The 62,789-nt window shown below is 32.4% G+C and overlaps 10 protein-coding genes and 1 long non-coding RNA gene across 17 annotated transcripts in view; 4 read left to right on the top strand and 7 right to left on the bottom strand.

Moving 5' to 3' along the window:
* Positions 1-452, top strand: part of LOC127242142 (uncharacterized) — a 3,871-nt gene extending 3,419 nt beyond the window's left edge. For both annotated transcript variants that reach the window (XM_051261547.1, XM_051261546.1), the window contains one exon: positions 1-452. This exon is cut by the window's left edge and continues 71 nt beyond it. In XM_051261547.1, the coding sequence (XP_051117504.1) occupies positions 1-151 (151 nt within the window). In that variant the 3' untranslated portion in view covers positions 152-452.
* A 1,878-nt stretch (positions 453-2,330) lies between these two features.
* On the top strand, positions 2,331-12,141 carry LOC127242140 (DNA-directed RNA polymerase 2B, chloroplastic/mitochondrial-like). Its single transcript, XM_051261542.1, is given in 20 exon segments — positions 2,331-2,685; positions 2,687-3,547; positions 5,307-5,522; positions 5,613-5,746; positions 5,828-5,897; positions 6,152-6,210; positions 6,724-6,841; positions 6,934-7,047; positions 7,184-7,315; positions 7,404-7,820; positions 8,195-8,245; positions 8,729-8,799; positions 9,244-9,328; positions 9,577-9,729; positions 10,074-10,148; positions 10,747-10,836; positions 10,961-11,008; positions 11,168-11,282; positions 11,375-11,478; positions 11,591-12,141. Coding segments are annotated over 20 exon segments (3,081 nt in total). The 5' UTR covers positions 2,331-2,628; the 3' UTR covers positions 11,702-12,141.
* On the bottom strand, positions 8,919-13,973 carry LOC127242145 (biogenesis of lysosome-related organelles complex 1 subunit 2). Of its 3 annotated transcripts, none has more exons than XR_007836709.1 (6): positions 13,791-13,973; positions 13,262-13,394; positions 12,126-12,334; positions 10,079-10,153; positions 9,450-9,962; positions 8,919-9,301 (listed from the first exon to the last, which is right to left on the bottom strand). XR_007836709.1 is itself a non-coding variant. In XM_051261550.1 (4 exons), coding segments are annotated over exons 2-4 (402 nt in total). In that variant the 5' UTR covers positions 13,490-13,621; positions 13,791-13,969; the 3' UTR covers positions 12,043-12,067. The 3 variants fall into 3 exon arrangements, 1 of the variants encoding a protein (XP_051117507.1); XR_007836708.1 differs by lacking the exon at positions 8,919-9,301 and adding an exon at positions 13,488-13,621 and having other exon boundaries at positions 9,729-9,962; positions 13,791-13,970; XM_051261550.1 differs by lacking the exons at positions 8,919-9,301; positions 9,450-9,962; positions 10,079-10,153 and adding an exon at positions 13,488-13,621 and having other exon boundaries at positions 12,043-12,334; positions 13,791-13,969.
* Positions 13,974-16,749: 2,776 nt separating this feature from the next.
* On the top strand, positions 16,750-29,409 carry LOC127242007 (uncharacterized). Of its 2 annotated transcripts, XM_051261339.1 has the most exons (18): positions 16,750-16,877; positions 17,087-17,300; positions 17,807-17,925; positions 18,152-18,197; positions 19,123-19,195; positions 19,353-19,410; positions 19,728-19,823; positions 20,122-20,239; positions 20,306-20,572; positions 21,386-21,487; positions 21,613-21,967; positions 22,050-22,163; positions 22,976-23,604; positions 23,716-23,912; positions 24,212-24,434; positions 24,852-24,971; positions 25,283-26,056; positions 26,161-29,409. In XM_051261339.1, the coding sequence occupies exons 2-18, from the start codon at positions 17,205-17,207 to the stop codon at positions 29,233-29,235; spliced, it is 6,462 nt and encodes a 2,153-aa protein (XP_051117296.1). In that variant the 5' UTR covers positions 16,750-16,877; positions 17,087-17,204; the 3' UTR covers positions 29,236-29,409. The 2 variants fall into 2 exon arrangements, with proteins under 2 accessions (XP_051117296.1, XP_051117297.1); XM_051261340.1 differs by lacking the exons at positions 16,750-16,877; positions 17,087-17,300; positions 17,807-17,925; ... (3 more) ...; positions 19,728-19,823; positions 20,122-20,239 and having other exon boundaries at positions 20,426-20,572; positions 21,603-21,967.
* Positions 29,410-30,747: 1,338 nt separating this feature from the next.
* Positions 30,748-34,154, top strand: LOC127242339 (probable galacturonosyltransferase 9). The gene is made up of 3 exons (XM_051261840.1): positions 30,748-31,146; positions 31,627-32,865; positions 33,705-34,154. Exons 1-3 carry the CDS (start codon positions 30,988-30,990, stop codon positions 33,978-33,980), a joined length of 1,674 nt encoding a protein of 557 aa, XP_051117797.1. The 5' UTR covers positions 30,748-30,987; the 3' UTR covers positions 33,981-34,154.
* A 2,289-nt stretch (positions 34,155-36,443) lies between these two features.
* Positions 36,444-37,890, bottom strand: LOC127242309 (formin-like protein 20). Its single transcript, XM_051261798.1, has 2 exons — positions 37,232-37,890; positions 36,444-36,699 (listed from the first exon to the last, which is right to left on the bottom strand). Exons 1-2 carry the CDS (start codon positions 37,753-37,755, stop codon positions 36,579-36,581), a joined length of 645 nt encoding a protein of 214 aa, XP_051117755.1. The 5' UTR covers positions 37,756-37,890; the 3' UTR covers positions 36,444-36,578.
* Positions 37,891-39,089: 1,199 nt separating this feature from the next.
* LOC127241955 (stress-induced protein KIN2-like) lies at positions 39,090-39,885 on the bottom strand. Its single transcript, XM_051261255.1, has 2 exons — positions 39,503-39,885; positions 39,090-39,374 (listed from the first exon to the last, which is right to left on the bottom strand). The coding sequence occupies exons 1-2, from the start codon at positions 39,557-39,559 to the stop codon at positions 39,231-39,233; spliced, it is 201 nt and encodes a 66-aa protein (XP_051117212.1). The 5' UTR covers positions 39,560-39,885; the 3' UTR covers positions 39,090-39,230.
* Positions 39,886-43,641: 3,756 nt separating this feature from the next.
* Positions 43,642-44,319, bottom strand: LOC127241957 (uncharacterized). The gene is made up of 3 exons (XR_007836674.1): positions 44,181-44,319; positions 43,980-44,045; positions 43,642-43,892 (listed from the first exon to the last, which is right to left on the bottom strand). It is a non-coding gene; the product is annotated as an uncharacterized LOC127241957 (long non-coding RNA).
* Positions 44,320-47,544: 3,225 nt separating this feature from the next.
* On the bottom strand, positions 47,545-47,987 carry LOC127241956 (stress-induced protein KIN2-like). Its single transcript, XM_051261256.1, has 2 exons — positions 47,865-47,987; positions 47,545-47,736 (listed from the first exon to the last, which is right to left on the bottom strand). Exons 1-2 carry the CDS (start codon positions 47,919-47,921, stop codon positions 47,593-47,595), a joined length of 201 nt encoding a protein of 66 aa, XP_051117213.1. The 5' UTR covers positions 47,922-47,987; the 3' UTR covers positions 47,545-47,592.
* Positions 47,988-49,163: 1,176 nt separating this feature from the next.
* LOC127242304 (S-adenosylmethionine decarboxylase proenzyme-like) lies at positions 49,164-51,775 on the bottom strand. The gene is made up of 5 exons (XM_051261790.1): positions 51,656-51,775; positions 51,470-51,565; positions 50,839-50,984; positions 50,728-50,744; positions 49,164-50,633 (listed from the first exon to the last, which is right to left on the bottom strand). The coding sequence occupies exons 3-5, from the start codon at positions 50,968-50,970 to the stop codon at positions 49,499-49,501; spliced, it is 1,284 nt and encodes a 427-aa protein (XP_051117747.1). The 5' UTR covers positions 50,971-50,984; positions 51,470-51,565; positions 51,656-51,775; the 3' UTR covers positions 49,164-49,498.
* Positions 51,776-54,524: 2,749 nt separating this feature from the next.
* On the bottom strand, positions 54,525-56,898 carry LOC127242268 (proline dehydrogenase 2, mitochondrial-like). Of its 3 annotated transcripts, none has more exons than XM_051261743.1 (4): positions 56,185-56,898; positions 55,441-56,086; positions 54,823-55,063; positions 54,525-54,720 (listed from the first exon to the last, which is right to left on the bottom strand). In XM_051261743.1, the coding sequence occupies exons 1-4, from the start codon at positions 56,740-56,742 to the stop codon at positions 54,687-54,689; spliced, it is 1,479 nt and encodes a 492-aa protein (XP_051117700.1). In that variant the 5' UTR covers positions 56,743-56,898; the 3' UTR covers positions 54,525-54,686. The 3 variants fall into 3 exon arrangements, 2 of the variants coding, with proteins under 2 accessions (XP_051117700.1, XP_051117701.1); XR_007836757.1 differs by lacking the exon at positions 54,525-54,720 and adding an exon at positions 55,156-55,264 and having other exon boundaries at positions 54,953-55,063; XM_051261744.1 differs by lacking the exons at positions 54,525-54,720; positions 54,823-55,063 and adding an exon at positions 55,074-55,264.
* Positions 56,899-62,789: the final 5,891 nt, after the last annotated feature.

Here is a 62,789-nt window from a genome sequence, read left to right as displayed (position 1 = left end):
TCCTCTGTGGGTGAAAGGCGGAAACCATTGCGATTTAGAGTTCTACCCGGAATACATTAAACATTTGAAGAAGTTCGTATCATCTGTTGGAAAATCGGGACACCTTAGGAATGGCGATCAGACAGGAAGCACTTCGAACAGCAGCGATTGAGGACAGGACAGGACAGGACAAATGGTGATCAGTGTAAGATGTCGAATTCGAGCAAAGATTGTGTACAGAATCCTACGCCGGAGAGGCGAGTTTGGCCGGAAATAATTGTAATCGATCCGCCGGAGCACGAGGATCGGCTTGGGTTCATTCCATCATTAACTGTGAGATATGTTTTTTTTTTTTTTTTTTTTTGGGTTATAGGTAAATTATTTGAAGTGTATATTATGGTTGTTGTATGTATGTATGTATTTAGTTATCAAAGATGTGTATTTATAATGATCGAATACGTGTGAAAAAGAAACACATGATTGAAGTTTGAATATGCTTTAAAGTTTAAGGTGATGGAAGTATTCCTACCCCTTCTATTATTAAATTATAAGGTGATCGAAGTATTCCTACTCCTTTTATTACTCCTTTTATTACTCCCTCGGTCCCTATTTAAGGAATATCAATATTATATTGATAATTAGTAAAAAATAAATATAAATAATTTTTTTGTTCTTGTGAGTATATTAGTGTAAAAAGTAGTAGTAACAATTGTGTAATAATAATGAAAAAGTAAAAGATAATTTTATGATGATATAGTTATTTATGAAAATGAGATTATTGTTTTAGTACAAACAAAAAATGATAAATAAGACTATTGTATTAGGACGGAGAGAATATTAAATTACATATATATATATATGGAAAAAATCATTTTTGGTAAAATTCATCAATTTTGGTCGCAATATAACCAAAACTTATCTTTTTTTTATCCAACCGTCAACAAACCGACGGAAAATGCTTACGTAAAAAAAAATCAAACTTTATATTTATATTTGAAGAAATTGCACAATCTTGCAAGTCCACATCATCATTTTTCGTCGGTTTGTTGACGGTGGGACCAAAAAAGATAAAATTTGATTATATTAGGACAAAAAATGATGAGTTTTAGTTATATTTGAACCATTGATGAGTTTTGATTATATTGAGACCAAAATTGATGAATTTTGGTTATATTGGGACCAAAAATAATTTTTTCCCATATATATATCAAAGGTATAATTAGGGTGTGTTTGTTTGGGGGTTTAGATTTTAAATTGTGATTGGAATAGTAAAAATTTTGAATTTAAATAGTTGTATGATGTGATATAAATAGGTGTTGATGTGATGTTTTGAATGTAAATTTTTTTTTAATATAATATAAAAAATGAAAAATAAGTATTTAATTTGATGTTTTTTAGGGAAAAAAAATGAGATACCATCTACTAAATGTCTTTTTTTTTTTTTTTTTTTGTTAGTTCACAAAACATATTTGAAAGGTAGTTCAATTTATTCAATTTTTTTTTTTCAAGTTCAGTTCAGCATAATAAGATTTTAGTAGGTACATTCAAATAGGATGTAAATTTGAATTGTAGCTCCCAAATAGGATGTAAATTGGATGTTTTCTACTTGATTTATAATAACTTACTGTAAAAGCTCGTATATTATTATTTCAGTCTATCTCATATTTTATGTTACTTTTTTAAAAGAATTATACGTAGTAAATTTTATTTTAATATTTCAGTATTTTTTTATTTTGATTTTAATTTATAATTATTTTATTATAAAATAATTAATTTGTTAATATTTTTTTATTATTTACTAATAATATATTTTTTAAATTTTCAAGTTCACAATTATATGAATTTGAAAATGGGGACGGAGGGAATATTTTTAATCATACAATTGTAATCATATTTTACTTCTAAAATATAAAATTGAATATTTTTATTTATAATTTAAAAAAAATTGAAAATAATTTTAAACTATATATATTATATTAATCTAATGTATTTGAAGAAAAAACTATTAAATTTTTCAAAAATAATTTTTAACCAAAGCCTTATTTAAAAAAAATATCTATATTTATATGAATTTAAAAAAAAAAATTCTATTGTATCAAAATATTTAAAAATAAATTTTAAACGAAAATTCTATTAAGTATTTCAAGTAATAGTTTAGTGAAATGATTTACATTTTTTGAAAATATTAATTTTTTTATTAAAAAATAAAACATTTAATATTACTTATTTTATTTAAACAAAATATTATATTAAAATATTATTTTAAAAAAACTAAATTAACATTTTATTTCATATGAGTTTCAAACAGCATAAAATAATATACATCCCAGCGACGTAGCCCAAATGCAAACCAAAACATGTTTTTCCGAGATAGTTTGAAAACTGTAAAAATAAGAAAGTAGCCCTAAACAGTAAACACAGAATCGCTTTCTGAAGCAGCAGCCGAGTTCCAAACATGGCGGAAACCTCTGTTTCTGTAGCCGTAGAACACCTGACCTGCTAATACTGACTTTTGATTTCGTTTTTGCATTGCACATCTCCAGAATTGATGATCCTGCCGGGCACATAGCCTCCGGATGAATTTCTACAGCGCCTCCGCAAAAGTTGAATGCCTTTTCGCCACCTGTGGAATTCCCGTCTCGAAGTTTGATGTCCGCCGCAAAAACCACCGTTCATCGGAGTTTCGAGCTCGATAATTCACGCGCTCAATCCGCAACACAACCCCACAGTTATGTGGCGGAACATCGCCAAGCAATTCAGTTCAAGAGCTCCGTCGAAGTCCTGCAGTTGTAATCCACACTCATACTCAAGCGCGTGCGGTTTTCCTAGATTCGCCGGAGATCCACCCTTCGTCCCCGGCGAATTCAAGTTGAGATTTCGATTTAATTCCAATTCGTTCTCCAAGGCGAGCATTTCTTCTCTAGGTATTCGCAAAGTCGGCAATATCTCTCGGCGGGAAGAGTTTCCGCCGCTCCTATCGGCGGCGAACCAGATGAATGTCAATGGATTGTGCTGCCGGAGCTACGCCAGTGCAGCGGAGGCGGTGGAAGTGGCGCACACTGATGCAGAGGAGGACAACAATGGCGGAGACTCTGTAAGTAAAGAGGTTCAAAAGCTACTAAAGGAGGCGAAAATAGATGAAATAAGGCAGAACCGTACGCACTGGAGGGAACCTAACCGTAGAGGATTATGGAGTTCAAAGTACAGAGAACTGAAGAGGAGACAGGTTAAGATCGAGACAGAGGCATGGGAGCAAGCAGTGAAGGAGTACAGGGAGCTTTTGAATGATATGTGTAAGCAGAAATTGGCCCCAAATTTGCCATACATGAAGAGTTTATTCCTCGGGTGGTTCGAGCCTCTAAGGAACAAGATTTTGGAAGATCAGGAGCTGATTAGGGCAGGGAAGAACAAGATGGGATATGCTAAGTACTTTGATCACTTGCCGGCGGATATGATGGCTGTTATAACCATGCATAAGTTAACGGCTATGTTGATGACCGGGGGTGAACATGGATCTGCTAATGTGTTACAGGCTGCTTGCGCAATTGGTTCGGCAATTGAACAGGAGGTGAGTCAGATATGATATGAGACGATTTATTACGAAGTAGTTTTTTAATTTCTGAATTAGCGTTTAATGTAAGAGATGTGAATTACTGCATTGTCTTAGAATATTGAATGACTGATTCTTAAGTGCTTTATGTCGGAAGATCAGAATTACTGTCCACCAAAAAGTTTAAGCTATTAGGAAAACACATCATTAATTTATCTATCCGCAAACGGGAGTTCCCTACATGCCCTCAGGTGCAAGGAGAGATACGCGAAACTTGCATATGCATATACCGAAATGGGGACGGTGGGACTTGAACTCGAAATCTAGGTTTTCATATTATGTCGATGTTAAGAAGAGATCCAGACTTTCAATCTAAAACCACTATGTCGATGTTAAGAAGAGCTCGGATTCTTTTTTAACAATTGATTTTAGGTTGAAAGCCCGGGTCCCTTCTTAACATAGTATCAGAGCCTTAGTGCTCGTATTGGGTATTGATTTTGTTTGAATTTTCAAGATTATCATCTCGAGTGGGAGTGATAAATATGTTACACATTGAAAAAAAATGTGAGAACTCCCTTGGCTTATAAGGATGAAGGGTCATTCCACCTAATACCTATTAGTTTTAGGTTGAAAGGCCCGATCCCTTATTAACACTTTCGTTTAGTTTTTTCAGAAACATACTTCTCATTATGATTATATTGCTAATTGTAATACACTCTGTTGCTGAAAATTCTTTTGCCGTGTGTTTTTTTTGGTGCTCCATTTTGGAGGAACAAAGTATCGCTTTGGGTGTGTTTGTTTGTGGGTTTGGATTTGGATTTATGAATGGTAAAAAATTGAATTTGAATAGCTGTTTGATGTGATATAAATAGATATTGATGCGATGTCTTGAATGTAAAATAAATTTGTAGTATATAAAAAAACAAAAGTAATTATTTGATTTGATATTTTTGGAGGAAAAAAGAATCTGAATAGTAAAAACCTACGATAAAACCCACAAAAGAACACAACCTGATGTTTTGCCTCTACACTTCCCTTTTCTATTTGTAGTCAATGTTTACGATCCTGTAATCATTGTTCCTTTTGTTTCGTCATTTTTTTGCTATATTTGTCAAGGAACCAATTTATGACTCCAAAACAGTTCTTTTATGGGTATGGTTGTATTTTAGTTTTGAAACAGTTATAACTTTCATATACCTTTTCATTCTTGACTAATGCTATTTGGATATATAACCCATGAAATAGATTAATCGGCTTCCTAAGGATGTATTTTATTAAACTTCAAGTTATTTCCCAGACCCAGATTTTTTTAGTTAAACAGTCTTAGCGGTCATATATATTTTCATTATTGACTTATGTTATGGTATTTGGATATTAAACCCATGAAAAGGGATATAATAGCTTCTTAAAGCTATACATTTTATCGATCTTCAAGTTATTTTTCAGACCCACTTATTGTTTAACATTGAACGGTTTCTCCTTTTATGATATTGTGATAATGAGAGTGAATTTTTATGAAGCCTGATTGTGAAGTGCGTGCCAAGTTGATGGTCCTGCACAATATGGTGATGTTGATGACGAAAATATTTGTGAACCCATTCTGTGGAGTATGACTTCCAAGTTGTGACATAGCAAATTTGTGATATGTTTGAACTGCATTGACGTATAGATTGGCTATATGTAGCTAATGCATTCTCTATTATGCAAATTAGTTCTCCCTTGCTTATTTTGTTGAAGAATTTGCAATCATATTAAGGAGATTCATGAAATATATAAGGTGAGAATACACCATTTGCTGGAGAACGCAAAGAAGAAAAAAGCCAACAAAGATACAGTGATGGAAGGAGATGACTCTAATGTAGATAACGAGGAACAAGATAAATTGCGACGAAAGGTAACAACTTTGATAAAAAAGCAAAAGCTGAAAGCAGTTAGGCAGTTGGTGGACAGACAGCTTGTGCATCATTCGTGGGGACAAGAGGCTGCAGTAAAAGTATGATTTGCTGAAGTCTGAACAATCCTTGTTGGCAATTGGTTTAAGATTAGTAATTTTTAGAGTTCTATATGTTTTCTTCACTCTCAGGTTGGAAGCCGCCTCATTGAATTGATTCTACAAACAGCCTATATACAACCTCCCGTTAATCAGTCAGCAAATGGTACTCCAGATGTTCGGCCTGCATTTATACACACAGTTAGAACTGTGACAAAGGCAATGAAGTAAATGATACACCCCACTATATAGCCACCTTATATTTTTAGCTAACACATAGTGAAATCTTTGAAATGCTCTACTTTCAGCAGGAGTCATGTCAGAAGATATGGGATTATCCAATGCGATCCTCTTGTTCGTAAAGGCCTTGAGAGAAACGTATGTTAATTAACCATTTTCCACTGCCTCATTGCAAACTTCAGATTATGGAATACCACTTAAACACGTGTTCTTGAAATTTGAAGTCTGATTTGAGATATTGTTTGAGATATGTAGTAAGCTTTTAAATCTGACGGGCATGAAGATGCTTATAAGCACATGTTATGGCTTCAAGTTGAAAACATATTTGTTGCCTTAACTGTTCTCATTCTTTATCACTACTTTGTAGATCTAAGAGTTATATTTAATTCCAGGCCAAGCACATGGTGATTCCATATATGCCAATGTTAGTGCCTCCAGTCAAGTGGACAGGGTAATAATACTTTTTCCTCCATCCCAATTTTTTTTTATTTTCCTCCTTCATCCCTAATTTTTTTTTTCTTCGGTTAGAGATATTTAAAGTTTGTAGTTTGTTAGAAATGTATTTATTTTTTCTGGTTTGCTTAAATTAATATATGATCGCTTGACAAATAAAATGCAGTTTACTGTAGCAGCAGTGAAAAACAGAAAATAGATCATAAATTGTTGAAGTGACCAGTACTAGTGTGTAATGTTGTTCGACTACTATATCTTTCTTCATTGATATGTGAAGATCATATGTTCGTATAGGTGTATATATGGAAATTAGTGAAGAAATCATCCATAATCTTATGAAATAAATCTATAACAACAATGAAATAGACATGCTGTCATTTGTAATCTTCAGAAGCATTGTTGGGGCCTAACTTTTGTTTTGCCAACTGGAACTGTGTGTGTTGTTTGCATATTTGGACTAAAAGATGAATCTTTTGATCTTCTTTTATGGTTATGCATTGTTGTATCATAGGTATGAAAAAGGGGCACATTTCTATTTACCTTCATATGTGATGCGTACACATGGAGCCCGGCAACAACGTGAAGCAATTAAGAGGACTGACAGGAGACAACTAAAGACAGTTTTTGAGGTTTGAATTTGTATTTTCTTTGTTGTTTTTTTCCACTAGAGGGTGTAAGATTGGCTAACGCTTGAAATTCAAGTTGCACCACTTCTTGCCAGGCATTGAATACTCTTGGAAGCACCAGGTGGAGAGTGAATCAGAGAGTGCTTGTTGTGATTGACAGAATATGGGCTAGTGGTGGCCGGCTTGCAGATTTAGTTGACCGGAATGATGTATATGCTACATGCATCTTATTTTTTACTATTTTCATAATATTTGATAAAGTTTACAAATTGTCATGAGCAACCCTTTTCAGATTGTTTCGTTTTATTACGCCAACATATGTTATGTTCGTATTGCTTCTTGCAGATCCCTCTGCCAGAGCAGCCCGATACAGAAGACGAAACTTCAATTAAGAAGTGGAAATGGAAAGTTAAATTAATCAAAAAAGAGAACAGGGAGAGACATTCACAGCGTTGTGACACAGAGCTCAAACTAGCTGTAGGATTAACATTTTGTTATTTTAAAAAATCAATGTATATTGTATTCTGCAGAGATAACCAAGTGCCATCTTCTCCATATTGACCAGGTTGCGCGGAAATTGAAGGAGGAAGAAGGATTTTTTTATCCACACAACCTTGATTTTCGAGGCCGTGCATATCCCATGCACCCACACTTGAATCATTTGGGATCTGACATTTGTAGAGGAATTCTAGAATTCCAAGAGGGAAGACCTCTTGGACATTCAGGCTTGCGATGGCTTAAAATACATATCGCAAATTTATATGCCAATGGTGTAGATAAGTTGTCACTAGAAGGCAGAATAGCATTTACTGAGAACCACTTGGATGATATATTTGATTCGGCAGATAGACCACTTGAAGGAAAGCGCTGGTGGTTAAATGCTGAAGATCCCTTTCAGTGTTTGGCTGCAAGCATAAATCTTACTGAAGCCCTGAGAAGTCCATCGCCTGAGACAACAATTTCACATATTCCCGTGCACCAGGTATTATTTAAATGGAGCATGCAGTATTGTGAAAACAATTGAACTTCTGTGTGTTAGGCATCTGAATCAAATAAACTCTTAGTATTTACTCTATGTCTGGTCTTTATATAGTAAAATAGCCTCTCATTTTATTGTTAGCTTTCCAGAATAGTATTATGGATTTACTTTTGTTGTTATACTGGGGTGATTTTCCTTGTGATGTAAAATATTATGTTGAAATTTTTGTATGGTGGATCACATTCTTGCCTTTTAGCTTAAGAATATTGTGACTGCCATTGCAGCGTGATTTTTTAATGCTTTTGGTTATCAGCTTGTAATTTGTATGACTGCCAATGATCTCAATTTTTTCTTCTTTGATCTTCTTTCTTTTATAGGATGGTTCATGCAATGGCTTGCAGCATTATGCTGCCCTTGGTAGGGACAAGGTGATGCTTCTGACTGTCTTGTCAGTGATAATCTTATTAAGACTCTATCAAAAGCATTGAATGATTTTGTTAGTCGTTGAAAAATGCTGTACTTTTTTATCACTTTACGTTAGCCAACATTTGAACTTATTATTGTTGCTCGTATTGGAAGAAACTTTCTAGCAAGAACACAACGGCAGTTTATATATAGATAATAGATAAAGATAAGTGAAGTGAAGTGATTTTGTCTTGTTAGATTGCTACTTTGTGAAGTCTAAATGAGGTTTTGTGAATAGTGATGCGTCGGTTAGTTAACACTGCATCCACTTCTAGTTGTTTGGGGGTTCAATTTTTTCATGTGTAATATTTTCTACTAATCCTATATGACAGCATTCTAGTATTTACCTATGCTATCAGTTACCTTGTTTTCACTTTGTTTTGTTTATACATTATTTATTTTTCCTCAAACTTTTCTGATTGTGTCCCATTGAATTACTGATTTAGCTTGGGGCAGCTGCTGTTAATTTGGTTGCTGGGGAAAAGCCTGCCGATGTCTACTCAGGAATTGCTGCCAGGTGCATTTTCATTCACATCCTTCATTGGTGATTATAATTTATGTTTTCCTTGAGGCATTTGTGTTGAAGGCAGTTTCGGAAATCCTGTTTCATCAATGCCATCAAGAAATGAAGCTTGTGCAATATTTATGTCAGTAGATTATATAGTATTATTTCATATTCTAAAATGTGAGGCCTTCAAGACGGTCTTGTAAGTGCTTTTAAAGTGTTACACATATACATGGAAACATTGAAAATTTCTTGATTCCAATGTGATATTCGTTAAAGCTATATAGTGAGATGGGACCTCTTTGTTTCTTTTATTCACTTTTATATGGTGATTTGAACCTCCAATGTGCTTGCACCAATTTTCTTGTGAGGGAGTTGAATTGCATTCGTCATTCATGTAGTGATCCGAGTGAATTAGGAAATTCACAAGTTACTTTCTTGATTATGCTTCTGCAGGGTTCATGCTATCATGAAGGATGATGCTCAAAAGGATCCTGCAATATTTCCAGATGCCCTGCATGCAAGACTATTGATCAATCAGGTCTATTCATTGGTTAACACTTCTATTGTGTTATATACAACTCGAGATTCTTAAAATGTGATTGACATTGAAGATAGCATTCTCGGTTATCGGTATAATAATTTGTTACTCAGATACTAACCTTATCCGAAGTCATTGTGGGATCTTATATTTGTATGCCTGAAATTTGTTCTTCCATTCTTGTTTCCTTCCATTGTCTATCTTCTTGTGTGTTTCTTATAATATGCTTGCTACATTGAAATGCTCAGGTGGACCGAAAACTGGTCAAACAGACTGTGATGACATCAGTATATGGTGTTACTTATATTGGTGCTCGAGATCAAATTAAGAAAAGATTAAAAGAACGTGCCACAATTGCGGATGATGCACAGATCTTTGGTGGAGCTTGTTATGCAGCAAAAGTATGGAAAAACCGACTCTTTATATCTTTATGCGAATCAATTATATTCATCATGTGGAGGCATCTTATCGGTTTTTATCAAAATGCTTATAATTACAAATTATCGTTCTTATCTGATTGGTGCATATGCATCTGTTTATGGCACTTGCGGCAGTGAGATCATGTCAAACATTAGGTGTTTGTTTCACAATCCTTACACTTCTGATGGTACAAAATACGGCATTTGAAGAATATCTGATAAGGAAAGCAAATTAATGAATCCGTGTATTAGTACTTCACAGAGAATCTGTTTCTGTGTTACTTTTAGTTAAATTTGACTCTTATTTGTTTGGTTGTTATGAGTAGGTTACCTTGACGGCTTTGGGACAGATGTTTGAAGCTGCTCGGAGTATCATGAACTGGCTCAGTGACTGCGCAAAGGTGCACTGTAATTTTTACACAACCAGTTAGTTTCTATATGCTACGGAAAACCTGCCCATAATAACCATAATTAATTACTGCAACGAACCACCTGAAATAGTTTTAATATACAACATTGTTGCAACTTCATTATGATGCATTTTGCATTGATCATGTTTAGATTCATTTTTAGTTTTTCAGAAATTTATTGGATGCCAGCATGATTGAGATTATCGAAATACACGACCACGTATCTTTCTTTAAAAAATATACTAATTATATTTATTCTATTTTTCGTAATTTCGCTTGCATTCTTCCGATGTGCTCTTATTGGTTCATCTATCTTTCATGCTATTCTCATTTTTATCATTTTTCTAGTGATGAAATTGTGACATGTTTTATGTCCCTCCCTATTAAAATGTTGAAATGACATAATGTAGAATAACTATGGCTCATCGTAATCATTATGCGATATTTTAGTTTTTATCACAATAACTTTGGCTTATAAGCTAAATCTTTATGTGTAATCTACTCATACAAAACATTAACTAAATCATATGCAATTTCTTTATCTAGCAGTAATTAAATTTTGCATTTGCTAACAACAGTCCTCCAACAGATCATTGCATTAGAAAACAAACCTGTTTGTTGGACAACTCCACTCGGACTGCCCGTGGTTCAGCCTTACCGTAAAACAAGAAAACAATGTGTAAGTGTTACCGAATCTCAACAAAAATAGTTTGTCGACTTTCTAGTTCCTCTGCTTTTGTTACAGTTTGTACATTAAAAATGTCATATATCCGGGTTTTGAGCACTTGTTCTTGTTATTGTAGGTTAAAACATCTCTCCAGGTTTTGACCCTGCATTGTGAGATGGAAAAGGTAACTCGAGATCCTCGATTTGTTGGACTATTAGATCACGAAATGAGTTAATCGATCCCAAAGGGCAGCGACGAATCTTTCTTTTTCTTGGAAGCCAATCGTAAACTTGTTTTTCTTGTTGTTTCTCGAATTGGTTTTCTGATCAGCAATCCGCTGCAGGTTATGGTCAAGAAGCAGAGAACGGCTTTCCCGCCAAATTTTGTCCATTCCCTCGATGGTTCACACATGATGATGACGGCAATCGCCTGCAAGAGGGCCGGCTTGAATTTTGCAGGTCTTTCTTAGATCAACATCACCCAAGATCCCGACATATATCATAACATCTCATAAATCGATTCATTTTTTTCTTTTTATCTGATTTTGCAGGCGTCCATGATTCATATTGGACTCACGCGTGCAATGTCGATGACTTGAACCGGATATTGAGAGAGAAGTTTGTCGAACTATACAGCCAGCCGATTCTAGAGAATGTAAGTTCCCTCAAACACCCTCGACTCCATTCATTTCGACAATCAAGTACTCGCTAGCTTTTATTCACAAAATCTACACCACACACATCCTAATGCTTTCACTTATATACAGTTATTGGAAGGCTTCGAAAATTCGTTCCCTTCACTGGCCTTCCCTCCATTGCCAGATCGTGGCGACTTTGACCTTAAGGATGTACTCGACTCTCCCTATTTCTTCAACTGAACCATACAGCCTTCTTCCCAAATCCTTCCTGCCGACAATTTTATAATGATTGTCTCAGCATTCCTACAGCATAGAGATCGGTGTAGAGTTGTAGCTGTATGTGTATATCTATGTTTTTGTGCTTACAGCTAAGTTTAGATTCCACTCCAATTTCTAAGTTCAGATCCAATGAAGAAGATTAGGGATTGTAAATTTGTACCTAGACTCGTAAAAAGGCTAAATTTGGACATCGCTATGCCAAATTTGAGCCGAGACAGTTTGTAGAATCCATAAGCTATAGATGATTTTGGGATTCCACCATATCAACAGCAAAGAGATATTGCAAAATCGGATATCGAAGGTTGATGAAAAATTGGAGTAATGTATTTATTGAGGAGGCATGTGGTAAACAGATTGCATTTTCGATTCTAAAAGAGAGACATACTTGTCGAGCATAGAAATCATAGCTTCGAATTCGGTGACTTGCTGTTCTATGGTGTCGAGCTGTTGGACGTAGACGTCGAAATTGCTGCTTTTCAACTTTAATTGCTCCACAAAAACTCTTAGCCCCGATGCAACATCACCGAAGCCTTTGTATTCTTCTGCTACCCTCACATTCATTTTCTCGAGAAGCTCAAGGACGTTATTTGTTCCCTGGGACATCAAATAAGTCGTCGTTACCAAATGCCCAAGAAAAAAATAAAAATAAAATCATCGGATGGTTCAAATCATCTATTCAATACAAGGATTTCTCCCTTGCAAACCTCTCACTAGATGGATGGTAAAGGTTAATGTTAAACACCACATTAACTTTAGAGAATATTGTATTTTTACAGGAAATTGCAATTATTACCGGAGTAAAAATACTGAAAGCAAATTCCAAAAGAACAAACGGTGTATTTTTGTTCTTTTTGTAATTTTAATCGACCGTGATGAGAGAACCAAAACAATTGCATATCACTGCTGCACAATACCACAACTAACAATGGCCCATGCTACTATAGGAGAGTAAAATAAATTTATAAAAAAAAAATAATAATAATTGTTTGATATAATATTTTTGGAGGAAAAAAAGAATTTAGATAGTAAAAAACTGTGGTAAAATTCACAAAAGAACAAAACCATAATAGTGTGAAGCATATTAATATCTTTTAAAGGAACAAAAAGAAGGGCGCGGTTACAAAAGAGATTTATTAAGACCCCGGCCCCTTGGCAGTTAGCCGAAAGCATCATATATGATATTACCTCCGTCCGGCTCTAAGGGTCTATTTACTTTTTTGCACGTTGATTTTTGAATATTAATTATTATATCAAAACATAGTACAAATTAAAAAAAAAAATTGCAAAAATACTTCTATTAGTGTCTTATAATACTAATAGAAGCGCACTCGGTATTCACATGAATATGTTTATTCTAATCCTCTTATAAACTCTCGAAATCCAGGGTATTGCAGATTTAGTCCACAAAATTATCTGATTATAGTTTGAGTATCAAGATCACAACTTAAGCTAACTTTATCCAATCCACCATGTATTCAAATCAAATTCTACCAAAATAACATCATTCAAATGTCGAATTACCTGGAGCTCGCCTTTGACCATGTCAGAGACACTGCTGAATAGATCACTCAGAGATGCAGTTAGTTGATCATCTTGCTCTTTCTCTTTCTCAGAAGCCATTATCATACAGATCCACCAAGCTTTCCTCAATGACCTATGCCAGTCAATGTCAGAAGGAAATTCCTAACAATGATTTCTAAACGAAGAATTGCTGGTACATGATTAGTCTTATAATGATACTGCTCACATGAAAAGGAGGCCATTTCAACCGTAAATGGAAGCTTGGATACTGCATTCTATGCAGTATTCCATTATGCAATACAATCAAATGAAGAATTTAACAATTTCCAGAATAATCCTTCCTGTGAGTACTCCAAAACCCTAAATTGGCATCCCCAAAAGGCAGAAATAGTTGCAATCAATACATCAAATAACCTCATCGCTCACAACTCCGAAAATCAGACCAACAAATAATAGCACTAAATCGCCACAAAAATCTTACTCAAAATCCAAACACAACTAAACTACAAATCCCTTCGACAAAATTTACCTTGAAAAGAGTCAAAACCACACCAATGAAGCTCCGCGATTAATTTCTTGCACAAGCCGCTCCAGATCCACACATTCATCAATCAAATCGCCCCAAATTTTTGTCAGAATCACCCCGCGAAAGAGAGCAAACAATGCTCCAGAGAAAAAGTGACGAAAGCTGAGCAGAGAGAAAACAAAGTAAAAGTCGTGTTTATAAATATTGCGCTTTCAACTTTTTTTATCACTTTCGTGCAAGGCTTGAGATTAATGTATGATATATATTTTTTGAAAAAATGAAAAAATTATTAATTATGTAATAATAATTATTATTATAATAATAATAATAATAAAAAAAGAAAATATTTTTTTTAAAAAAAAAAAAGAAAATTCTAAAATATTAGTAAATTTTATGTATTCAGCACCTTACTGTCAGCATAGAATCCTTGCAGATCATATATAATTAGTTTTTCTTATAACACGAATAATTAAATATTAATAAATATATTTATAGAAAAATTAATTTAAACATAATCTCCAAGAAAAGTAAATACAAATATTTTCTATTTTTATATATACAAAGAAATATATTTAAATGTTATAGATCAATTTTAAAATATATATAAAAAATGATTAGTACAATTGTATTTCAAAATATATTAATATTCTTTATATAAAATTTAATCTAAATATCTTTTATTTTACTCTATTAATTATCTATAGTTTTAAAAAATAACATGCACTCATTGAAAGCAAAATAAACAAAAATAACAATAAAAAATGCATTAATTATTTTTATTTTGTATTATCTAACTCGTAAAAAAACGTAATTTTCTTTCATGAATTAATTTTTTTTCAAACAAAGGATCCTATAATTATTATGTCTTAATATAAAAGTAAATTTTAATAAAAATAAATTTAATTGTGTTATGTAAAATAAATATAATATGGTTATATAATAGAATTAATAAATTTGATATTGTTGATAATAGAATTAATAAGTTTAATTAATATAGTAGAATAAATAGTTATATTTATTATGTTTTTAGGTTTAGGGATATAGATGAAAATAAAAACTTAAGAGAAGGGTATTCATGTAGTTTTAAGTAGTCACTTTTTGTTAAGGCATATACAGAGCTGTTAAACGAATCGAGTAGCTCGCGAGCCAAGCTCGACTCGGCTCGTTAACAACTCGACTCGGTTCATTTATAGAGATAAACGATCCGAGCTCGAGCTCGAAAATTATCTTTTCTACAAACAATCCGAGCTCGCGAGTAGCTCATTTGAGCTCGTTAGTGATAATATATTTATATTATTTATATATTAATATAATATATATATACATACTTTTTTATATCAAAATTTATATTTATTATTAGAATTTAAATATTTTATTATAAAAAATAGGAATAAAATTAAATATATTTAATTTATATATTAAAAAATATACATAATATGTATACAATTCAAATCGAGCTCGAATTCGAGCCTTACGAACCGAGCTCGAACTCGAATTTGAGCCTAACGAGCCATGCTCGAGGCACTATTTTGACTCAAATTCTTAACGAGCCAAGCCGAGCCTGTACCGCTAACAAGTTCAAGTTGAACTCGAACAACAGATACTCGAGCTCGCTTAGCTCGTTTAATAGCTCTAGGCATATATATAGTATTGATATTGATATATGTCGCTTCATCCCGATGACTCTTGTTTGATACATAGAAATATGTTGTGTTTATTTTTGTTGAGTTTGAAAAAATTTAATTGAGTTTGATATTAAAATAATATTTAATGAGATATTTTGTGAAAAGAAAAAAATGTATATTTTTTTTTTTCGAGAAATGTAGATAGACTCCAAGTAGTAAAATTTGGAGAAATTGGTGTAAATAAACACTCTTAGACTCACTCATTCGGTTTTGAACCGTTGGTTCGCCAATTTTTGAACCGGCGGTTACAGTTCAAATTGAAATCGAGTACAAACCGAACGAAAACCGTCATCTCGACGGTTCTTTTTCGGTTTGTAATTTTTTCAAACCATAAAACGGCACACTTTGGATTTTTTAAAATTTAGAAAAAATATAATTAGTATATAATTAAAAATATGTTAAATTTAAATTAAAAATAACATAACCAATTAGTCTAATTGAAAATAAAAAAAAACCAATTAATCTAATTAAAAATTAAAAAATTATAAATTAAAAATTTTAATACTCCCGCCATCCCAATACATGGTCTTGTTTACCATTTTTTTTTAATTCTAAAACAATAGTCTCATTTTCATAAATGCTCATATCATTATAAATTTATCCATACTTTTTTATTATTATTCTTACACAAACTCATATATATATATATATATGTATATTTATCAATTATCAGTATATTCTTTAAATTTTGTGTACAATTCAAAGAAAATTATAATTTTGGAACGCAGGGAGTATGTCATTAAAATGTATAATTATTTTTTAAAGAAGAAAAGTGATAAGTGTGACAAAATTGGCAAGATATACACTAGTGAACGGAGGAAGTACAATTTTTTTTTTTTTTTAAAAAAAACTCTAAATACTTTTTAAAAAAGTGAAAATTAAAATATTCAACGTATTTTATTCTTTTAAGTTTTAACACAAATTTGCAAAAATCAATCCATTTGTTATTAATGTAATTTATGTGCAATTTTGGGTTGTTTAAGATAGAAATATTTGGAGATTTTTGAAACTTTGAAATTTTGTAAAAAATAAAAAATTAGTATTTAATTTGATATATGTGAAAAAAATGTATTTAAGGTAATAATTTTTGAAAAATAATGGCAAATAAGTGAGATGTGCTATATAGACAGAGCCTTCATCGTTGTATCAACCGGTCCAACTGCACCTAAAGTCGTGTTTAATTACCCAAACCCGGTTTGACCCATATGGCAAGTATCCGACCCGTATTGTCCGCCCCTTTAATTCGCACAAAACAGGGGAGCGAGACAGCCCAGCGTTGCAATAAAAATAGACCAGAGAGAATCCATGTCGCGGTTGCTCTGTCGGTCCCCAATCTAAGGTGAGCACAATTCGCGACCTGTAAATGAAGAAATGATTGATTGCTCATTGCGTCGATTCCCGTAAGGTACATCATGAGCTGCGCACTTCTTTCTCCCAATTTTGGATTAATGATTCCAGTCTGATTGTTGTAATTGGTGTAGTTATTTATTTATTTTTGGAAAATGTAGCGTGTAGGTTATCCTCTCTCTAATCTATGATGATGCTGAAGCAGTTGTGATTGGGTGAGTCATGAGAGGACTTGCTTCCGATTTTTATTTTGCTTGAATTTTGCAGTTTGTACTGAATTTGGATCGTAGCTGGGGAGAACGATAAATGTTAGGGCTGAGTTGAATTCTTGGAGTTGGGAGGTGTGTGTGGTTTATTGTTGGAAGAAAGCGTATTTTGAGAAGGAATGAAGGCTGGGAGTGCGGCGAAGCTGATTGTTGATGCGCTGCTGCAGCGGTTTCTTCCTCTGGCCAGGCGTCGAATTGAAACTGCTCAAGTTCAGGTAAGGTTACTTGTTTGTTAAATTTATTTTGGTTCTGTTGAGTGGGTGTGATTAATTGTTCTTCAATGTGGTTGAGTTCTTGTGTTTGGAGTACAGTTGTTGGTGTAATTGAGCTTTTTTGTAAGGATGTTATCGATACATTTCCACATAAAATTTATGATCTGGAGTGCTGTAGCATGGACAAAGGTTTGTTCAGAGAGTTGGTAGTTCATAGGAAGTAATAAGTACTATGTTGTATTGCATGTGGATAGGCTTGGTGTTGGTTGTAGATAATGGAAAGATAGGAGGGTTTATGTTGTATGAGGAAGTGGTTGGGCAAACCTTAGGAAATTCAGAAGAAAAAAGGCCGTTCGGCGCTTGGTGGGAAAAATTGGCGGCTAGTTTAAGATTCAGATTCGATTTTTGTGTCGTAAGGCTTTTGACGTCATGCCGTACTTGTTTGAAGTTGACTTGTGTTTAATTATGAATTTTTGTCGTTATTTGCAATGTTTGTGGACTACCTGTAGGATGGGCAATATCTTCGGCCATCGGATCCAGCTTATGAGCAAGTATTAGATTCTTTAGCTATGGTGGCACGCCATACGCCTGTGCCTTTATTGGAAGCTCTTTCAAGATGGAGAGAAAGGTTTTTCACTTTTTATCAAAAAATATCACTTAATAATTGCTGCAATTTTGTTGATTTCTGTAATGGCTCTCGCTTGGGTTTTTATGCTATATAAATTCTTCTTAATGCATGCTTTTGGTCAATGATTTTTAAGGTAAATATCTATTTTCCTTTAATATTTCTCTTTAAACGACATGATTAACTCCTACAAATGTTGTCTTATGATTGTGATTGGGTTACTATGCAGTGAATCTCCGAAAGGCGCACATGATGCATCAACTTTTCAACGAAAGGTTTCTTTCTTTTCCACCTGATATATTATTTTCCCCTGGACCATCTTTCGAAATTTTATAATAGAGAAAGTTCTTTCCTTGGAACTTCTTACATGCACTCATAGACACACTTGTATGCCAATTTCATGTGACTAATAAAATGTTAAGATGCTATAACTACAAATTGAGTTTCGATATAATTTGCACGGTCATGGCTAACGGCTTATAAGTAAATACTTGAAATCTATTATGTTTGTGATACGAGCTTCATTCGACTGCATTTTTATTTTTATTTCCATGAGATATCATCCTACTGAAATTTATTCTGTTTGTGATACCTAGCTTCATTCTCCCTTCATTGGTTGTTTCTACCTCGTTGTTTGCAATCTATGGAAAACTAAAAGATATACTGAAATCATATGGCATGATGATTCCAGGAGTTATCAGTTATATTTTCATAATCATGTGAGCGAAAAAAGGGAATCATGCCTGAATTGTTGGGATGGATGAATATTTGAGTGACGAAACACTATAACTGAAAGGCTTAACTCTAGATGATTTTAGTGCTGGAAGAAGTGGGATTACTAGGATAACAAATTGTTATGATCATCCCTATTGAAAACCATTTTATTCTAAGTTAAAGCAATAAGTTACAAGTTATCATGCTTAATCATCAATTGTGATGAAAAATGTATTCTGAGCTATTGTAGTTAAATTTATTTAATGGTGGATGGTCCCGATTGGATTTGCAATTTGTTTTGAATAGTCGAGGTGCGGGTTTATATAATGAATACTACTTAATTTGAAAGGATCTATATTTTCAAAAGTTTTGATGCTGAAAGAGGTGAGATTTCTGGAAGAATGCTATAAGGGAAAATCATTTTTACAATTAATGTGAGTTGCTTTCCAAACCAACACAAGTATCAATGACACCTTTTATTTACAGCTGGCAGTAGAATGCATATTTTGTTCAGCATGTATTCGATTTGTGGAGTGCTGCCCACAAGAAGGACTTACAGGTTAGTTTGCGCTACAGTTTCACTTAATTCCTTGACTTTCCGAGAAATGTATTAATCTATTCATTTAGCTGTTTACATGCCTTCCATCCAGAGTTGGGAATTAAATAATAATAAAAAATGATCATCTGAAAATTAACATGCTGTTCTGTATTGCCAGAAAAACTGTGGATTGGACTTGAGAATTTTGTCTTCGACTGGCTAATAAATGCAGACAGGTAATTATGAGAAGCTCAGAATATAAGTTGCATATCTGATGCCTGTTTGTTCAAGAAAAGTTTATATTTTATCCCTAGTTGCAAAAGTCTATGCTATCAAACTGCTTGCATCTAGTTTTGAAATGAGGGAACTAGCATGTTTCATCTTATAAAAAATGAAATGATGCTGATTGCTGATAACTTCATGCTTCTAGAAGCTGCCAGTATTGCTTGTTGTGACAGTTGAACTAGACTAGATTCAAAGCATTAGCTGGGTTTCTTTAAAATGATTATCTATAGCTTCGTTGGGCTGAAAGCTTGATGTTTATCAATTTCAGGGTTGTTAGCCAAGTTGAATATCCATCCCTTGTTGATTTGAGAGGCCTTCTTTTGGACCTAGTAGCACAGCTTCTTGGGGCTCTGTCAAGCATCAGGTAAATTTAATTCTTTTATACCATTTTGTATAGCAATATAAAGGTTTTATGCTCTGATACTAAATTGTATGGCCACATCCGCAGTCACCCTATCAAAATTTTCTTTAGTTGCTTTGAACTACACTGATATCTGAATATCTGAGTTGCTAATATTAGATATTTATTTGCATTTTTACATTAAAAGCAACCTTACTTCTACAATTTTACATTTTAAAATCTATCCATATTATAATGAACCTTGTTGCAAGGATGTTAAGATATGACTAAATATTTGCACGTTATTCTTTTGACTGAACAGATTTAGCTCTGTCACCGAGCGCTTCTTCATGGAGCTCAATACTCGCCGAATTGATACGAGTGGTGCACGAAGTGAAACACTCAGCATTATCAATGGGATGCGCTACCTCAAGCTTGGGGTAAGTAGGGAATGAAGCTGCCGTTTAACATAGGGAAACATTGTTTGATTTACAGTTGTTTTGCAGGTTAAAACAGAAGGTAGTCTGAATGCTTCTGCCTCCTTTGTTGCTAAAGCCAACCCTCTAAATCGTGCTCCCCACAAGCGTAAAAGTGAACTTCACCATGCACTATGCAACATGCTTTCAAATGTATTAGCTCCACTTGCGGATGGTGGAAAAAGTCTGTGGCCTCCTTCTGGTGTTGAACCTGCACTTACCTTTTGGTATGAAGCTGTTGCACGTATAAGGGGACAACTGATGCACTGGATGGATAAGCAGAATAAACATATAGTTGTAAGTACCACTATTTCAGGTTAAACAGACAAAGTTTCTGTTTTTTTTTTTTTTTTTTTTTTTTTTTTTTAAATGATAACCTCTATGCTACACTTGTGAACCTGGTCTGAAATCTGAAGCATCTTGTATTATGTTTCCCATTGTGTTGAAGTGTTGTTCCTGCTATTACCGCTGCTTGTTAAAGTGCATTTACTACTCTGAGATGAGATCCAACACTGATCTGGAGTCCCTTATTTCTGAAATCGGAATACAATCTGCTGGCATCTTGATGATATTGTTGCTCAGCAGTGCTTTTTTTGTACAATTTTAAGGAGACATATGCTGTTTCATCATTCATGCTAGTCATTTCTTCACCTTTCTCATTGTGAGTTCCTTTTGTCCTGCATAATTTAGAATAGAGTTCCAACTTTTCCTCAAAGATTCACCCACCTTTGTGTTTATTGCTGTTGACTTCAGTGTAAGGATAGATTATGGAATTTGAATCCCCCTGATTCCTGTTCCTAGATCTTATGTTGTTTGGTAGTTTTGAAGCTCTAATCGTAAAAAAAGAAAAAGCATAAATATGTTTTCTTTCATGATATGGATCTCTCTGGTTTGTAAGTCTAATTTGACATAAAATTTTAGGTGAAAGTTGGAAAATAGAATTTTATGTGGTTCGCCATTGTTATTAGTTAGTGATGGTTCTTAGTTACTGACTAATTACATTTTTAATCTCCCTGTCAGCCTTGTTTTTGTATGGGTTTCAAACATATCTATTTTTTAATATAGTCACCTTGAATACTTTGCTTGATGCAAACATTTCTTCTTTTCTAGGTTGGCTACCCATTGGTGACTCTTCTCCTATGTCTTGGGGACCCTAATGTTTTCCTCAGTAATTTCGGTCCTCATATGGAGCAATTGTACAAACATCTGCGAGTAAGTTGATGAACGTAATGTCCACTATTGTGCTTTCGAACACTCAAATAAACATGCTTGGCTTGATTGTTGCATTCCTTTGAGATTTTGGGGCTTTCTAGTGTTTTCATTTTAGTTTGTTTCAGGATAAGAACCACCGCTTCATGGCCTTAGATTGTCTACACCGAGTTCTGAAATTTTACTTGAGTGTCCATGGTGAAAGACAGCCACCAAATCGTGTATGGGATTACCTAGACAGTGTTACCTCTCAACTTCTGACATTCCTTAGGAAAGGAATGCTCACTCAAGATGTTCAGCATGACAAACTAGTGGAATTTTGTGTGACAATTGCGGAGCATAATCTTGATTTTGCAATGAACCACACGATACTGGAACTGCTGAAGCAAGATAGTCCAGAAGCAAAGGTCATCGGTCTTCGTGCATTGCTTGCCATTGTTATGTCTCCTACTAGCGAGCATGTTGGCTTGGAAATTCTTCATGGTGGTTATTAGTTTGTTTCCTTTATTTAATGATCTTTTTTAGTTTGATATTCTAGATGATGGAGTTTATGTTGTGCTTGCAGCTCATAACCTTGGTCATTACATTCCAAAAGTTAAGGCAGCAATTGAAGCTATTTTGAGATCTTGTCATAGAACCTACAGTCTGGCTCTTCTTACTTCATCAAGGACCACTATAGGTAACATTTTTGGTACTTGCAGTTTTCTAGGTTCGTTGTGTGGATAATGTCTTGAAATTGTAATTCTTAAAATGTCATTTAAGTACCTATGTGTGGCAAATGCAATTTGCTAGGTTTTCCAGTTTATCATTATATTAGTTTGGAAAAAAAGCACACGAAAAGTCAAGGGTTCTTGTAAGGTTTGGATTTGGATTTGGAGTTTGAGAATAGTAAATTTTTTTAAATGAATTAAGGTTTGATATAATATTTTGAATGAAAAATTGATTTTTTGTGTAACATATCAAATAACTAATAGGCATTTTTTTACCGGAAAGATCAAAGGAGGTATATTAATACCGAAAGAATTAAGGAACAAAAACACTGGGTGTACCAGGGGGAGCAACATGTAAATCAATGTAAACTAATAGGTATTTGATTTGATGATTTTTTTATTTTCTTTCTGGGTGGGGATGGGTGGGTTGATTTTTATTTAAGTGTGAGACCAAAACCTAACTTTAAAGAAACAGACCCTTAAATGTTCTAATGTTTTTTAGTGCTTGGTTTTTACTGGTCATGATAATATAGTGCCATTGTATTTCTTCTCCAAGAGATGCATCAGCATTAGATGACATGCTCTGTTACATTTGATCATTTTCTGTAGAAATCATTGTTGGGAATCAATTTTCTATGTATACTCACACTCAGCCAACCTTATACACTGTTCTTGGGTGAAACGTGATTTAGTGTTTACTCAATTGCCTGGTTTATATGATTCCTAAACTGCCTCTTACAAGTTGGTTAGATCTTCTGAAGATTAAAACCTTGTTCTCCAGATTCTATTACAAAAGAAAAGTCTCAAGGGTATCTTTTTCGCTCGGTGCTGAAGTGCATCCCATATCTGATTGAAGAAGTAGGCCGGAGTGATAAGATTACTGAAATAATCCCCCAACATTGTATTAGCATTGATCCTGGTGTTCGTGAGGAAGCTGTGCAGGTTCTGAACCGCATTGTCAGATATCTTCCTCATCGCCGCTTTGCAGTTATGAGAGGCATGGCGAATTTCATTTTACGTCTTCCAGATGAATTCCCACTTCTCATTCAAACTTCACTGGTACGCCTTCTGGATCTCATGAGGTTTTGGAGAGCTTGTCTAACTGAGGAAAAGTTAGAACGTGATGCTCTGGACTCGAAGCGCTTACAAAGAAATGAGGGGTTAAAGAGATCATCCTTTCGTCAGTCTCAAGAGGCAATTGAATTTCGTGCTTCAGAGATAGATGCAGTTGGTCTTATATTCCTCAGCTCTGTTGATAGTCAGATACGGCATACTGCTTTGGAGTTGCTGCGTTACGTGCGTGCATTGCGTCATGATATACGGGAGCTTTCCATGCCGGAGCGACCTGATCATATCTTGAAAAGTGAAGCTGAACCAATATTTATAATTGATGTTCTGGAAGAGAATGGGGTGGGTTACATATTTTATTGTGGTGTTTGCTTGTTAGATTTTACTCCACGAGCTTGCGCCTTTTCTTCTGGTATGACACCAAAGTTTAACTTATGATGCACCGTTCTGCAGGATGATATTGTGCAGAGCTGTTATTGGGACTCTGGTCGTCCTTTTGATCTGAAACGAGAGTCTGATGTTGTACCTCCGGATGCAACTCTGCAGTCTATATTATTTGAGAGTCCTGACAAAAACAGATGGGCTCGATGCCTAAGCGAGATTGTCAAATATGCTGCTGAACTATGTCCTAGCTCTGTTCAGGAAGCAAAGTAAATATTTCTATAATTTAAATATGCATTCTGCTTCATTGTTATTCTTTCTTTTCTTTTTTTTTTTTTTTTTGTTTTTGTTTTATCGGGAAAAAAAATGATGAATTCTTGTGATTTCATATACTGTTACCTAACAAGGGTGTTAAATGGTATGTAGGAGTTCCACACTAAATAACCTACGCTTGATTTATAGTATCAATGCATGATAGAATGCTATTCTGTCAACCGAATCCTTGTTTTTTTGGTAACCCTTATGTCCTAATTTTCTGCATTATATAAAACCTGCCCTTTATATGCAGATTAGAGGTAATCCAACGCCTGGCTTATATCACACCAGCAGAGTTGGGTGGAAAGGCTCATCAGTCACAAGATACAGACAATAAGTTGGATCAATGGCTCATGTATGCTATGTTTGCATGCTCATGTCCACTTGATGGTCGGGAAGGCGGTGGCTCAGCAGCAACGAAAGAATTGTTCCATCTGATCTTTCCTTCCCTCAAATCTGGTTCTGAATCAAATGTAGTAAGTAATTTCTGCCTGCTAAGGGGAATCCTGATCTTGCAATTTGGTTGTGACCCTCTTCCCCTATCCCTTAGCCTTCTGTCAGTGCCTGTGTATACTTATCTTAAAGCTATAAAATCCTCTTCTCCTTCTGAAAAAAGAAAAGTCTGCTTGCTGAAAACTTCAATCATGTTACTTAGTAGCTGAGTTTTGATGGTTTTTTATTTTATTTTATATTATTTGGCATCTTTGCAATTTTTAACAAATGGACACTGCTTAGCAGTTAATTTTATTACTCAAGTGTTGTTTAGTATAGGATGATTATACAAGTAGATTTAGGATTCATAACATCATTTTTTAGCCCTTTATTAATTCCTCTGATATATTTCTAAGGTTCATAACTCTGACCAAGACACTTGTTTAACATGTTCACTACAGCATGCGGCTACCATGGCACTTGGCCACTCACACTTGGATATATGCGAAATAATGTTTAGTGAGCTTGCTTCTTTTATAGATGAGGTGTCTATGGAAACGGAGGGAAAACCAAAGTGGAAGGTAAACTTCATTATAACTCTAAAACATTGCAAAATTATTTTTCTATTTTCCAGCTTACTTTTCCTTTCTATAATTTCATACTATGTGCTTTTATTTTTATGTTTTAGGCTCTTTTTTATTTTTTATTTTATGTGTGGGTGTGGGTGTGGGGCCCTGGTAGCAAATATTGCTTAATTGAGAATCCTCTTGGCAAGCAAACAAAGTTGGATTTTATTTCTGGAAAATTAGTGCAATTCATTGTTTGCCTGTTTTAACTGAAAGAAGCTGATTTTACTGTGTCTACTTGGTCCAAATATGAATGACACTTGCAGAGTCAAAAGTCCCGCCGAGAAGAGCTTCGAATCCATATTTCAAACATATACCGCACAGTTGCTGAAAAGATATGGCCAGGAATGTTAGGTCGCAAACCAGTTTTTCGTCTTCATTACTTGAAGTTCATTGAAGAAACAACAAGACAGATTTTGACGGCATCTACTGAGAATTTTCAAGAAACGCAGCCTCTCCGATATGCACTTGCTACTGTTCTGAGATTTTTAGCTCCTGAATTTGTTGATTCAAAGTCAGAGAAATTTGATATTAGAACTAGAAAGAGACTATTTGACCTCCTACTCAGCTGGGGTGATGACACTGGTGGCACTTGGAACCAGGATGGTGTTAGTGATTATCGACGTGAAGTTGAACGCTACAAGTCCAATCAGCACTCACGTTCCAAAGACTCGGTTGATAAGATTTCATTTGATAAAGAATTGAGTGAACAAGTTGAAGCCATACAATGGGCTTCTATGAATGCGATGGCCTCTCTGTTGTATGGGCCTTGCTTTGATGATAATGCGAGAAAGATGAGTGGCAGGGTAATTTCCTGGATTAACAGCTTATTTAATGAGCCTGCACCCAGAGCACCATTCGGCTTTTCCCCTTCTGATCCTAGAACCCCATCTTATTCAAAGTATACTGGGGATGGTATGCGTGGAGCAAATACCCGTGATCGACATAGAGGTGGTCATCATCGAGTTTCCCTGGCAAAACTTGCTCTGAAAAATCTTCTCCTCACCAATTTAGACCTATTTCCTGCCTGCATTGATCAGGTGTATTCTTTTGTTCAGTTTCTTTTCATCGTTGAAGTCCTGTTTTTTGAAAAATTGATGTTATCCAGAATAACTAATACTCTTTTTTGTTCCCTTAACTCCAGTGCTACTATTCTGATGCGTCGATAGCTGACGGCTACTTCAGTGTTCTAGCTGAAGTCTACATGCGTCAAGAGATACCAAAATGTGAAATCCAGAGGCTTCTGAGTCTGATTCTATACAAAGTAGTGGATCCATCACGACAAATTCGTGATGATGCACTTCAAATGCTTGAGACATTATCTGTCCGCGAGTGGGCCGAGGATGGTGTTGAATCCTCAGGAAGCTATCGGGCTGCTGTTGTTGGAAACCTTCCCGACTCTTATCAACAGTTCCAGTACAAACTTTCTTGCAAACTTGCCAAAGATCATCCTGAGCTGAGTCAACTTCTTTGTGAAGAGATAATGCAGAGGCAACTTGACGCCGTAGACATCATTGCACAGCATCAAGTTTTGACGTGCATGGCTCCATGGATCGAGAATCTCAATTTCTGGAAGCTGAAGGATTCTGGATGGAGCGAAAGATTGTTGAAAAGCCTTTACTATGTAACATGGCGCCATGGAGACCAATTTCCCGATGAAATTGAGAAGTTGTGGAGCACAATAGCTAGCAAGCCGAGGAACATTAGTCCCGTACTGGATTTCTTGATAACTAAAGGAATTGAAGATTGCGATTCGAATGCATCAGCAGAAATAAGTGGAGCATTTGCGACATACTTCTCTGTCGCCAAAAGGGTCAGTTTATATTTAGCTCGAATCTGCCCACAACGAACGATTGATCACTTGGTTTACCAATTAGCTCAGCGAATGCTTGAAGATACTGCTGAACTGTTGAGACCTACCGCCAGTAAGGGCGACCCTGGAGGCGGCCTTGTCTTGGAATTTTCTCAGGCACCTGCAATCGCCCAAATTGCATCTATCGTGGACAGCCAGCCTCACATGTCTCCTTTACTAGTCCGAGGATCGCTTGACGGACCATTGCGGAACACCAGTGGGAGCTTAAGCTGGAGAACAGCTGCCGTTGGCGGGAGAAGTGCTTCGGGTCCGCTGACTCCTATGGCTCCAGAACTTAACATCGTTCCTGTGTCTGCCGGTCGCTCTGGCCAGCTTTTACCAGCGTTGGTTAACATGTCTGGCCCGTTAATGGGGGTGCGGAGTTCGACTGGAAGCTTGCGAAGCCGCCATGTATCTCGAGACAGTGGAGATTACCTTATCGACACTCCTAATTCTGGGGAAGAGGGGCTGCACGTAGGGATTGGAACTCACGGTATCAACGCCAAAGAGCTTCAGTCGGCTTTGCAGGGCCATCAGCAGCACTCGTTGACGCAAGCAGACATTGCCCTGATTCTACTCGCTGAAATTGCGTACGAGAACGATGAGGATTTCCGGGAGCACTTGCCGCTGCTATTTCATGTCACGTTTGTCTCAATGGACAGTTCGGAGGATATTGTGCTCGAACACTGCCAGCACCTATTGGTTAATCTTCTCTATTCGCTCGCCGGTCGGCACTTAGAGCTGTATGACGTTGAGAATAGCGACGGAGAGAATAAACAGCAGGTTGTGAGTCTGATCAAATATGTCCAGTCGAAAAGAGGCAGTATGATGTGGGAGAATGAGGACCCTTCACTCTTCCGGCCAGAGCTGCCGAGTGCGGCACTTTTATCTGCTCTTGTGCAGAGCATGGTCGATGCCATCTTTTTCCAGGGCGATCTTAGAGAAACCTGGGGAGCCGAGGCACTTAAATGGGCTATGGAATGCACGTCGAGACACCTCGCATGTCGATCCCACCAAATATACCGTGCGCTTAGGCCCCGTGTAACCAACGACGCGTGCGTATCTCTCCTCCGATGCCTGCATAGATGCCTCGGTAATCCCGTGCCTTCGGTTTTGGGTTTCGTTATGGAAATTCTGTTGACGTTGCAGGTGATGGTGGAAAATATGGAACCGGAGAAAGTAATACTCTATCCGCAGCTCTTCTGGGGCTGTATAGCGATGATGCACACCGATTTCATCCATGTGTACTGCCAGGTGCTCGAGCTTTTCTCTAGAGTCATCGATCGACTATCGTTCCGCGATACTACGACGGAGAATGTCCTCCTTTCTAGCATGCCGAGGGACGAGCTTGACACGCATGGTTCGGATAGTTCTGAATATCATCATATCAGTACCAGGAGCATTGCTGAAACGTCGACGTCGTCTTCGAAGGTACCTACATTCGAAGGAGTGCAGCCTCTTGTGCTTAAAGGGCTTATGTCGACGGTCAGTCACGGAGTTTCGATCGAGGTTCTTTCGCGGATAACCGTACCTTCCTGCGATTCGATATTCGGGGCTGCCGACACGCGTCTCTTGATGCACATCACGGGATTACTCCCCTGGCTTTGCCTACAGCTTTGCCAGGAGTCGGGTTTGTTACCGACGTCCCCTCTAGAACTGCAGTACCAGAAAGCGTGTACCGTTGCGACAAACATCGCGATCTGGTGCCGAGCGAAATCCCTCGACGAGCTCGCGACGGTATTCATCGCCTACTCTAATGGAGAGATCAAAACCATCGAGAATCTCCTCGCCTGCGTCTCCCCGTTGTTGTGCAACGAGTGGTTCCCGAAACACTCGGCGCTGGCGTTCGGTCACCTCCTCCGGCTTCTCGAAAGAGGCCCGGTCGAATACCAGCGCGTCATTCTCCTCATGCTGAAAGCTCTTCTTCAGCACACCCCCGTCGACGCAGCTCAGAGTCCGCACATGTACGCCATCGTCTCCCAGCTCGTCGAGAGCACCCTCTGCTGGGAAGCTCTCAGCGTCCTCGAAGCACTCCTGCAAAGCTGCAGCCCGTTGCCTGGTTCCCACCCGCTCGACCCCGGATCTTTCGAGAACGGATTCAGTGCGACGGACGATAAGATTCTCGCCGCTCAGACCTCCTTCAAGGCTCGAAGCGGGCCTCTGCAGTTTGCAGCCGCACTTGGGTATGTAACGGGGTTTAACACACCCGGGCCGGCCAATCCGGTCGAGTCTGGCGCGTCGCAGAAAGAGGTAGCTCTGCAGAACACTCGGCTGATGCTGGGGCGAGTTCTTGACAATTGCGTGCTTGGCAGGCGACGGGATTATCGGAGGCTGGTTCCCTTTGTGACGACCATCGGAAACCCGTAAAAACGGTACCTTCCCTCCTCCTCTTCCGGTTAGTTTTACAGTTTTTTTTTACCTGTCTGATAGATAGTTTTATTTGATAATCTACTGGAGGCTTGGCTGTTGAATGTGTAAATAGGTATATTACATTTTATAGGTTTGTGGTGTTATTGTTATTATCAAAAAATTTTTGATCAAGTGTTCTTTTTTTTTTTTTTTGAAGTACCTGTTAAATTTTGATATGTATGTGTATGTTTCTTGTGTAGATCTTTGTCATTCATAGATGTTGCTGCAATTTTCTGTTGAGTTGTTTTTGTCACAGGCCTTTGCTAGTTGCTGCATTAGATTTACGTACTGATTGATATGTTCTGCTCACTTTGTTAGGATAGAATAAATATTGTAATGTTAAATTGTTTATTTTGGTCTTAGGTTTTTTTTAGTGAATGTGATTTAATTTAGGTGTAAAAAGGAGTGGGCTTTTATGTAATAATATTGAAAAAATAATGTAGTTTTTATAGTGACGGGGATTATTTAATTTAGGTGTAAATACTATTATTTTTTAAATATCGTGTTAAAAGTAAATGTTTACTTTCTACATGGACGGAAGAAAGAGTATTAAGTAATATTTTTTTCGTCTCACTTACTATGTCTATCATCAATTTTTGTTTGTTACATTTATTTAGTCATTTTTTTTGGAATAAAATTATATATTACTTTAATCTCATTGTAAATTTTTTTATTTATATATTTTTTATTTTAATTAGACTAATCAATTATTTTAATATGAATCTATAATTATAATTATTTTCACTAATATATTTTTAACTATTTATTAATTATATTACTCCTATGTCTGCAATAAGTAACACCGTAGCCGGAACAGAAGGAATAATATTTTTTCTATTTAATAAAAATAATACATACATAAAAAACACACAAAGTGAGCACATGGAAGAGAGTTCACTAAAACTATTATTCACCATTATTTTCTATTTAATGTTAGTGTTTTAACTATCGATGTTTCACATTAAAAAAATTTATACCAAAATACAAAATAGATACACTATATTATTTGAAATGATTTTCTTTTTTTAATGAAAATTTAATAATTAGTTTATGATTTTTCTAAAATAATAAAAAAAAGATATTTAAACTAAAATAGACTAAAATGATAAAAAAAAATAAAATTAGAAGGTAAAGTACTCCGTCCGTCCAACTAAAAATATTTATATTTTGAGACGTCTAATTACAAAAATAAATATTTTATTAAATAATTTATTTTTTTTAAAAAATATTTTTACTTTACGTCACATCATTAAAGGAATAATAAAAATATTATTTTATTACTTTTAACTATTCAAATAATACAAATAATACTTTTATTAAATTTTTTCACAAATAATACAATATTATATTTATAATTGTTTTCAATAATACATTTACAAATTAATTTGGACTAAGGGAGTAATTTTGTTTTTTTTATTAATAACCAATGATTATATATATCCTATAAAATTATTCGCACGTTTTAATCATATTATTATTAAGTGGGTTCTCAGCAGGTTTGGAGTCCAGATCTCTCTCGTCCATCGTCTCTTTTGCATCTGAAATTGAGCTGTAATAACTGCCGATTACGCAGATTCATCCCTAATTCTGTGATTTATGGACTCACTCATTGCTCTACGTTAGTAGGATTTGCAGAATCGACATTTTTCCAAGGAACAATTAAGAGGATTGATTGTTTCTTGCCTGAAGATCTGTCCTGGAGTTTTCGCTATGGCGGTGGTGGTCCGGGGCGCTCGTGTCGGATCTAGTGGCGGATCCCTGCTTCGTAGCTTCTTCAGCTACCGGATCTTTGTTTCCGCCATGTTCACGCTCCTCTTCCTCGCCACTGTCTCTGTCCTCCTCTCCTCTGATCCGTCTCGCAACGATTCCGTAAGCCTTCTCATCCCTCTCTGTTTTTTAGGTAAACATTTGCTGAAATCAATCTAAATTTCGTGTCGATATTCTGCTTGTAGATGAATTAATTTTGAGTTTTCGCTGTTAGTTTATAAGGATCGATTTCGCGAGTGAAATCGCTGTGTTTAAACCACAATTCCTAGAGTAGGAAAGAAGGATTTGAATTTGATTCAATGATGCACCAAACATGATGCGATTAAGCTGTTGGATTGATGTTGTTACTGATTGTAGATAATCAATTTGCTCTTAATTTTCAAATGGCACTTGATTTGCAAACCATGAACAGGTTTTAGACTGATGTTCTTACTGATTGTAGAGAATAAATTTGCTCTGATTTTTCGAATGGTACTTGATTTGCAAACCATGAACAGGTTTTAGACTGATGTTCTTACTGATTGTAGAGAATAAATTTGCTCTGATTTTTCAAATGTCACTTGATTTGCAAACTATGAACAGGTTTTGGAAACGATGGGAAACGTCCATGTTCGTCGAACATTTCTAGCGTGGCAATCAGATCCATTAAAGACTAGGTTGAATCTGATACATAATCAGGCAAATAATCACATTGCTTTAGTTAATGCCTACGCTACTTACGCAAGAAAGCTGAAGCTCGAAACATCGAAGCTGCTCAAGACTTATGATGATTTGGCTAAGAATTTCTCAGATCTTCAACTGAAGCCTACTTATCGAACTGCATTGTTCGAATCCGAAGGACCAATAGATGAGGAAGTGTTGAGACAATTCGAGAAAGAGGTTAAGGATAAAGTCAAGATCGCAAGATTAATGATTTCGGAGTCGAAGGAGTCCTACGACAATCAGTTAAAGATTCAGAAGCTAAAAGATACGATTTTCGCTGTCCACGAATCCCATTTGAAGGCAAAGAAGAACGGAGCCTTTACAAGCTTAATTGCTGCAAAATCGACTCCAAAAAGTCTGCATTGTCTAGCAATGCGTCTGATGGAGGAGAGAATCGCGCATCCGGAAAAGTACAAGGATGATGAGCCCGAGGCTGAGTTCGAGGACCCGAATTTATACCATTACGCCCTGTTTTCTGACAATGTGATTGCGATCTCGGTTGTGGTGAACTCGGTCGTTAGAAATGCAGAGGAGCCATGGAAACACGTCTTCCACGTCGTCACCGACAGGATGAATTATGCGGCTACTAAGGTTTGGTTTAAGATGAGGCCAATACAAGGAGGAGCTCACATCGAGATCAAACCCGTGGACAGCTTCAAGTTCTTGAATCCGTCGTATGCGCCGGTGCTTAGGCAGCTCGAATCGATCAATGTGAGGAAATTCTACTTCGAAACCAGACCGGAGAACGCCACCAAAGATGTTAACAACATGAAGTTTCGAAACCCCAAGTTCCTCTCGGTGCTCAACCATCTCCGGTTCTACTTACCCGAAATGTACCCCAAGTTACAGAAGATTCTCTTCCTAGACGACGACGTTGTAGTTCAAAAGGACCTGACAGCCATGTGGAAAATCGACATGGACGGCAAAGTGAACGCCGCAGTCCATACCTGCTTCGGTCTGTTCCACCGCTACTCAGAATACTTGAACTTCTCCCAGCCTCTCATCAAGGAGAAGTTCAACCCCCAAGCCTGCGCCTGGGCGTACGGGATGAACATGTTCGATCTTGACGCTTGGCGACGCGAGAAGTGCACGGATCAATACCATTATTGGCAAAACCTGGTAAATCCACTTGATATTTGTTGGTTGATTATATAATGTGATTAATGATGCATTTTTTTACTGGATTAAATTTTTAGGTAAGATGATTAATACGATACTCTTGGTTAACTATATAACATGTGATTAATGATGTGTTTTTCTACTATATTAAGCTTTTAGGTGAGATTGATCATATTATATATTTGTTGGTTGACTATATAGTTATACTCCCTCCATCACTAAAAATATGTTCGAAAATTTGGCCACAAGTTTTAATGTGAATGTATAATTTTTTGCTACTTAGTAAAAGAAGACAAAAAGTAGTACTAACTCCTTTCTATAAGAATGGTACCATATGCTTTTTGCATCATTAAAGATATTTTTATATTTGTATAAGTTACTCTACAAATGTCATTGTATTTGTATTATTAAAGACTCTAGAGGTATTTTTGTATTTTTCTTTTGATTTGTACTACATATTAATATAATAATTAATATTCAAATATCAATACGCAAAAAGTCAATGGTACCCCTTTTATAGGACGGAGCTAGTATGATCTTTTACTTTAGGAGAATATTTTCATATGACAGACGAAAAAAAGAAGTGAACACATTTTTAGATGACAGAGGGAGTATGTAATTAATGATTTATTTTCCTATTAGTTTAAATTTTTAAGTGATATAGTCGTTTTAACATTATATTTATTGTGCGTTTAAACTTTTAGGTGAGAATCTGGTATAATGTCATGCTTAGATTAATTTTTTTTTAGTAAGATGATCATTTAATGATATTTAAATCTCTGTTAGAATAAATGTAGCTTATTATTTCTAACGTGCCGATGAATATTGATGGAGAGCAGAATGAGGATCGGTCGTTGTGGAAGCTGGGGACACTTCCGGCGGGGCTTGTTACGTTCCACGGGACCACGAAGGCTCTGGACAAGTCGTGGCACGTATTGGGGCTGGGGATCAATCCGAGCATCAGCATGGAGGAAATTGACAAGGCTGCGGTGATCCATTTCAGCGGGGACATGAAGCCGTGGCTGGATATCGCCATGAACAGATACAAACCTCTCTGGACAAAGTATGTCGACAATGAAATGGAGTTCGTGCAGATGTGCAATTTTGGAATGTGACAAAGGTAACATCACCCTCTTGTTATTATTCTTATTAGTATTAAATTATTATTATTTTTATTATTATGTGTATGTTGTAGCTCCTTGCAGAACGAAGGTTCTTCTAAAATGGCTACTTCTTTAAGTCATCACACAAAAAAAAGTTTTGGGTTTTTTTTTTTGGGGGGGGGGGGGGGTGGTGCTAATTTTTTAAGTAATACTATATGGAGATGAAAATTGAAGGTAGCAACAATCTTGGAATATAGTACTCCATTTCAATATTTTGAGGTGTTATATTTGCTATTTTGATATGATGCATTTTTTTTTTGTGTGGTTTGTGAGATAAATATAGATATGGATCAAAGAAATACAGTATTTAAATAAGACTAGATAGAATTTCTTAAGGTTTTTGGAAGTTTGAAAAAAAAAAGGTACTATTTGATGTGATGTTTTGTGAGAGAAAAAAAATGTATTTGATAGTAATATTTTTGGAAAAATGAATAGTTCAAAATGAACGAAAATATGTGAAGTAAACAAAGTTGTATGAAAATGGGCAATTTGGGAGACTTTTGTTAGCTAGCACCATACTCAATCATTTAAATTGGACCAATCACTGTTACATTACATTATGTTAGAAAAACCAATGAAGTGACAATAGATGTAACCAAGAACAATATTTAATTGGGCCATTAATCAATCAATTAAGAGGATGGAGATTACGTTGTCGGGCTTAGTTTGTTGGCTATTATATTCGGTCGAGGTTTACCTAGATGGCACCTGAAGAGTAGTGGCTACGAATTATCATGTTATTAAAAGAACAAAGAAAAAATGACGGAGATTGCGAGTAATACAAATTGGCATAGGACCAGCCATTCATTCATATCTGTTTTTTGCATTATTTTCTTGTTTTTCTATTAGATAACAATATGATTCGATATTGAATAAATTATAATTCAGTTTGTGCCGTTTTTTCTTTGATTACCTGCATTATCTTTTTTTTTTAAAAAAAAGAAAAGAAATAAAAATTATCATATACCACCGGAGTTCGCATTGAATCGTCCGAGAATCTACCAATCCTCTCGACGAGAAGTTTTGGATCGAAAGTTAAATTTTCAAGCTAAAAAATTGTACATTTTATTATTAAATGGAGTACTTCCTCCCCATACTTACTCAATTTTCATTTCAATAGATCTTATTTTATTTGACTAAAAAATCCTTTTATTTATATATTTTTAGTTAATAAATACATATTTTTATCTATATTTAAAATATATTATTTTTTATAAAATTAATTTATATGAATTATACATAAATATATTTTTATTAATTTATATTATATAAATTTTTATTATCAACAAAATGATATCTATATTAATACATTTATTAAAATATAATTTTTAAAGTATTTAATTACATATTCTAAATTTATGGTTTCACTACTAAAATATTCTTTTGGCAAAATAGCTGGTTTCTGAATTTGCTAAAAATTTCATTGGTTCTCAAATTTCAAAAAATCTTCTAGTTTCCAAAATGTTGTAAAAAATTCATTCAGTTATGCGATTTTTTGTCTGATATATTTATGTATAAAATTACTAAAAATATCCTAGTCAATATTTCTACATTATCTTCTTCCTTATTCTTCTCTTTTTTCTCAATACTTTTAAAATTTAATCTCAATTTTTTTTTTTCATTTTAAATCCATTAAATATAACCAAATTTGAAATCGATTCCAAATTTATTGTTTACTATCGATTTCTTCTTCTGTTTTACAGAATCCATAAATCTAAGAAATTAATTTGACATCCAAATTTAAAATCAAGAAGTTAAATAATTTGGTATTGTTGGTTGCAGAAGAAAATTGAGAAATAAAGAAGAAATAAAATTGAAAAAAAGAGAAAAAATAAATAAATAAAATTGGAAAAAAAAAAACAAAAAAAAACCTTCAGGTCAATCTACATAAGATAATGCATATCAGTGGGAAATAGAATGGGAAAAAGTGGACAACAACAAAACCTTAACTAGATGATGTTAGCTCTATTTCAGCAATATATGTTATGTTTCACTTCTCTTTATAATATAAGGTTTTGCAAGGTTAAAAAACAATCAATAACTATAAAAAATGTCATAAAAAAGAAAAGGATAAAAGGATTCATACAGATTACTAGGGCTCGCAAATGGATCAGGTCGGTTCGGGTTTGGGTTCGGGTTTGGGTCAGCTTAAACGGGTTACAAAACTCTTGAGTTTGAACTTAGACCTGTTTAATTAAATGAGTTGATATTTGTAACCTTAACATGATTTTTTATTAATCGGATCAACCTGAATCTGACTCGTATAACTCTTATTCATATAGCACACAACACAATCTTTTATTCTTTATTGTTTATTTTTATAAAATTGGTCATAAATATTGAATTGTATTGATATAAAATTTAAAAAATATATTTAAATTTAAAAAAATATTAATTAAACAGATAAGACGGGTTCTTTTCATGTCGAAAATGTAGACCTTAACCTAACCCATTTAATTAAATAGGTTAAACGAGTTTGATCAAATTATTAATTGGGTCGAAAATCTCAACCCAAACCCAACTATTTCAGATCATATTCGGATCGGGTTATCACATTACCGGCTGGACTTTCGTGGGTTTACTACTAGCAGGGCCTCCAGCTTTGGCACCTGTATTCTTGGGGATAGCAGAGAAAAGAGTTTCAATTTCTTTTATATCAAAGTCTGTTCCCCTGTAAATAAAGGGAGATATATCAGGAATAAAAAAACAGAGAAGCAAAGAAAGGATACATATATATATATATATATATCCTAGAAAGAAAAACATTGGTGAAATAAAATAATAGATTTAAAATAAAAAGCATAAGCATTATTCTAAATTTAATGGAAGATCTCAACACTGGAAAGATCAATACACAAGAAAAGAAAATTAGAGAAAATAAATATTTTCATAGATATATATTCCCAGAGAAATAAAATAAAAGCTTTAAATATAAATTAAGGGTGTGTTTGTTTGAAGGATTTTGAAGGATTTCTACTATTCATCCAATTTTTTCCCCCCAAAAACATCACATCAAACACCTATTTTTCATTTTTTATATTATACTAAAAATCAATTTTACATTCAAAACATCACATCAAACCCTATTTATATCACATCATACAACTATTCAAATTCAAAATTTTTACTATTCAAATCCCAATCCAAAATCCAAACCCCCAAACAAACACACCCTAAGTTGTTCAGGAGAGAAAGATGAATACCCTTGTAGCTCTTGATGCCTTTGCAATTCTTCCCACAAGCTTCCTTGTAATGCTCTGGTAACTTTGCTCCATTGCACTGGCTTCACGTTAGATATTCGAGCCGTACCATAAGAACGTATTAATCCACGTCCTCTTCGAACACCTCCAGGAGGTGGCGGTGGCCCAGGGGCACGACATCCAGGAGGGGGCGGTGGAGGTGGTGGAGGTGGTGGAGGTCCCCCTGCCATAGGAGGAGGTGGCGGAGGTGGTGCTCCTCCCATGGGTGGAGGAGGTGGCAGAGGTGCCATTCCTCCCATAAAAGGTGGAGGTGGTGGTGGTGGTGGTGCTCCTCCCAATGGTGGAGGGGGTGGTAGAGGTGCCATTTCTTCTATGAAAGGTGGAGGTGGTGCTCTTCCCATGGATGAAGGGGGTGGTGTAGGTTCAATAAAAGGTGGAGGTGGTGCTCCTCCCATCGAAGAAGGCGGTGGTGAAGAAGGAAAAAAAATTGAAAAAAAAGAAGAAAAGAAACAATACGTAAAAAACATTGGGGAAGAAGAAGAAAAAAATTTGAGAAAAACATGCAAGAAGGAAAAAGAAAATAGAGAAGAGAGATAAATAAATAAAAAAATATATATAAATAGAGTATAGCGGTCAAATGTGATAAAATTCAGAGATGGGATAGAGCGTGCAATATTTTGGAAATCACTGAATTTTTTAGAATTTTAAAACCACATAATTTTTAGCTAATTCGAAAAGTTTCAGGAGAATTTTTTACCTATTCTTTCTCTATAAGATTGACTTCTTATTTTTGTCTTCCCTATTATTAGAAATATATAAAAATTGTGTTTAATATAAATAGCAATTCCATTAAGAGACTAGCGTGTTTACTCCGCATTTTTAATAAATATGTTAATATTAGATATAAATAATTGTATCGATAATATAATAAAAAAAATATTATTTTATATTAAATTGTTATTTTTTTATAAATAAATAATATATATTTTTGAATAAATTGAATAAATAAATCCTATAGTTGTTGTAAAAGCCAAAGGCTTTAGAAGTTGGTATGTATGTATTCAATTTAAACTTTTGTCATAAATTTTATCTATTATGAATTATAATATAATATGTGATGAATGTTTAGAAGAATTAATAGCACTTTGTTCTTTTATTTTTATACAATATTCAATAAAAATATATAATTATTTTTTTATAAAATATTTAGCAAATAATAAAAATTATTTTATCTAAATAATACTCTATTCGTCCCATGAAAAAATATTTATTTTTTTATTTTAGTCCGTCCTATAATTTACAATATATTACACAAATGTCATTATTTTTATATAACACAGGTTATTTTAGTCATTTCTACTTTATTTCTACTATATCTAAAACTACGTGCAAAAAACAAATTTACTTATGGTCGGATGGAGCATTAATTTTTTTCAAATATATATATATATTTATCAATTTCTAATAATTAACAATAAATAAAGAAATAATCCACCAATTCTAAAATAATAAAAGTGCTACAGCACAGTATTGCAATATTATCTTTCAAGTCTTAAATACGAAATTTATTTTTGCCATGAAACATAAACCCATTTAGTTGACCACATAACATGGATGTATTTATTTTGTATTTTTTTTAAATAGAAATTAGAATGTACTACTCCTATTTTATTAGTGATATCTCTAAAAAAACCATAACGATAACATAATAAATAAAATAAATTATCTTAGAATATTGAAGTAAACAAAACGTTTATTAAAAGAAAAAAACAAAAACACAAGCTGAAATTATTCCATCAATTTATTACATTTAATAGGAAAAAAAAAAGAAGAAGAAAAAATACGACAAGTTGATCAAGAACACAAACATACTGAATGAAGCTGCATCCCATCCCATCCCATCCTACATTAATTAATTTATCTAACCAAATAATAATAATAATACTAATAATTAATTAATTAACTAATTAAGACGAGCCCGTCGAGTCGATGAAGAAATGGTTCATTTGTTGGCGCCGGTGGAGTCCTTGACGGCGTCGACAGCGCCCTGTGCCTTGGCCTGCATCTGCTGCCCGGCCTGCTGCATCGACTCCTTCGCCGACTGGGCCGCGTCGGCTGCCCTGTCCATCATCTGGCTGCCCTTTTCCTGATTATATTATAGATGATGATGTTTGATTATATAAATGACCGTCTTATTTAAAAAAAATTAAACTTTTAAAAATATGCATAATTTATTTATTTATCTACAAACGAGAGTCAATCAGTAAATGATACCTGTGCTTGGCCCTTAGCCTGGCCGGCTTGGTAGCTTAGGTTCTGAGAATTGTCCATATCTTGTTATAGATAAATTAAATGAAAACTCAAAAAATAATGATAATGATAAGGAGGATTGTATTATGGAAATATTATTGTTGATGTTTGAAGAAGAAGTGAAATTAAATTGGTATTTATAGATGATTTGGGATCCTAATTGTTGGAGATTTGAAAGGGGAGCCATCCAAATGTGTGTGTATTAATTACCTATTTGTAGCTTCTTTTATAGCCAAGTTTCTTCTTAAATGGTTACCTCTTAATTTTAGTTGTCACACAAAAGTTGTTTTTATTTTATTTATTATTTTTATTATATATATATATAATCAAAGTATTGAGTTGATACTTTTACCACCCGTTGAATCATTTTCGTAAGTTCAAACTAATCTTTTTACCGCTGATTGTCACTTATTCAATACAAAGTATTACGATCATTCATATTGAAGTCTAGAGTCTATAATGAGAGTAATATACTAATATATCTAATTCTTCGAAGAGTTGTGAGTGAATCTAGGGCCTCTCACTTTGTTCGAAAAACTACATGCCCTTGACAAACTAGTTCAAGTTTTTCGCGATTCTATAATGGCATGACTATGTTGTTATTAGGATTACCCGATGGCCAAAGGTTCATCAAGATCGGATCAAAGCAATTCTAAACATGAAAATATAATAACATATTTTTTATTAATGTCTGCAATCATGTACTATCTATATTTCTATTGCTGACTAAATATTAATAAAATATTATTTGTATCTATATTAATAAAATAAAATTATCTAAATATTTTAAATTGTTTTACAATATGGTGTTGAACGAATGTAAATTATGCATTATCTATATATATATATCTTAATTATGGACATAATTTTCTATATTTTATATAAAAAATTTCAAATCAAAACAATAAACAAACAAAATCAATTGTTTGCATGTATATATAAGATTGTAAAAATATTATACTCTTTCTGTCCAGCCACGGATGACCTATTTTTTTTTTCGTACATGATTTTTTTTTTTGGTAACTTTATCAATAAACATACTTAACAAATATAAATCAATTTAATTAAACTTCTAACATCTAACATCTTACACATAGGAACCACCGCTCAAAACCCTTTTATTTATATCTTTCTCCTCAATTAACATAATTTTTTTTATCTATATTTAAAACTTCTCATTTTTTATAAAACTAATTTATGGTAATGACAAATAAATAAAAATTTGATTTATATAAAATTTTATTATCTACGAAATGATATCCATATTGCATATATTTTTTCGAGATATAATCTTAACAATTTTTAAAATACCAATAATATTATTCATATAAAATATAATAAACTAATATCATAACTTATTATTAATAACTTACTAATCTACACTACCTAAAAAATCGTGTCCCTAATAAAAAAGTTCATCCCTCGCGGGACGGAGGGAGTATTTTTTTTAAAAAAATCCTCGTCTCTAGGACGAGGGATTAAGGTGGGATCCTCGACCTGTATATATAAAGAATGACATATACAAAAAGATTATATATGAAATGTCGATCCCACTGCGAATTGAACCTAATCTAGCAAAATAATCTATACCAATAGTAGCAAAATAATCTATACCAAAAGTGTACTAGCTATACACGAGAATAGACACTACCTGAAAATCCAAATATCTATACTATTCCAAAAATCATGAGAATCGAAAGTTGAGAACTCCACCGGTATCGACCTATATAATACCTCTAAGCATTCCTAGAATTCAAGTGGAGTTAACATTTTAGACAATCGAAATATGCAAAACCTAATTTCATATATTTATCGCAAAGGTAACCGAACAAGTTGATGGAAGATTTCACATGTGCTCGACGACCTATTTACCTACTTGCGATAAATATGTGAAATCTTCCATGTCGAGGGATCATACAAAGCTTAGAAAATTGCAAATCGCCAACTAAAAAGCCACGATAGTGGAGCCGTGGTGATCTCGAATGATCCCATCCACTCTAAGGTTGTTTTTCGACGCACTGTCTGTATTAAGCTTAAACCATCTCAAACTCGATTTCTTGTAAAGTATCGGCTTTGTTCTTACTATTTTTTTTTTTACATTTTTCAAAAATATTAATACACTACACATTCATTATTTTTATATTCTTCACACAATTTTCTATACTTCATATAAAATAATTTCTATTTCAACATTCTCACAAAACAAAAACCCGAAAATACCACGACTTCATTTCCATTAGAATATAGTGTATTTTCCAAAATGGTCCTTTCTGGCACGAAAAGTTAGTTTCTTTTGATTTTGGATTATTTCTCCAAACTTCTTGGAATGAATAGCGTTAAGTAGATTCTAACTATATAATATTTATATTTATATATTGATGACTAAATATTAATGGTGTATTTTTATTTTTATTTTGATATTTGGGTATAAAATTGCAAATATTTTAATTATTTGTCAAATCAATGTTAATATTGTCCTATTTGTATTTTTATATGTATTGTTAATAAATATTCCATCCGATCACAAACTAATGTCCTACTTTCTTATTTGAGACGTTCAACACCTGTTGTCCTATTTCTTTTTTTAAACACAAATTTTACATTTTTACTTTTCATCCATTTATTACTTTTAATTTCTACCGTACACTTAAGAGCAAATTTGTCCATTCATAACAAAAAAACAATCACCTAAAAAATCGTGTAAATATACTTCAAGACAATAGAAAATAGACAGAGGAAATATTAAATAAAAAAATAGGAAAATTACGTTTATACTCTCAATTAAATACTAGTGTTTAAATTAAAAGCTAATCTATCTGTCATTATAATCAATTTGCTTAACACTAAATATCATTTATATATAATATATTGGCAAGAGTTCACACAGAGCACTTATGGAGTAGGTAGAGCGCATTCATACAATAGCTGATGCGGGTTCTTCAGTTATAAATAAATAAATAATATATTTTTAAAAGAGAAAAAATTATTTTTGGTTCCATTCAATTTTATAATTATCAATTTTGGTATCATTCAATTTTTTTTCTTAATTTTGGTTTCACTCAAATAAAAATTTATCAATTTTGGTCAAAAAAATGGTTGATTGGAACTGAGCACGCCGTGTTGGATGATTGACTGGGAGGCAGCCAACACGGCCGTGTTGATTACCCTACACTTTTGAACACGGCCGTGTTCCTATCCGTGTTCTGAACAGCATGTTCTCAACACACAGTAAATTCTAGGCCATGTTCACAATTCTGTTCTTAACAACGGCATGTTCTAGGACATGTTCACAACCTGTTCTCAACGTAGTCATGTTTTAGATCATGTTTACGACCATATTTTCAATATAATTATATTGTAAATCATGTTTATTATTAATTTCACTTATTGGTTAAAATTATTTGATATATATATTTATAATTTAACAAAAATATTTTTTATAATTATTTTATAATATAAAAAATAATTACAAAAAAAATATATATATAAATAATAGTAATATATTAACATCTATTTTTAAAATCATCAAATAATTTTAACCAATTGAAAATAATAATAAATGACGTATTATAATAAGTCATGAATTTGATCTAAAATATGGTTGTGTTGAGAACAAGGTTGTGAACAATGACCATAACTGTGTTAAGAACACGGGTAGAAACACGGTTGTGTTGGCCGTATTCAAAAGTGCAGGGTAATCAGTCCAACACGGCCTTGTTGGCTGCGGGACGCAAGTCACCTTATGAGTCATCCAACCTGGCCGTGTTCAGTTTCAGTCAATCATTTTGAGACCAAAATTGATAAATTTTAATTTGAATAAAACCAAAATGCATAAAATTTTTTGAATGAGACAAAAATTAATAATTATAATATTGAATTAGATCAAAAATAATTTTTGCTCTGTTTAAAACTACACTAAAAACTCTATATATCTTGTCGTTATCCGAAATTGTGCACCGGGTAAACCCTCGATAAAATTTAATATCCTGCAAATTAAATCCGACAAAATAAGTCACATCAGATGATAGCTGAACCTGAAGGTGTCGGTTTGAACTCGTGATCTCCAAGTTCACACCCCACACTATTAATCTTGATATGCCTCATTTAATCTATTTATTAATTACTCCAAATTTATTTGTTCATATATGTAATCCAAATTCAACTAGATATATATTACACAGAGGGATGAGCTGATATCAACGTACGGTAAGATCTTGATTCATCTACTTTATTTATTCAAGAGTCTCAATCATATTGGGTCCGAGTCGGATATCGCTCCTCACAGCCCAATTTGTGCATTTGTGAACTTCGGCTGCCCTTGTCTTTGCGCTTGCCCTTGACCTTGCCCTACACCCTATTTATTATATATATATATATATGAATAAAAAGAATAGAAAATTAAGAAATTATTAATTAATTAACAGTTGAGGTCGAAGCTGACCTGCTGTTCAGATTGATCATCTTTTGCAGCAGGAGGACTAGTCTTTTGGGTATCCTTCTCTTGCGGCTATATATATATATATATATATATATATACATACATGTCACAAATCAATTAATTAAATAATTACCTATTTAATTATATATATATATGTGTGGAATTGATTTAATTAATTAAATTTGTAGAATGAATATATGTTACCTGAATATCAATATGTGGCTGGCCTCGTCCCTTGGCCTGCCCTGCTGCTGCTGCCTGTTGCTGAGTGCTCTTGCTATCCATATTATTATTATTATTATTATTAATGTTATTTTATATGTTTATTTTGATTTTGGGGGACATGTATTTATAGTAGTAGGAGGAGGAGGTGGTGGAGGAGGAGGATGATGATGATGATGGGCGCATTGAAACACACACGACATTAATTATTAATTAATGTTACGTTGCGGTGGAATGGAGTTCACATTAATTGCCACGTGCCTCTTGCATGATATATGAGTGTCACCGCTTCGATTAGGAGTGGACAAAAAATTCGAATTGAATTGAATCGAATTAAATTTTTGGTTAATCGAATAAATTCGATTCGAATATCAATACTGCATATTTGATATTTGTTCGGTTCAATTCGATTTTAATTTCTGATTTTTTTTTTTCAATTTGATGAACCGAACCAAATGTATTTATATATTTATATTATTATATGTTAAAATTTATATTAATAATTATATTCGATTCGATTTCGATTTGATATTTGAAATATTTGCAAATATTTGTATTTAATTAGAATTTTAATTATTTTTTAATATATATATATATTTTTTAATTCCTATTCGATTCAAATTATTTGCAAATATTAAAAGTATTTTCGGTTCAAAATACAATTCGTGGTTCGGGCATTTGTTCGATTTGGTTCGAATATCAAACCCGTAGCTTCGATTGTTTAGCGTGTTTTCCTGAAATGTATCAATATTTATTGCCCATGAGATCCTTTGACTCAAATTCTATTATATATATATATATATATTATAAATATAAATTTATTTACAATGTGTTTATTTGATATATATTTGTACTATCAGTACTAGTACCCACCGTAAGTATCACTAACAATTTTTATTTATTTTAAAATTAGAGTGTGATCACTGTGTTTTTAATTTGATATATTTTTTATCTAATAAATATGGAAAAATATATTGTTAATATAAAAATAATATTTCATTATTCTCATGTACCGTCTCTGTTGTACTATATTAAGAGAAGTGTAATTAGTAGATAATTAAAAATATATTAGTGGAAATAATTATCATATAATATAAATAATTATAAATTAAGATTAAGATAACTAATTAGTTTAATTAAAAATTTTAAAATGAGATTAAAGTGTGTAATCATTTTCCAAAAAAAAAAAAGTGACATGAAACATGGGACGAACAGAAACGACAACGTGGACATGGTACGTGGGACGAAGGGAGTATTATTATATATTATATCTATTATTATGTTTAATTGTTGATTTTTATTTTTTTTTTGTAAATAAATAAAATATATATTATACTATTTATATATTAAGTGAATGCGTGTATATATATATTGTAAATTTGGTAATATCCATAAAAAGAAAATTATTTTACCAAAAATATTAGTTGAACAATTATGGTTTGAAGTTTTAAAACAAAAATTAAAATAGTAAAATTTTAAATATTGTATTTAATATTTCATAAGAAAAAAAAAATTAATTTAATATATATTTTTAAAAATAATATTGCGAATGAATAGGACAAAAAAATTCAAATACATATATAAACAAAGCTAAACTGTAATTTGATTTTAATTTTGTATTTAAATAATAATATCAGTTTGATATTTTTGAAAAATAATATAATATTTTTTTTAATATAAAATAACAATAATTCTACAGTAAGAGAAAATAACATTACAATCAATATGATTTCTGATTTTTTTTTTTCTTTAATATGTAAAATTATAACTCAAAACATGAATTTAATTGTTCACCCCATCAAAATTTTTGATATGTTTAAATATAATATATATATATATATATATTATTAAAAAAATCAATAATTCAATATAAAATAATGCTTAAAACACATTTTAATTTTATGGCGTGTTTGACAATTAGCCGATAGCTGTTAGCTGTTAGCTAATTCAATTAGCTGATAGTTGTTAGTTGATTCAATTAGCTGGTTTGACTAGCTGATTCGATTAGGTGTTTGTGTTAAAATATTTGGAAAAACAACTGTTTGATATTAGCTGTTTATACGTAAAATGACAATTGAGGACATTTCTATTTTATTTTTGTTTCTAATATATTCAATTATGTTCTTTTGAGTTTAGAATGTTTAAAAATTTTTGTTATTAGTTATTGAAAATTGTAAAAGTGTTATAAAAGTATTTATTTTTATTACAATTAGATTTAAAAAATAATATATTTTTATTAAAATATATAAATAGATTTTTCTATTGAAAATGATGTAAAATATAAAATAATAAATTTTTCGTGTATATATTTATTATGTTAATTATCGATTAGTTCACTATATTTATAATTTTCAATAAATTTAATTTATTTTATAATAAAAATTTATATAATGTAATTTTAATATAAAAATAAATTATTAATATTTATATTTTCTATTTTATATTGATTTTAATAAATTTATATATTTTACGATTAAAATAATTTTTATATAAAAATTAATTATTTTAAATTTATAAAAGTAAAACTATAATATAATAAAATATTCTAATATAATTAATAAATAATCAAAATATATTTATTTGTGTAAAATGCATAATAAATTTTGAAGGGCATATAAGAAACAAAAAAATTTTTACAGAAAAAGCTATTTCAAAACGTTGGGTAAGTTAGCTTTTCAGAAATTAGCTTTTTGGGTCCAAAAAGTTTTTCCAAAAAACTAATTTACCAAATACCTAAATTAACTTTTTGACTGGTCAAACAGCCGAAAGCTGTTCAATAAGTTAAAGCTCTTCAAAAAAACTATTTGCGAAAACACCCCCTTAATGTCAAGTGCTATTTTTTCATGCAACTTTGTTTATGTGTGAGTTTTATTTTTATTTTACTACTTAATATTTAATATATATATATATATAAATATATATATATCATTTATTGATGAAACTTTCTTTCCATTCGTTTTTTTATTAGATTGAGAAATTTATTTTATTAAAATAAATATGGCAAGTGATTCTAGTATCAATAAACAATGCTATTGGATTCTTTACATGATTAGTTTCGTACACCATAACGACGATATCGTCATCGTTATGTATTTGTATCGTACATATTCATCAGAAGATATATACACATGTAAGGATTTTTATTATATTAAAAAAAAAAAAAATCAATATTCAAAAGTTAAAATTATTCCATCAATTTATTACATTTATTAGAAAAAAAAAAAAAAACAAAAAAAAACCCCACAAGATTGAAGAAAAACACAACATACTGAAGCTGCATTCCCAGCCTACATGAATTCATCTAACCAAAAACAAAAAAAAAAGAAGAAAAAAGCTCATAATTAATTAAGCCGAGGCCCGTCGAAGAAACGGGGTGTTTGGACGAAGAAATGGTTCATTTGTTGGCGCCGGTGGAGTCCTTGACGGCGTCAACAGCGCCCTGTGCCTTGGCCTGCATCTGCTGCCCGGCCTGCTGCATCGACTCCTTCGCCGACTGGGCCGCGTCGGCTGCCCTGTCCATCATCTGGCTGCCCTTTTCCTGATTATATTATAGATGATGATGTTTGATTATATAAATGACCGTCTCACTTAAAAAGTTTAAAAATTTTAAAAATATACATAATATTTTTATTTATCTACGAAGGAGAGTCAATTAACAGATGATACCTGTGCTTGGCCCTTGGCCTGGCCTGCTTGGTAGCTTAAGTTCTGGGAGTTGTCCATATCTTTTTATATGTAAATTAAATGAAAACTCAGACAAGTAATGATATAGAGGATTGTGTTATGGTAATATTATTGTCGATGTTTGAAGAAGAAGTGAAATTAAATTGGTATTTATAGATGATTTGGGATCCTAATTGTTGGAGATTTGAAAGGGGAGCCATCCAAATGTGTGTGTATTATTTTCCCAACTTGTTTATGTGATCCCACAATTTTGCCAACAGCTAAGCTTACAGTTGAGGGGGGAGAGAGATTTTCAAACAATTTATAATTATTTGTTCCTTAGAATATTAAATTTAAAACTTGTAATAATAATAATAATAATAATAATAATAATAATAATAATAATCTAATGTACTCAACTATTAAAAACACATTTCAAAATAATACAGTAACACATAACACATGTATAGGTCTTCCAATTTGATACAATTAGATCATGCATAGTTTACTTTACTAATCTTTTTTTTTTTTTTCTTTCTTTCTACTTCTTCTTTTTTTTTTATTTATTTTTTATTTTTTAAATAATGTGGGAACCCGCACGGATGTGCTCCGGGTAAATCCTCGGCTAAACCTAACCTAATAGTTTGTAAATTAAATTCGATAAAATAAGTCACACTAAGTTAATCATGTGTGACATAGCGTCAAAATTTGAATCCATTACCTCACAGTCACAAGTTCATTTCTAGGTTACAAGGACATCCCTTACGGACCACCTCTTTACTAGTCTTATTAATCATGCATAGTTTAGTAGTATTTTAGCTTTGTATGGAAGTTTTAAATTTTAATATTTTGAAAAGATAGAATATATATATATATATATATATTTATATATAAATAAATGTAATACACTGTTAATTTTTTAGAAAACTACATAGATCGAATAATGCAAGTTTTAAAACACAAATTTCCATGTGTTTGTTTTAGAGTTTGGAAGTTCAATTTTAAATTTTAAATAATAAAATTTTAAATTAAAATTATTATTAAATATGATATAAATATACATTTGAATTAATATTTTAAATATAAAATTTATTTTTTTATCCTATAAAATTATGTATCTAATACAAATGAGTATTCAAATTTTCGATTCAAATTTGACAGATCGAAACAGATCAAAAAATTCAAATTTATTGAGAATTACTTCGTCCTTCCAAAGGACGGAAGGTTTTACCGAAGGTTGAAAAATCAGATATTTTTATCATTGATAGTAAAAAATTATATTTTGACGTATTCAATAATATAAATGATCAATTTAGCAAGAATTGTATCCAACTAGACAAACGGTCCATATAATCAAACAACATAATCGATGATCTGCCACACATGATTCGCTTAATGTAACTACCATATCCGACCTTGTTTGCAGGATATCAAATTCAACCGAGAGTTTACCCGGTGCGTAGCAGCTACAATGTCATAAAAAAAAAAAAAACAACATAATCGACGTACACAACAAAAATAACAACTTGGGGGGACTCGAGTCGCCCCAAGCCTCTGTGTGGCTCCGCCACTGCTTTCCTCGCCGCTATTTAGATTCAATCCTCGCCGAGGAATTCATTCATAGAGAGACGACAACATCAAAGAGACGAGTAAATAAAGACCGGCAGCATCGGCGCATCGCCATCCCCAACCTTGTCGACAATCCGAAGTCTTTTCTTTTCACTTTCGCTTTGAATAATCGACTTCAGAGAACTGTAGATCCCGCTGCAAGTAAAGCTGCTATAAATCATCGACCCTCCATTCCTGAGCGCCGCGAAGCTTTTATCTCCGCAGGCATACCCCTTCACATCCAGATCGAGCACAGAGTCGACACATTTTTCAGTAGCGCCAGAAACGTGCAGAGCCACGGAGAATTTTTCCGGTCGAAAGCATGCCAAGACCCTCTCCAAAACCGAAGATAAATCCGTTCGCGCGTAATCATACCCAGCAGTTTCGAAGCTCGCGTAGCTGAACCCATCTTCTGGAGTAATGTGGATGTTAGAGATTGCGCACCCTTCGACAGCGTTCATCGAGTAGCCACACGGGTCGAAGCTGTAGTTGCAGATCTCAGATTCGGGGAGGATTTTGCGGATCCCGGAAGCCTCGGTCATGAAATTTGCGGAGCTCGAGCGATTCTTGAAGAACACCGATGCCTTATTCTTATCCAAATGCGTCATGCACATTTCCAACGTGTAAACACGGGACTCGACGCTATCCGATTTAGCACAGGCAGAGTAGACGTGCCATTTATTACGCCTGTTGTTGCCGCACATCACGTGAACTTCGCTGATGAGGCCGAGTTTGGCAAAATGGCGATCGAGAACAGCGACTTCGTCAGAAAAGCTTCCATGTGGATACGGTTGAGCACCCGGGAACATAAAGCATCCGCGAGTGTATCTAACAGAGCACACCGTGAGCCCGATCGTTCCAGCGAGATTAACGATGGGCGGGATCGAGAGAAGTAATTTAGTAGTCCCGCAAGTTTTGAGGATCATCCTGTACGGGTACACGAAAAGGCTAGACTCCGACAGCACATAGGAGTCGACTTCATCGTTGCATAATGATGCAACAATCGTGCATTCTGCTGGCGCCAGAATTTCATCCAACTGCGCTTTAGAAAGAGCTCGGAGGCCACGGTTCTCAGGATCAGCAAATATTCCAGGATTGAAAAACGATATCTCAAGCCTTTTCTCATAACCTTCAAAACCGATTGCCGAGGGCGCCATAGCCATTTTGAATCAGTAGGAAAAGGCGCAAGGAAATTATACGAAAGCAGAGTTCGAAAGCTGAAGAACTGGTTATGATCACAGAGCTTGACGAATATCAGGATGGCTTCCGAGCACACTGAGGTTCAAAAAGTTAACAATTAAAATGCATATAACAGCACAAGATTAATCGTAAACCGGATAAATATTACAGGGTAACAAGTAAAGCTCACGTTGGAGTATGCAGCAGATCGGAACTTCTTGATTCCTCCGTTAGGGCGAACATATTCAATTGTGTATTCGAGAGGAGCTTCATATGATAAGTTTTTACTACTAGACTTGTTCTTCCCTCCCTTTAACTCCATTATGTCATTCGGTTCTTCCCTTGTAAACAGTTAAATGCAATTCAGAAAGACAAGAATTCGATGAATTCGATAAATTCGAAAGGTAATAACAGATCTCTTTTGAAGTAAAACTTTTAACAGAGCTCACAACAACTAATCTGGATCAATTACATACAAATATAGACCAGTTTTCCAGATGACATGAAAGAGGTTTATCGATTCTACTAATGAACAAATGGTATACTTCACATATAATTCATGATTCTCAGTGTCAATCGACAAACTAGATCCAGCAAATCACTGTAAATATTCGCAGAATCCAACTATAATCGGAAAATTCATACTGCATAAAAACACAACAATATCGATTACAATCACAAATTCAAATTCCAACACGTAGCACCAGGAAAATAAATAAATCGCGAATCACGTTGTACATCGAAAGACAAATCGCCATAGCATACTCGTCGAATAAAACAGAAACTAAAAATTGAGATGGTTCGATTCGCCTCGCGCTTACAATTAAACGTGTTCGATGTGCGCAATAAACTCCGATCAGATGCAAGTGAAGAACTATGCTGTTTTCTTTTTCGCGGTCGTCTCGCGAATAACAATCCTAGAAATTCAAATGAAACCGCTAACATTAACAAGGAAGGGGATCAAACAGATTTCTCAAAAGAAATGAATAAATTGATGGAAAACTTACCAAGAGTGAAGAGTTCTACCGATGAATCGCAAAGCAAACCCTAGAAGAAATGTGAAAATGATCGAAGACGATGACTTTCGCAGGAGCATATCTTATTTTATTACCTATGATTGTCTCATTACCTCTAAAAAAACAAATACAGTTATATAGTATTTATTGCTTGGTTCGTGTCCATTTTTTATTTCGGTATGATCCACTTATTCCGCTATTCTTTTTTTTTTAAAAAAAATTACACACTTTAATCGTATTATTATTATAAAAAAAAAAATTCAACAATTATTTTAAATTATAATAAAAAATTATTTAATAATAATATATTTTTAATTATTTATTAATTATACTTTTATTATATTATTATATCTCTTTACATAGCACACTATAGTTAGGATGAAAAAGCATCTTTCCGAAAAATGTTAAAATATATTAATTAAATATTATTTAAATTTTTAAAATTTATTTAAAATTTAAATTTAACCAAAAATATTTATAAATATATATACATATTAATTTATTTGAATAATTTAATTTTTAAAATAATAAATCAGTCTATTAAAATTTATATAAATTAATATTTAATATTTAAATATTTTATATAAAAATATTATTAAATAATAAAATTAATATATTGAAAATAATTATTATAATATAATAAAAATAATAATTTAAATATTAAAATAAATATGATATGGACAAAAGAAATAAATATAATAATAAAATTGGATACGGTGGCGGCAGTATCTGCCACGCAGCTCACGCGTATTTAAGATCGTGCCCTTCGTCCATATCTACTTCTTTATCTAAAATATTACTCCCTTTTCCACATAATTCGTCTCTATTTTTTATTTTCGTTTATTTCACATAATTTGTCATTTCTATTTTTGAAAATATAATTATGCACTTTAATCGTATTTTAAATTTTAAATTTTATAATTTTTTTAATTTTAATTAAACTATTTATTTATCTTAATTTTAATCTATAATTATTTTTATTAAATAATAATTATTTTTACTAATATATTTTTTAATTACTTAATAATTATATTTTACCTAAATTCTCGTATCTATGGTAATACACTCATATTACATGGCACGGAGAGAGTAACTAAAATATACAGAGTAAAATATAGGTATATGGAATCTGTCTATAAATCTTATCCATTAATAATAAAATAATATATATATGTATGATAGGCAAGAGGGAGACGTGAGGTTTCGACCACGATCTTATTATTTACAAATTCAATTCCACACTATCGGGTGTCTTACAAGACAATAATATAATTTATAAATTGTATTTATAATTATATATATATATATATTTTATGACTTGGAAATACGCAATCGCTACGACGATGAATCTAATACCATCGGTCATAAGTTCAATTCCACACTATCAGACCATTTTTTACGGGACAATAATTTTATAAAATTAATACATATATAAAAGACAGAATGAGTTCTAAAGTTTTTTTCCTATTTTTTAAATAATTTTAAAATTAATTTAATATTTTCAAATTCTTATTTTAAATTCATAATTAACCGTGGTTATAATTATTTGAACTAATTGATCATCATCAAACATTTTAATTACTTATTTTGTATTAATTAAGGTTTGTTTGTTATGTAACTTTTTTTTTTTTTTTTTTATATTAGATATAAAAATTATGTATTCTTTAATTTAACACAAAAAATAATAAAATACTACTATAAAATATTTTAGGCATTTTTAGTAGAATGCAAAAATGTGTTATATATCTTACTTTATAGTTTTAAGTGTTTTAAATATTTCCATAGCATTATGATATTTTATGTATATATATATATATATATATTTCTTTTATGTGTTACTAGTGATACATAATTTTCATATCATTTATTATTATTATTATTATTATTATTATTATTATTATTATTATTATTATTATTATTATTATTATGTATATATATATTGTATATAATAAAACAAATAACAATTATTTGCACTTGTATCTATTGTTAGATAAACCCTTTTTAATTCCAATAGTGACAAGAGCTCATTAACCCTTTCAATGCCAATCATTTCTTTCTAAGGGATGTTAGTTTAGAGATTTTGGTTTTGAGTTTAAATATTAAATTTTAAAATAAAATAGTTGTTTAATGTGATATTAGAACTGCTAACGAATTCAGTTCAGTTAAAGCTCTTAACGAGACAAATTGAACAACATACACAGACTCGCGAACGTTCGTTTAAATAATATATTTATTATAAATATTATATATATAATTATAATTTATAAATAAATAAAATATTAATTTAAAATATATAAATAAAATAATTATAAATTTCCTTTATAATTTATATATAAATTTTAAAACATAAGACAAATGAGCTCGAACGAACTTAATCGAGCCTAAACGAGCCGAACACGAGCTCAAACAATAAAAATTCTTAACGAGTCGAACTCGAACACTACGAACGAGCTCAAAAGCTTAACGAACGAACACGAGCTTGTTCACGCGTTAACGAACCCTTAAACCCTGGCTCGGCTAGCTCGCCTCAGATCATTAACAACTCTATGTGATATAAGCATATATTAACGTGATATTTTAAATATAAAATTATATTTTAATATAATAAAATAAATAAAAATTTGATATTTAATTTAATAATTTTTTTAAAAAAAATAAAATTGAAATAGTAAAATAGTAAATCGAGCCTAGGTGCTTTTAACACATTCAAAGAAACAATAACCCATAGGAAATAATCGCCAAAAAGTATTAAAGAATGGAACCAAAAACCAACAACAATCCAAAAAAATATATATCCAAAATCCATTAATCACCACATAAAATACAGAAATTTGTCTCAAGCAAGAAGACATGGCAGAAGAACAAACACAATTTATTATCGAAAAGAAACAAGAAAAGCTTCCTTAGTATTGTTGTTTCCTTACAAAAAAAAAAAAAAAAAAAAGAGAGAATTCTTCAGACACTTCTTTATCGATCTCTTCTTTCAGGCAGTGATAGATTTTCAAAGCAGAGCCAATCAAAACTAAAACGATTTTACCCTCCTTTTCACTTCGTCCCTACACAAAAAAAAAAAAAGTTCGATCGATCATTTCAAATGCCAAAAAATACCAATCCAAGAACTATAAATTACCAGATCCTCAAAAGTTTCATGTTCTTACCACATAAGTGTTCTGTCCGAAGTTGATGCACCTAACAAGCTCTCGTTCTCCTCGGCCCGTCTTAAAAGATACGGCATGATCTGCTCGACCGGCCCGAATGGTAAATACTTGCTAACCTTAAATCCGGCGTTGCTGAGGCCGTAGGACAGAGCTTCCGCCATTCCATAAAGCTGCGCGAAATGTAGATTCGGATTGTCTTTCTTGATGCCTAATCCGATAGCTTTCACCGCGGCCTTTTTCCCTGCAATCATATGTTATTACAGAAGATCGTTAGAAATCCCGGGTTCGATGTTGTAAAAGAAAGGTTTTTTGTTGAAGTTTATTATCAATCACCACAGAGATTCACTTCCCAGACCACCATTTTTCGTCGGGATCGGGCATTTCTTGGCACGAACTCAACTAAGCGATTACGAAGAACAATCCAATCCAATCCAATCCAATCCTGTTTAATGTTTTTATCATCAATACACACAATCGTCATCATTTTTTTGTTTCGCCTCGGAACCACGAGACAGATCCTTTTCGAATATCCACTAAGCTCCATCAACAAAGTCATTATTATTATTGTTATCATCATCATCGCAGAAAATGTAAGAGCGCAGTTCGAAAGGGTATTACCTGAGACGACATTGTGAGTAGCCATGACAACTGAGCCTGAGCCATCCGCGACAGCCTGCAGCATCAAGGCCGCGCATTTATTGAAGCATTTATGAGTCTCCGTTGCCGTGTCATGGATCGGGGATATCGCCCCGAGCGATTCAGCCAATCGTCTTTCGCTCGACATGTAAGCGCCTCTCACTAATTTAATCCCCAGAATCATTCCCCTTTCTTCCGCAGCCTTCCTCGCCATTTCCAGCCGTTCTTCGGCGTCTATCCTGTAAGCCTGCATTGTGTTGAAAACCAGAGGGCCGGTTTCCCGGCGATATCTAATGGCTGCTGTATAAGCGAAATAATCGATTGCAGGTTGAATTGAAGTATCCTCTGCATCAATTAGCAGAGGAATGTCTGCTTCCAAGCTGTTCTCGCAGATTTTGATTAATCTTTTGTAAGCTTTTTCCAGGCTACGTTCTTCTTCGAATGTTAATGGATTAGGCTCTGTTAGTGTGTGGTAAAAAGGACTCGAATCGGCGAAAATTGGAAGGCAATCGAGTTTCCATGGAAGATTTAGGGATTTGGTTTTGTATTCCCAACGCAAGAGATCGCTTACTCTTTCTAACAGAGAAGGAGGACAAATCGCAGTGATCTTCACCACAATGTAGCTAATCTGTTCGTGCAATTAGGGCAAAATTGACAGATCAACAATGGCGGAATTCCGTTTCCCCCAAAATAAACAAACAGATCGACGGAATTGAAGAAACTTACAGGAGAATCGGAGGTCGCGGTTTTCGCAGATTCGATTGTGCGAAGAAACTCTTCCAAATTGCTGTCGCAGGAGGCCTCATCGACGGCGTGCTCCAGACCGTAATCCAACATAGCTTTGAGTCCGGATTTCGCTAGACGTTTCACTGTAAGGTCAGCCTCCTTGAGATTTTCACCGCCGCAGAAATGATCGTAGAAGGTATGTTTGATAACTCCCAACACAATCCCCTTCGAGATTCGATTTTCCATTAGCTTCGAATTCATGACGTGCGTGCCCAGAGTGACCATATAACTCTTCGAGCACAACGCGAGAGTTGCCGTCGATTTAATCAATTTCTTCGTCGGAACGGAGGCGAAGAGCTTCTTCGTATCATTGAGATTGACAATGGAATAGAACTGCGTGGTGGTCCGTCGCTCGCTGAAATTGAGACTATCAAATTCTAGGGCAAAATACGCCTGCTGCGCGGCGGAGGTGAACGGCGGAACGGAGGAGCTGAGACGACGGAAAAAATGGGGCAAATCAGTGAAAAGTTTAGGGTGAACAGATCGGCGAGTGGCCATCAAATGAGGAGCGCTTTCGGTGTAGTGCTCTCACGAATGAATATTTCCTTAGAATGCAGCCATGGACGGCTGGGAGGCTATATATAGAGAAAGAAAAACAGAGATCCGACATAGTTGGAAGGCATGAATATGATGGAATAACTGTGAGCCGCAGAAATTTCTGCAACAATGGATAGAGATTGGACGAATTCCATCCATGGCAGATTGATATATATATATATATATATATGGCTATTAATTTGGAGCTAGAAAGTTGGCTCAATTGCAGAAGCCCTAATTGAGCGGGAAGGTAGGTGAGGCTTTGTCCTTTAAAAAAAAAATAAAAATTCATACATTTTTTTTTAAAAAAATTAATATATTATATATATTCTTTATTTTTATACTCTCCCGTCCCAATACCATATCCACGTTGCCGTTTCTGTCCATACCACGTCACTTTCTTTTTTAAAAAAAATGATTACATTTAATCTTATTTTAAATTTTTTAATATTAATTATTTTCACTGATACATTCTTAATTATCTACTAATTTCATCTCTCCTAAAATACCGTGTCTATAGTGTAGCAGATACGGTACCAGGGACTAAGGAAGTATTATTTAAATAATTTTTTATATTTTACGTAAAAAAAAAAAAAAATCAAAATTCAAAATATTTTTTTTTTTGTTAATAAAATTCTTTTAATATATTTTACGTAATTTTTGGATAAGAGTACGTAATTTTTCGTACTTAATATGAAAAAATATTCGTAAAACACAAAACAAACACATTGCATTCAAGTATAATTGTACGAAGTTAGTACGTTCTTGTTTTTATATGGACCGTTAACCAGATTTTCGGTGTATTTATTTATTTTATTTGAAATAATTACGTTTATAATCACTTTTGAGTGTTTATATTTTGTATAAATATGTTTTTAAATAATTATTATTAATATAAAAAAATAATTTTTTTATAATTTTTTTTTTTTATAAATAGATAAATTATATATATTTTTTATATGTACTTGTATTAGGAGTATATATTTTTAATAATATTCATAAAAACAGTTTTTTAGTTTTTTCCTTTGTTTTTTGAATAAATTTTTATTTAAATAATAATTTAATATAATATTTTATTATAAAAATAATACTCTTTCCGATTCATTTAAATTGTTCACTTTCGGTTAAGTACTCAATTTTAAGTATTGAATAATTAATAAGTAATTAATAAATATATTAGTTAAAATAATTATAAGTTAAATAAAAATAATTATATATTAAGATTAACAAACTAAAAACTTTAATTAAAATAAAATAAAATTTAAAATATAATTAAAATTTATAAGTCAGAGCAAATTAAATGGGACGAAAAAAAATATATTTTTAATGTAAATTGAGATAAATATTTAAAAAAAAATTCAAATAAAAAACAAACACTTTTTATTTTTCTGCAACTACATTATGGGTGTGTTTGTTTTGGGGATTGGATTAGATTTCTATTATTCATCTCATTTTTTCTCCCAAAAAAAATCAAATCAAACATCTATTTTTTATTTTTTATATTATACCAAAAAGCAATTTTACATTCAAAACATCACATCAACATCTATTTATATTACATCATACAACTATTCAAATTCAAAATTTTTATTATTCAAATCCCAACTCAAAATCCAAACTCTCAAACAAACACACCCTATATGTTACTCCCCCGTCCCAATGAATGTACTCTTGGAATTTATAATAAATTTAAATATAATAAAATTTTATTAATTAGTAGAAATGTGTAATATTTTATATTTTTGTTATTTGTATTATATATATATATATATAATAGTATATTTGTAATTTATGTAAAATTGAAGATATTTTGATTTTAATATATAATTACTTTTAAAAACTAAATACTACTCCCTCCGTCCCAATACAATAGTCTTGTTTAATATTTGTGTCTGTCTCAAAACAACAGTCTCATTTCCATAAATAATTATATCACTATAAAACTACAATGACTTTTTCATTATTATTACACAATTGCCACTACTTTTTACACTAATACACTCACAAGGGCAAAAAAGTCTTTTACTCGTACTTTTTATTCACTACCAATATAATATCAATATATTTTTTATTTGAAGGTATATATATATATTTTTTTACGTGAGATATATAGAATTGTATAGGTAATATAAAATAATGAGTCTATAATATATTATTTCCTCCGCCTTACATTTTTTTAGATAAAATTAGATTAGTAAATAATTAAGAAATTTATTAGTAAAAATAATTGTTATATAATATAAATAGCTATAAATTAAGGTTAAGATAAATAAGTGTTTGTAATGAACAGTAAAATTTTTGAATTTAAATAGTTGTATGATGTGATATAAATAAATATTGATATGATGTTTTGAATATAAAATTGATTTTTTAGTATAATATAAAAAAATGAAAAAAAATTAATTTTGGTTACAATATAAAAAAACAATCAATTTTAATCAATTTTGGTTCCATCGTTAAAAAACTAACGGAAATGGCTGACGTGGAAGTAACGGGGTTGACGTGACAACGGACTTGAAAAATACACGGTCATGTACAATCATACAAGGCCATGTATAATTTTACGCCGTATACATTTCTGTTTTGGTCTAAAATTTTATTTTTTTGTTTTATATTTAAAAAAATAAATAAATTTATATTTAGAATAATTGATATATGTAAAATGAAAAAAAAAAATCAGTAGTAATCATAATATAATTAAAATGTATCAATTTTAGTTCAAATATAAAAATCTATCGAATATGTCTTCTTCAAGATTTTGTCTAAAATTCTAGTATTTACAAAAAAAAATTCACTTAAAAACTTTCATTACACTACTATTTTTTATTTTTTTATATTATCGTATTAAAAATTAATTTTATATTCCAATACAATTATATATGTCTAAGTTGAAATTGTTTGAAATTTTATTAAAATGTAAATAAAATTTTAATATAATATAAATAAAAAAATTTAAAAAAAAGTTGTGTAATTGAATAATAAGAGGAAAATTTTTTATAAATAGTAAAATTTTAGACAAAATTTTTTAAAAAACAACGTATCCTATACATTTTTATATTTAAATTAAAATTGATATATTTTAATTATCTTAGGATTACTATTAATTTTTTCAATTTTAACTATATCAACTATTTTAAATTCAAAATATCGTCTTTTAAAGAAAAAGTACAACAAAAAATAAAATAAAATTTTAGACCAAAAAAGAAAAGTATACGGCCGTGTAGAATTAAACATGACCGTGTAATAACATGGCTGTGTATAATTGTACGTGACAGTGTACGTTGTAGGTCTGCTGCCAAGTCAACTCCGTTATGTCCACGTCAGTAGTTTCCGTTAATTTTTTAACTGTTGGAATAAAATTGATTGAAATTGTTTATAATGGAACTAAAATTGACGAGTTTTTTTTTTTTTTTTAATATTAGGACCAAAATTGATTTTTTCACTATAAAAAATAAAAATTAAGTGTTTGATTTGATATATTTTTTTAATTTTATTTTCTTTTTTATTAGTAGTAGATTTAGGAGAGAATCTCATAAATGAATATATGTAAGCGTATTTTGATATTAATGTATGATTACTTTTTTAAAATAAGAACGATGTACTTTTAAATGGAACAAACGAAGATGATAAAAAATATACTTTATGTTGAAACGAAAAGTGTATTACACTACAAAAAAATACTATATTTGTAACGGAATTCCGTTCCTAAAGTTCACGTAGCTAACGTAATTTCATCTCTAATTCCGTCTCTAATATCATTAGTAACGGAAAAAGTGGATTTAGGAACGAAAAATCATCGTTACAAATTTGATATTTTCTTGTAGTGTTATTATTTTTTTTTTACTTTTTTTCCACAGTAATTTTCTTTTTTTTTTTACTTATTTTTTTAAAACTCGTATTTGATCAAATGAACGCAGACGGGGAGAGTATCAAGTCTATGGTATATTATCTTAGCCAAATATTGATTTTTATCTCATGTGTTAGTGCTTGAGTTCTTCATGTCTTCCTAAAGGTAGAGATGTAAGCATCATTGTGCTGTGACTTTTATTTTTAGAAAAAATAAATGTTATTTTATTTTTATTTTTTATTGGGAATTGTTTGTAAGATGTATCGAGAATAATAGAAATTCAAATTCAAACATAACTATCTTTATTTCATAAGATTTATGTATGCATAATTTTCTTTACAAACTATTAAATATATTCTAATATAATAAAAATTTAAAATATTGAATATCAAATAAATATAAAATATATTTATCACATAGTTGATAATATATATATTCAATTATAGTGACATCAATATAGCAAACTATGGATAAGTGAAAAAATTGCAAGCTGAAAATATATAGCGGCATTGAAATTATATAAAATTTTAAATTTGACATGATGCATGATGATATAAAATTTAATACTTTATTCGTCACATAATAAAGTATCAATTTTTTTTTTTTATTTTAGTACGTCCCATAATCAAATATTTATTTCATTTTTAGAGTAATTGTACTGTTTACTAACATTACAAATACCCTTACAACTTACAATATATTACACAAATGTCGTTACTTTTATATCACACAATACTAATAAGGTTATTTTAATCATTTCTGCTTTATTCCTACTACATTCCAATATAATATTAATATTTTTAAAACGCCGTGCAAAAAGCAAATTGATACATAATTATGGGACGAAAGGGAATATTAATTTTTAAAATTATTAGTTTAAGCAAATACTCCCTCCGTCCCACCACATTTGACACTATTTTCATTTTTGTCTGTCTCGTAACAATTGACACATTTCTATTTTCGGTAAAAAATTATTAAAATCAAAACATATTTAATTAACTATATAATATACAACATCATAAATGACGTAAGACCCACCCAAAACACCTTTATTTCTACCTCTCTCTCCTAAAAAAAAATATTTTTATCTATATTTAAAACTACACATCTTTTATAAAATTGATTTATATTAATTATAAATAAACTAATATATTTTTTTATTTACTTGTATTATAGAATATTTTATTATCTACAAAATAATATTCATATTGCATATATTTTTTAATTGCTATGTAATATTTAAATATTTAAACATATATACTCCCTTCGTCCCAACTAGAAAGTATACATATTTCTATTTTGAAACGTCCAATTATAAAGTAAACATTTTATTAAATACTTTATTTTTTCTCACAAATACTTTTACTTTATATCACATCATTACTTCTACACAAAAAAGCAAAGGCAAGAATATCATTACACTATTTTTAACTACCCACTATAATTAAAATACTATTATTTCTTAAACACCGCCCCAAAAGTAAATGTTTACTTTGTTTGTGGACAGAGGGAGTATTAAATTTACTTTAAAACTATAAATAATATTAATTATATAAAAAATAATATAATAATATCATAATTAATTAATATTAACTAATTAAACATCATCACCTTAAATACTGTATTTTTAATAATAAAATGGGTCAATTTCGATGGGACGAAGTGAGTACGAAGAGAGGTATTATTATTATTATTTCGCCCAAATTATAGTCTCTAACCACAACTTTCAAAAAGAATTCTGTATGGTGCATGATTTGATTTGATGCCACTAAAACATGGAGTACAAGAAAAGCGACGACGATGGCGACATTGTTGTCGAATTTAAAGGTACATATATAAATACTATTTGCTTTGTAGATAAAAATATCGTAAAAATAATTTTATTTCATCTTATTGTTTATAAAAAAAATAATAATTTAATAAATAAAATAAAGTTATTTGAAAAAAAAAAGTGAGGTCTATAATTACTAAAAAAGATAATTTTTTTTATAATCCTATAAAAAGAAATTCTTTATTAGTTAAAAATTGGGTTTAACTCCCTTTGCAATTTTAAAAATTCTACACATTTAATTTTATTTTCGTCGTTAGGCAACGGTGATTGTTTGGACGCGATCTATTTGTAAATACAATAATTCCGAAACTCCATTACAAAGTCACATTT

The sequence above is a fragment of the Andrographis paniculata genome, unplaced genomic scaffold (genome assembly GCF_009805555.1).
Source record: "Andrographis paniculata isolate CXL003 unplaced genomic scaffold, ASM980555v1 Contig86END, whole genome shotgun sequence".
Taxonomy (NCBI): Eukaryota; Viridiplantae; Streptophyta; class Magnoliopsida; order Lamiales; family Acanthaceae; genus Andrographis; species Andrographis paniculata.
The sequence above is the reverse complement of the archived record's forward strand: the minus strand, read 5'-3'. Positions and strand labels throughout refer to the sequence as shown.

What these genes read in the sequence shown, in the direction of transcription:
- LOC127242304 (XM_051261790.1), bottom strand. Translation starts at nt 50,970, where the DNA reads ATGGAGTTAAAGGGAGGGAAGAACAAGTCTAGTAGTAAAAACTTATCA.
- LOC127242145 (XM_051261550.1), bottom strand. An exon ending in TGGTCAAAGGCGAGCTCCAG is followed by an intron (nt 12,335 to 13,261) that starts GTAATTCGACAT and finishes TTGATGTCCCAG; the next exon opens with GGAACAAATAACGTCCTTGA.
- LOC127242268 (XM_051261743.1), bottom strand. Translation starts at nt 56,742, where the DNA reads ATGGCCACTCGCCGATCTGTTCACCCTAAACTTTTCACTGATTTGCCC. An exon ending in CCGCGACCTCCGATTCTCCT is followed by an intron (nt 56,087 to 56,184) that starts GTAAGTTTCTTC and finishes TTGCACGAACAG; the next exon opens with ATTAGCTACATTGTGGTGAA. An exon ending in TACTCACAATGTCGTCTCAG is followed by an intron (nt 55,064 to 55,440) that starts GTAATACCCTTT and finishes ATATGATTGCAG; the next exon opens with GGAAAAAGGCCGCGGTGAAA.
- LOC127242007 (XM_051261339.1), top strand. Translation starts at nt 17,205, where the DNA reads ATGAAGGCTGGGAGTGCGGCGAAGCTGATTGTTGATGCGCTGCTGCAG. An exon ending in TGCGCTACCTCAAGCTTGGG is followed by an intron (nt 20,240 to 20,305) that starts GTAAGTAGGGAA and finishes GTTGTTTTGCAG; the next exon opens with GTTAAAACAGAAGGTAGTCT. An exon ending in TTCCTGCCTGCATTGATCAG is followed by an intron (nt 26,057 to 26,160) that starts GTGTATTCTTTT and finishes CCTTAACTCCAG; the next exon opens with TGCTACTATTCTGATGCGTC.
- LOC127242339 (XM_051261840.1), top strand. Translation starts at nt 30,988, where the DNA reads ATGGCGGTGGTGGTCCGGGGCGCTCGTGTCGGATCTAGTGGCGGATCC. An exon ending in ATCCGTCTCGCAACGATTCC is followed by an intron (nt 31,147 to 31,626) that starts GTAAGCCTTCTC and finishes AACTATGAACAG; the next exon opens with GTTTTGGAAACGATGGGAAA. An exon ending in ACCATTATTGGCAAAACCTG is followed by an intron (nt 32,866 to 33,704) that starts GTAAATCCACTT and finishes GATGGAGAGCAG; the next exon opens with AATGAGGATCGGTCGTTGTG.
- LOC127242309 (XM_051261798.1), bottom strand. Translation starts at nt 37,755, where the DNA reads ATGTTTTTTACGTATTGTTTCTTTTCTTCTTTTTTTTCAATTTTTTTT. An exon ending in AGGCATCAAGAGCTACAAGG is followed by an intron (nt 36,700 to 37,231) that starts GTATTCATCTTT and finishes CTTTATTTACAG; the next exon opens with GGGAACAGACTTTGATATAA.
- LOC127241955 (XM_051261255.1), bottom strand. Translation starts at nt 39,559, where the DNA reads ATGGACAATTCTCAGAACCTAAGCTACCAAGCCGGCCAGGCTAAGGGC. An exon ending in AGGCTAAGGGCCAAGCACAG is followed by an intron (nt 39,375 to 39,502) that starts GTATCATTTACT and finishes TAATATAATCAG; the next exon opens with GAAAAGGGCAGCCAGATGAT.
- LOC127241956 (XM_051261256.1), bottom strand. Translation starts at nt 47,921, where the DNA reads ATGGACAACTCCCAGAACTTAAGCTACCAAGCAGGCCAGGCCAAGGGC. An exon ending in AGGCCAAGGGCCAAGCACAG is followed by an intron (nt 47,737 to 47,864) that starts GTATCATCTGTT and finishes TAATATAATCAG; the next exon opens with GAAAAGGGCAGCCAGATGAT.